The following is a 72089-nucleotide window of genomic DNA, read 5'->3' as shown; positions in this document are numbered from 1 at the left end:
TCATTTCCTACACCACAGCCATATTCCAACCTTATACTGTCTAGTTATTTTAAATAGTCTACAACATTGATTAATGTGGCTGACATATAGTATAGTTTCCCTATTTTTCTCTTTTGATTAAATTTGTTTTAGCTTTAACTTTGTCTGAGATCCTGACTACTACCCCTGCTTTTTTCTCTGTAATAAATTCTACTCCTGATCTTTATTTTATGTTTGTATGTATCTCTCATTTCCTATCCCTTCTGACTCCTCTACTTTACTTCTACCTACCTTGCCCTCCTATCACTTAAACTACATCCTCTCCAATGACCCTTCCCTCATCCTCTTCCCTCCCAACCCTTTCCCCTTACCCTCTTGTTTCTATCTGAATTTAGAAGAGTTTTACAGTCTTCTAAATATATGCACATATATATATTATTCTCTCTTTATCCCATTCCCAATAATCTAGCCATCCTTCTATACCCCTACCTTGTCCTATTCCCCTACCCTCTTTTTTTAATAAATTTAGAAGACTTTTATACCCTTCTAGATATGTATGTATTTTTCCCTCTTTAACTCATTCCCAATGAGAGTAGGGTTCCAGCCCTCCTCCTCCATCTAACTCCTCCATTGCCAGTTCTTCCTCTTGTACCTCATTTGTATAATTACTCTTTTTTACCTTTTCCTAAACAGTTTTACTATCTAAGATCACATCATACTCAGGTCTACTGCAATCTTTCTTTTGAACTACCCAATTATTAATAACAGTCTTAAACATACTTCTTACATATTCTGATATAAAAAGTAAACAGTCTGTCCTTATTGAGTCCCTTGTAACTAGTCTTTGATGTATACTTTATATTTCTCTTGGCTCTTGTATGTCAAATGGTCTATTAAGTTCAGGGTTTTTTTTGTGACAAAATACCAAAAGTCTGGCAATTCATTGAATATCCTTTTTTTCTCATTGAGGATTATGCTCAACTTTGCTGGGTATGATATTTTCAGCCTCAACCCCTATTCTTTTGCTCTTCAATATACAGTGTTCCAAGACCCATAGTTTTTTAGTGTCACTGCTACTAAGTCTTATGTGATTCTAATTGTGGCTCCGTCATATTTGAATTGCTTTTTTCTTGTTGCTCGTAATATTTTCTCCTTGAGCTGGGGGTTTCAGAATTTGACTAGGACATTCCTATAGGTTTTCCTCACAGAATCTCTTTCAGGTGGTAATTGGTAGACTTTTTTTCTATTTCTGATTTCCCCTCTTGTTTCAACACTTCAGGACAATTTTCTTTATTTCTTGTATTATTGTATCAAGATCCTGTTTTTGATTGTAGCTTTCAGGAACTCTGATTATTCTTATGTTTTCTCTTTTTGATCAAGATAAGTTGTTTTTCTTATGAGATGTTTCACATTCTCTTCCATTTTTTCATTTTTTTATTTTGTTTTATTATTTTCTCATCTCTTATAATTTTGCTGGCTTCCTTTTGCCCAATTTTAATTTTCAAGGAGCCATTTTTTCTTGAAGATTATGGACCTCCTTTTCCAATTGGTTGACTTTCTTTTCATAATCTTGTTTTTCTTGGATTATTCTTATTTTTTTTTTAAATTTTTTCCTCAATCTCTCTTATTTGATTTTTAAAGTTTTTTTTAAAGTTCTTCTATGAATTCTTTTTGGGCAGGTTTGGGGTAGGAGAGGCTTTTTTTTACTTCAGTATCTTCTGAAGATGAATCCCAGTCTTCCCTATTCCCAAAGTAACTTTCTCTAGGTAGGTTCTTTCTTTTTTTTGCCTGCTCATTTTTTTTTAATTTATAGCAGCTTATTATTGTAATCACCTCTAGTCTTAGGGCATGGGGGAATGATGCCTCTGGCCTCAAATTCTCCTTCAGTTCTCCCCTCTGGCCTTGAACCAAAACCAAGAACTCTGCCGTCCTATAAATGACCACAGCCAGTGGTGTTCCTGCCCCACTGCTTTTGCACTAAGGGGCTATGCTGGTTCTTTCTCACCCAGGGCCGCATCTTGGCAGCACAGGCATCCCTTATCAGCAGAGGTTACTGCAATCTTCCCCTCTCCCCCACCCCCCCATTCCCAGCTGCCTCAGACACCAGACTCCCCACACTTTCCTGGAAGTGAAAATTCCTATGGCTGGGGCCCAAAGCTACCTCCCAACCCAGCTAGCCCCAGGGCTCACCCCTTGTTGTTTCAGTGGAACTAGCCTGGGGGTGTTTACACTTCATAGGGACCAAACCTCAGTCCTGGAATTTTTCTTCAGATCTTTTCCAGTTGTCGCAGGAGGACCACTGTTCTGCCCCAACTCTTGTTTATTTTTTACCACTCTATGTTTGCCCTGAGGTGCTATTTTGCCTTGTTTATGGGGGAAATCTGAAGAGCTTGGAATTTTCTGACCTACTCTGCCATCTTCCCTCTTGAATTTAATTGATTCTTGAGACAAGAGGGAGTTATAAAAGTGCCTTGACCAGGGGAGTGACATGATCAGACCTATGCTTTAGGAAGATCACTTTGGCAACTGTGAAGAGGACTAATAGGAGGTGAGAGATTAAAAGCATGGTCTCTCGACCATTAAGCCAACTATTGCATTAATCTAGGCAAGGGGTTAGAAGGGAATGGATGTTTCAGATACTGTAGCAGTGGAACAAACCTAAGACAATAACCTTGTGCAGCTTCCATAGATATGAATGGCTAATGACTTCATAACTTCTCCCTAAATTTCTGACTAGGATGAAATAAATTTACCATTTTCATCATAACATAATATTGGTATAATTGTTGGTATTATTATTGTACCTCCAACAGAGGTAGTACAGATGGTAGTGGTGGGTATCCTGAGCCTGGTGGGAACCAGGCAATAGGAACATGAAGGCAGCTTGAGAAAGGGAAAAGTTCATGGCTCCCTTCAGTGTCAACAGGTCATGCTAAATCATCTTCTGGTTAACCCACTGGTGGACTGGGCTAGGTAAGGGAGAAGACTCTAGCTTCTTGCCATGGCAGCCAGTGGAGGGGGATGATGCCAGCAGCAAAAGATAATCAACAAATAAGCACAGTGGGATTTTATATTCTCTATCATTCAGTTCATAATCATAATCATAGCTAACATTTATATAGAATATACTATGTGCCAGGCACTATGCTAAGCCCTTTTTACAAACATTACCTTCATCTTCACAGCAAACAGGAGGTAGGTACCATTCCTATCCCTGTGCAAATGAGGAAACTGAGGCAAATAGATGTTGAGTGACTTACCCAGGGTCACACAGCTAGTAAGTGTCTGGGTCCAGATTTAAACTCAAGTCTTCCTGACTCCAGGCCAAACACTCTATCCCCTGAGACACCTAGCTGCACCACCCCCCTCCCATTAACTGTGAAATGATAAAGAGCTGGTCAACTGTTGAATACCACTTATGAAAGCATACTTTTTCCCTAATGATACTTTCGTCAAGCATGTCTTGATGATCCATACATAAATGGGTTTCATAAAATTTACCTATAGATATACATATATCTTTGAGAATGGGCATATATTTTGATAGTTATTGATGTTCTTTCAGTCACTTTGTTTTAGCATAACAAATTATTTAATGATTTTAACAAATCTTTTCCAAATTTGTGTTTGTGTTCCTCCACTTTCGCATTTAAATGCTCTTGGGACAACTTTGCTTGGTTAGCTATCTCATCAACTTCTATTTAAATGGATTTTATCTTCCACTGCTTTTTTTTTCTTTCTAACACAATACTGTTCATATAGAAAACACATTTATATAGTGCCTACCACGTGCCAGGCACCATGCTAAGCCCTTTTTACAAATATTATCTAATTGGATCCTCACAATAACCCTAGGAGGTAAATAACATTATCACCCCCCATTTTAGAGTTAAGGAAATTAAGGCAAAGAGGGTAAGCAACTAGACCAGGGTCACATAGCTAAGTAAGGCTGAATTTGAATTCTTTACTCTGCCACTTTGCTGTTGTTCACTGTTCAGTTGTGTCTGACTTTTCATGACCCCACTTGGGGTTATCTTGGCAAAGATACTGAAGTGGTTTGCCATTTGCTTCTCCAGTTCATTTTACAGATGAGCAAACTGAGGCAAATGGGGTTCAATGACTTTCCCAGGGTCACACACCTACTAGGTGTCTAAAGCTGGATTTGAACTCATGAACATGAATCTTCCTTATTCCAAGCCCAGTGCTGTATCCACTGTGCCACCTAGCTTCTTACTCTGCCACCAGTTGCCTCTTAATTCTTAAGGTTTTACAAAAAAGTTTATATTCTAACTCAGCCATCCCTCTCCATTTGAGAAAAGCATTTTGTCCTTTTTCTTTGTCTACCTGTGGCAATTTATATTTGCTAAGCTTCTGGATAAGATTATTATAGTCAGTATTGATACCATTTCTGTTGTCCATTTCCTATTTTTGACTGTGGATTATTTTTTAAACAGTTTAAGGTGAGGTTGTTTTAATTGCACCCCATATCATCTTCTAATTTTCATTCACTCTTCTTATTATTATTTTTACTAATTCTGGTCTTAACCATGAGAAGCTAATGGCCTGACTGCACATAGGTAGTTGTTTCAGGGATAACAACACCAAAAATAAATCTTTTCCTAGTTGTTAAAACAGAATCAATTTCAATATTTATGATATTCCTATTTATGATGTATGGATCCTTACAATTTGTTTCTCAAAGAAAGTGTTCATAAGCTGCAAGTTTTTGGCTCCTTTTATTCCTTCTTCTTGAAATAAGCTTATATGTATATATACATATACACATATATGTATATATACACACATACATACATGCACACATACGTGCATGCATACAGACCCACACATATATATGTGTATGTGTGTTTATATATATATATATATATATATAACACACATACACATATATCTCATCTTCATTTTTCCCACCCCTGCATTGAAGTCAGCAAATATCAAAGTATATTTGGAGAGTTTCATCAAGTTTCTCATAGAATTTCTCTATCTCTTCATCCCAACAACCAATGGTAATACAGAGGTATGCTTCTTTTCATGGTGGTCTTTTTGCAAATACTTATCATGAATCCTGCAACATGTGGTGACCAAATATCCCATGAAACAATGTTTCTTTTTGCCTTTGGTTATATGATAAAATTCACACCGCCAACTCACTTCTTTGCCTCTCCCAGTAAGCTATCATCCCTTTTAGATACAGTTTCCTTCTTTCTTCTGGTTTTGTTTATAGCAAAAATTTCACAATTTATATGATTCTTATGGGATAAGAATCTTGCACTTAGAGCATCAAGAGTCAAATTAAAGTTTATTAATGACCTGAAAACAATGTAAGTTATATTACCTTTGGCACCTTTTTGCACCACTGTGCCACTATTATTACAAGAAGGATTAGGGGCCGTTTGTTTTTTTTAATTTTGCAATGGAATATTTTTGCACTATATAAGAAGTAATGAATATGAGGCATACAGAGAAAAATGAGAGACTTTGCACAATCCAGTGCAGAAGAAATCCAGAACCAGAAGACTAATATAAGTAATAATATTGATAATGTGAATAAAAAGGATGCTTTAGTGAAAATTAACCTGTATGATTATAATGTCCAATCTTGACCTCAGAGAAGAAATGAGAAAATCTACCCCCCTCCTCTCCTTGGAGTGGGGGCCTCTGGGTACAGAATGTTTCATATACCTTCAGATGTCATCACCATAGCCTTTGGTTTTATTTAAATGGTTTTATTTATTACAAGGGAACACTTGGGTGGTATACTGAGAAAGGGCTATGATATAAAGACAAAAGTCATCAATAAAACTTTTTTTAAAGGAAATATGATTTATTGTGATTAATTCCCTCCCTTAGCAAATGAAAGTGGCTTACTAAGAAAAGAATGAACTTGTGAAATTCCAAGCTAAGTACAATGTGCAAACAAATGTGAATTTATTAAAGGCAGTCACAGAGGTAAAAGACAATAAGGGAGAAAAGGAATAAAAATTTAAACACTCACAGTTGTCATGTTTTCTCCCATTCCTTCTATAAAAGAACATTGACTGGGGGGAGGACAAACCACCTGAACTGTAACCCTTGCCTCTCACCCCCAAACTGGTATCAGTGACCAAGCAGTGCAGAAACACTGGGGAGAGGGTCAGGTCAGGGAGCAGCATATGTGTCAATATGAATGCACTGACTGGGATGTGTGCCTTGCATGTGTAGATCTGGGCATGGGCCTCAAGCTGTGTGTGGTGCTAGGGTTTATATAAAGACTATGTGTGGTTTTTAGATGGGTTTTGTGGTATGGTGTCCCATGTGGTGTCTGTCTATAGTTTGTAGGGGGTCTGGGCAATGTGAAGTATGGGAGGTGAATAAATGGGCAGGAGCTGTAAAATTTGGCATGCTGGATGACTCTACCACTACTGCAAAGATGATATATAGGATTCCCCTCCCACATTCTATAGCACTTGTAATCTCATTATTCTTGACCTGGCTTGCTGACAATTTCATCTCACTGAGGATGCAATGAGCAAGAATGTTGGGCTGGGATTCTAGTCATAAGGCCCTTAGCTATCCTGGTCACCCTCCTAAAATGTGGTATCCAAAACTGGACACAATACTCCAAACATGGACTAACCAGGGCAGAGGATAGTGGGACTATCCACATAGCCAGTCCTGAACCCTATGCCTCTCTCACTGTAGCCTCAGGCTGAATGAGTTGGAGGATTTCTCTGGCTGTATCACAATTGTCTCATATTAAGCTTGTATATTGGCCAATAAAAAAGAATTGGTTGGTGAATTGGGAGTGACGGAAACTTTGGGATAAAATGGCTATTGTGCTCTTGAGTTCCTAAAATCCAATCAGAGGAATTCTGCTTACTATTCTTAAATATGTCAATACTACATAACCTCAATATATTCTAGCTCTTAGAGTCATAGAACTTCAGAGCTTCATGGAACCATGAAGGTCAGCTAATGCAGAATTCTTAAAGTGTGGTCCTCAGACCCTTGAGAATCTCTGAGATCCTTTCAGAAAGTCTGTGAGGTCAAAACTATTTCCATAATAATACTAAGACATGATTGCCTATAAAATAATCTCCTCCTTTTCCAACTACAAATCTATATAAGGCCATATTTTCTTCATATAACTCAACCAAAGTAATATATCACAACAGATTGAATGCAGAAGCAGATATGAAAATCTAGCTGTCTTCTATGAAGCCAGACACCAAAGAGATTTGCAAAAATATGTAAAACAACACTACTCTTCCCACCAATTTTTTTTGTTTTGGAAAACGTTATTTTTCATAAAACTTTATTTATGTTAACATGTTTAATATTGTTAATATGTTTGACATTGTTTTAAAATTCATATTGTTAAAATTTATCAGTTTTAATTTCAAAAATACCAAACCCTGAGCTATAGCCCACAAACAAAAGCTCTTTGCCTCCTTTTACAGATGAGGAATCTGAGGCTCCAGCAAGGTGATGTCATAAAGGTAATACAATGCCCCTTCCCCCTCAGCTTCTACAGCAATAAAAATCCTGAATGTTCATAGGCAAAGTAATTAGATGGGGAAAACAACTTTCTGTTCAACATAGGGCAGAACAAGATGTACCCAGGACTTTTTTTCTGAATCCTTTCGCCAGTACTCAAAATGGGAATGGTGAGAGGAGATAATTCAGCAGATAATTTCATAAATTTTGAAATAAATTTATTTTTAAATTACCTTAGTTGTTAAAAAAAAAAAAGGCAAGAAAGATGTTTTGAGAGAAATCTGGATCATTGATTTTTTTTTTATCATGGACGACTTATAGTATAAAAATTCCCTCAACTAATTTAGATCAGCAGCTCATTTGTAACTTTGAGCAGTGTGGTATGAAGATCCCTTGGGGTCTGAAAGGGCAAGACTATTTCCATAATAATACTAAGGCATTTTCATTTATAATACATAAAATATTAATAAATATTCTAACATAAACAAATTTGGGGGCTCCCCCATAATTTTTAAGAGTGTAAAAGCATTTTATCCCACATCTTCCTAATATTCATTCCACTACCATCTCTTCATGGCTCTGAATGGCTGTAATGTGGTGTTCAGTAAACCAAAAAATCAACCTAAACTTCAAACATCCACTGCATCATCTGACTTCATCACTGAAAGAAATGAGTGTTGGGTGGTGATGGGTGAGAAGAGGGAGAAGGGAGATATTTTGTAATGAGGTCAAGGGAACAAAAAAGTATATCTGAACATAACCAGAGAGGTACTCAAGAATTCCTGAGACCATTTACAACTCAGAAATGGGTAATTGCTCTAAAATCAGGGCTGGGTTAATTGTTTGTTGACTATCTAGGCTTAAGAAAGTGATGGAGATCATGTTGACAATGCAAATTAAACTTAAAAGTGCGTCCTATACTTTTTTTTTTTTGGATAGTTGGTTGTTAAACTTAACCAGCCCATTCCTGCATTTTATTCCTTATTTTACATTTGCTTTAGCCAAGGTCAACACATACAATGCACAGGCAGATAACAAGTTTTGATAGGTATAATGGTATGCATCAATTGCTTTTCCCAGTGTGTATATGGAAGCAGATCAGGTTTGTTTGTTTTCGTTAAGGGTGCTGCCTGGACCAAGCCTGACTGAATGCCGTCAGTCCATTTTCACCTTCTAGCTTTAAATGAGTTAGATAGCCGTGGTAAACTACCAAGGCCATGGGACAAAGAGAGAGCTTCTAAGACAAGGAACAGAACCCCATATAAATGTGTGGAATGTTTAAGGAGTGTGATTTGGGGTGTTAGCAGGAGCACAGAAACTAAGGTACACGCAGAAGGCTCTTCTCTTCTTTGGATAGTGGAGGGAGGAGTGTGAGCACAGAGAGGTGCCTTCAGGCTCCAGGAAACTCTGGGTCAGCCTCTCTCTCCCCACAAATTCCCCTTCCTAGGTAGCAGCCTGGCCTTGGACATAGGTATTGTCTCTTTGCCGTCTCTACGGCATCCTGTTTCTGAATCTGGCAACCAACGTCAAGTGTCATTAAGTTTATTCCAACTCCATACTTCCTGTGTACTTGTTCACATCTGAATGTGTGTGGTGGGATGGAGGTGGAAAATAGAGGAGGGGTATAGTTTAGAAAAGTAAATTCTCCAATTAGAGAACCTATTCTTTTATATTTGTATGTGCAACAAATGTTGGAGGGGATATGGAAAAACTGGGACACTAATTCACTATCGGTGGAACTGTGAACTGATCCAACCATTTTGGAGAGCAATCTGGAATTATGCCCAAAGAGTTATCAAACTGCCTATACCCTTTGACCCAGCAATACCACTATTAGGTCTGTTTCCTGAGATGATTGGGAAAAAAGGAAAAGAACCCATATATTCTAAAATATTTATAGCAGCTTTCTTTGTGGTGACAAAGAACTGGAAATTGCAGGCATGTCCATCAATTGGGGAATGGCAGAATAAGTTGTGGTATATGATTGTAATGGAATACTACTGTGCTGTAAGAAATGATGAGTTCAAAGATCTTAGAAAAACATGGATAGACTTGCATGAAATAATGAAGAGCGAAATGAGCAGAACCAAGAGAATGTTGTATACAGTAACAGCAATATTGTTTTAAAAACAACTTTGAGTGACTAAGTCATTTTGACTGTTATAAATACCCAAATTAATTGCAAAGGACATATGAAGGAAGATGCTATCTGCATCCAGAGAAAGAATGGGTAAATAGAAGTATGTATAGAATGATTTTACTTACATGTACTTATTTGTGTCTAATGGTAGCCAACTCTAGGGCAGAGCAGGGGGGGGATGGAAGAAAAAAAGGGAAAAAAGTAAATTACATGATGACTTTATCATATGTTTAAAAGAAATAGCAAGTTGTATGTAATAGATTTGCCGTTTCATGTACAATCATCTTTTTTTCTGTTCTACCATGTTATAGAACTGAGTTTTTATTAAGTTTAGAGTAAAATAAATAATTTCTTAGAAGAATAGGTTCTCTAATTGTAAAATTATTCCTTTAATAATTGGAGAAGTATATTTAAGGAATCCATAGATGAGAGTTCAATTATACAGGCACACACACACACACACACGCACACACATACACACACTTCTTAACATTCTCCCATTTAACTAATGCAACTTCAAGTATTTGCATGATTTTATTAGTAATCTCTTTTTCATTTTCCAGTTGGCAACTACACACATTGTCAGCTATGTGCAATGGAGAAAAAAATGAGAGGTGCAATCATAGTGCAGCGGGCATCTCATCCTCTTCACTGGTCACATTCACCCTACCATTGTAGAGTAAAGAGCTCCCCATGCATTCATTGCATATTTCAATGAGCTTGGGATAAGTGGTACAAAATGCTTTCTATCTTTAAATTCAATTGGGAGGAGAGGAGCACAGGGATCCCAGTTCATCCACAAGGCCATTGATGAAATATAGGGAAAGGTGTGGCCTGGAAAGGAGAGGGGAAAAAACAGAATGGAGCTAAGCCAAGGAGGGACTTAACTGGGACGTAGCCACTAGAAGGAGGTTTTAAGCAATTCTTTCTAACTAGGTACTAAGTGCAGTTGTTTCTGTGTTGCTAAAGGACCGAAAAGGCCATCAAATTTCAGCACTCTGGTGAAAGGTTCTGATTGCTCTACCCTAATTAACTGGAATTCTTCTTTAGTCAAGTGCTTGGTCTTGTGCCACCCTGCCAATCAGGAGTAAAAAAGGATAATAGTTTACCAATATTTATATAGCACTTTACAGTTTACCTTCACTAAAGTCTTCATCTCCTTGGTTCCTGAAGGCAATGCCGATGGGACACAAGAGCTAGTAAGTCCCATCTAACCAGATGGCTTCAAGCGTGGGCCTGACAAAGGGCTAGCTGTCCATTGTCTGATGACCAGCCTAAGTAAGTTTGGAAAGACTCATCAGCTGTGATCACCAGGTGATATGATAGAACTGTAGGAGTCATCAACTGTAGACCATCCACCAAGGCAGAAAAGGGATGTGATCAGGATGAGGACAGTAAGGAAATCAGATCCTTATAGGATTGGGGTTTGTATTTTACAAAGGGATTATTTTCTCATGACCACCCATGAGGCTAGGTGTGGAGATGAAGTCACTTGCCCAAGGGATCAGAGTGAGTGTAACAGTTTAATGGGACTCTGCTTGTTACTTTCTTTTGTCATGTGCTTCATAGGATTATAGGATTCACAACTGTAAGCCTCCTTGTTCAGTAGTATTCAGTCATGACCAATTCTTCATGACCCCATTTGGAGTTTTCTTGGCAGATATAGTAGAGTGGTTTGCATTTCCTTCACTGACTCATTTTACAGATGAGGAAACTGAGGTAAGCAGGATTAAGTGTCTTACCCAGGGTCACACAACTAGTAAGTGTCTGAGGCTAGATTTGAACTTAGGAAAATGAGTCTTCCTCACTCCAGGCTCAGTACTCTATCCACTGCACCACCTAGCTATTGTAGGGGTCCTTAGGGATAAGCCAATTCATTTTACAGATGAGGTATAAAAGAAAAAGTATTGGTTTTAGAGTCAAATGACCTGGGTTCAAATCCTGATTCTGCTACTTACTAATAAAGTGGCCTTGGGAAAAATCACATCCTGTCTCTGGCCTCATCTGGCCCATAAGATGATAGGACTAGATTACCTCAAAATCTTATCCAGCTTTAAATCCTGTATTCTTAAACTGAGTCCCAGAGAGGTGAAATAACTTATCTAAGGTCACATGAGAAGTAAGTAATGGTTCAAATCCAGGTCCTCTGACTCCATATCCAATGCTCCCATGCTGCCGTGATCCTCTGGAAAACACATCACTCAGTGCCCTGTAGCATGAGTGGACTAAAATCAACAACACCTTGGTAAACCTGAGTGCTGGACTTGGAACCAAGAAAATTTGGTTCATATCTCACCTCTGATACTTGCTAGTTGTGTGACCATGGGCAAGTGACTTCACCACTCTGTGCCTCAGTTTCTTCATCTGTAAAATGGAGGCATTCATCTCTGTTATACCTATCTTATAAGGTTGTTGTAAGACTTCGATAAGATAATCATATGAAAATGCCTTTGCAGACTTTGAAATGCAACCTAAATGTAAGTTTTTTTATTAGACAAAACCTGTGATTTCATTAGTGTGGGAAATTAATGGTGTGGAAACTCCCTCCACCAAGGTAGATTTGCCCCTGCTGTGTAACTTTGCAGAGTGGCCTGGTACCCTGAGGGCCAGTGATCTTCACAGGGGATGCTAACAATGTACTTAGCCCCTAGACTATGGTGTCCAATGGGGTTTGTAACCTTATACTGACTCGAATAGGCTCATATGGCCAATACCTGTCAGAGATAGAACTTTAAACCAGACTCTCCTAACTACAAAGCAGACCTTCTGCTATGCTGTGTTTCCTCTCTATCACCATAACCGTTATCATGATTATTATCGTATCAGAAAAATAACATAAATCCCTGCTCCTGTTTTGTTTTGGATCATCAGCAAATTGTATCACATACTGGTTTTCAGAAAAAAAGTTATAGAATGGGGACCTGATGACATGGGAAGCTGGCACTAAAGTTCTGTTTGGGTATATTTGCTCATTCCTTATTCAAATTCTGCCCAAAATCTCCAGAAGAGATTGTAACCTTTTTTTCCCTATTGTGTACTCCATATATCAGGATTCACTGGCTTTTACTTGACATCTCCCCCGCTTTTCCACCCAAAGCAGCTGCTTTGGAGACGCTTTCAGTTTTGTCTGATCGACTTAAAAACAAGCTAAGAAACTGTCCGAATGAGAAGAGCTCCCTATAAATGCCAGGATCTATGACCATCAAGCCAAAAACAGCACATATGTCATTAGTCTAAATAGAAGCTTCTTTTTTTCCCAAAGGAACCTCAGGCTTTATTGGAATGGTTAAAAAAAGAGCAAGTATTGAAACAAACTTTGATTCTACATATCGAACTGAATTTCACTGTGGACAGAAACCTTAAGCATTTGGGACTAAGTTGTTAGCCAAGAGTCTGTCAATGCTGAGAGGCAGTCCAGTGGTGGAGATAGTGCCAGGAATAGAAAAAGTTAGGCCCAAGGAAGTGACTTGTCACATGGACAGTAAGCATCAAAGGTGGGATTTGAATCAAGGTCCTCTGATTCCAGTGCCAACACTCTTTTGCCTTTGCCCCCCACATTTGTGGTTGTTATTCAGTCATTTTCAGTCATGTCTGATTCTTTGTGACCCCATTTAGGGTTTTCTTGGCTGAGATACTGGAGTGGTTTTTCCATTTCCTTCTCCAGCTCATTTTATAGATGAGGAAACTGAAGCAAACGGGCTAAGTGATTTGCCCAGAGTCACACCATGTCTAAGACTAAGATCTGAACTCAGGAAGATGAATTTTCCTGACTCCAGGCCTGGAGCTCCATCTATAAGACTGTTTCATTCTTTGAATCTCCAGTACCTAAGATAGTGCCTATGACATAGTATATGCTTAATAAATGTTTTGTGAATGAATGGATGAAGAAAGGAGGGTTTTCATTCAAACATATGTTCTCTGTCTCTAAATTTAGTAGTTTTCATTGTAATCATGTTACCTCTTGCTCTTGTTGGGCTGAGATTCTATGAGCATGGCCAACACATCTCAATTTCCACAATTATATAATGAAGGGATTGAGCTAGATAACCCCTCACATTCATTCCAGGTCCAACATTCTGTGACCTATGTTTCTCAAGAATGATGCACTTTTAGAAAGCCAAGGGATGATAACCATCTACTTAGCCCCAAGACTGTGGTATAGAAATAGGTTTTACAACTCTTAACTGAATTGTTTCCAGTGTGAATCATTTTACATACTGACTGATCTGCACCCTGCCCTTTGTCTGATGTTTAAAATATTCAAAAACTGTCCTTGGCTTACATTCAAATGGCCCTAATACATTCCATATCATTGGAGTGTGGTGGTTACCTACTTCCTAATTTATGTGACACATAGACTCCACTCTGTGGCATTTGTCGTTAACTTGCCTTGTGCTATCATGTGGGAATCTAAGTCAGAATGATAATAGTTCACATTTATATAGGATCCTAAGGTCACAGATTTAGAGCTGAATGGAACCTTAAAGGTCATTAAGTGCTAGATTTGGAATCAAATGACCTGGGTTCTAGTCCTACCTCAGATGCTTACAGCACAACAAGTTACTTTAACCTCCCTGGGCCTCAGCTTTCTCACTTGTAAAACGAGGGCTTTAGATTAAATGACCTCAAAGGTTCCTTCTAATTCCATATCCTATGGTCCCTGACAACCTTAGCCACTGACTAAAGACATTCTTCCATGGTGACATTGAACCTTAATGACTACTCTTCACTTCTATCCATTCAACCACTTCTGAATCTCTGTCATAGTACTTTTAGATAGTCAACATCTCTCTTTCTTTTCCGTAAAATAAAATGAGAGACTTTATCTAATGCTTTGCTAAAAATTGAGGCAAAATAAGTTCAGTATATTTCCCTAATGTGCTAGTCTAGTAACACTTTTAAACAGGAAATGGCACAATCCATTTGTGAAAAATCCATCTGTAATCACTGTTTCTTTTTCTAGATGTTCCCTTGACATCCTCTTAATTACTTTCTAGAGTTTTTCCAAGAATTAAAGTCAAGCTTGCTGTCATATAACTTGAAGACTCTATTTTCTTCCATTTGAAAAAAAAAATTGGGACATCATTTGTTCTTCTCCAGTCCTGTGGCACTTGCCTTTTGAAGAGCTCTCCAAGATCTTTCAAAAGTCAATGACAATGGCTTAATAATCACATCCATGAGTCATTTCAATATATATATAATATATATTGAGTAGCTTTACCTCCTCTCCATCATCTAAGATAATTGTTTCATACAGCTTGAGATAACCATCACCTTTTTGATCCTTTTTCTCGTGAATATAACTGTTTCTAAAAATTGTTTCTATTACTTTGAGCTTTCTTGGCCAGCCTTATTTCATTCTAAGCTTTAGTATTCCTGATACTATTTTTATGGGACTCTGCCATGGCTTTGTATTCATTCTCCATCACAGTAATATTTAGTCACAGAGCTAAGATTAGGACCAGTTTCCAATCATTCAGTACTTTCCACCACACCAGGAAGCCCTCTATTACGGTAATGCCATCTTACAAAATGTTTTCTTTTTCACAATACGGGGAATACAGCGCCTTTCATTACTGGGAAATTTTAGTCAGTGGGGGGAGATCCAAAGGTGGTCAAATTCACCAGATCAAAATGTTCCTTTTCAATCTGACTCCTCAAATTTGCATGGAAACTGGAGTGATTGTGGCAGCTAAAAAAGTGATGGGTATGATCAAATTGGCAAAGAAGATAAAGGAGGAAAAAGACAAATGTTGATGTGACTGTGAAAACTGGCCCAACTACATTGTTGGTGGAGCTGAGAATTGGTATAGCCATTCTGGAAACGATTTAGAACTATATTCAGAAAGTTACTAAACTCAGCAATACTACTACTAGGTCTATATCCCAAAGAGATAAAGGAAAGAGAAAAAGGACCAATATATGTACACATATTTACAGCAGCTCTTTTCATAGTCACCAAAAACTGGAAACCAAGGGGGTGCCTTTATTTAGCCATTCTCAAAATGATTAAACAAAGTATAATATGTGAATGCAATGGAATATTATTATAACATCAGAAATGACTAAATGGAAAGATTTAGAAGGAACTGGGAAGAGCTCCATGGACTGAAGTAGAGTGAAGTGAACAGACCTAGGAGAATTTATACAGTGATAATAACATTATGGAGAAAAGAAACGTTGAAAGACCTTAGAACTCTGATCAATGCAAGTCCACAAATCCAAAGGAATCAAGATGAAATGTGCTATCAGCTTTCTGCTAGAAAGGCAAAAGACAAAATACAGAATAAGATACATTTGGACATAGTCAATATAAAAATTTGTTTTGCTGAACTATGAATATTTGTTATAAAGGTGGTTTTTTATTGTGCAATGGGGAGGGGGAGCAATGGAAGAGAGAGATCATAGATATTTGCACAAATACATATGCATGTGTACATGTATATTTAAAGAAAAGTGGTGGATGCCCCCCAAATTCCTTTCAACACCTATCACATCTCAAGTTCCTAGCATAGGTATCCTTCAAATCGTTCTTGAGTCTCTACTTGGCAAATCTACAAAGATGGCAGAGTGAGAATATTCTTTTTAATCCCAATAATGCCTCTTGCTGGCCTGCAGATCAACTTAGGAACCACACTGAAAATGGTGGTGAAAATGGTAACTTTTGCCCCTGTTCCCCCCAAGAGACCAATCTGAAAACTTCTGCAACAAGAATAAATGGGTGATTTGGGCTGAGAAGGGAAGTGTTAGAGTGAGGGAGCCCTCAAACATCTCAGGATGACATGTGAAGATTTTTGGTCTTCCCACTTTCCCATATTTTCCATTTTCTCTATTCTTCCTTCTCTTTCCTTAATGAGGAATAGGGAAAGAGTAAAGAATGCTTATGATACTGATTTTGATAATGACAACTTTAAGAAGGATTACATTTATAGCATCTGACGGGGAAGAAATGGGGTAGAAAAAGTTCTTACTTCTAAAATCAGGTAACCTTCCACTAGAAGTCTTTCTTCGTCCACCACCATCACTGCTGGTGCCTTCTCTCTAAAATAATATTTCTCTTTTGCACTGTATACAGCTAGCATGTACAATTTTTTCATGTTATCTCTCCCATTAGGAAATGAGCTCTTTGAGGGTAGAAAAGACATTTTTATCTTTCTTTGTATCCCCTGTGCTTAGCACAATGCCTGGCACACAGCAGACATTTAATAAATGCTCGTTTGTTGACTGACTGAGTTCTTTTCTCCCTCCCTGTTCCCTACTCATACCACAACTAGAGAGGGTAAATACTCTTTTCAATTTCTTTGTTATATATGATTATTGCGATTCATACCCCTGAGATCTGAAAAAAGAGAAACTGTGCTCCATTTCTAAGATACCAAAAGCATGTTTTGCTTAAAAGACATGTGATGAGGCCAAGGCTGAACTCTCCAAAGGGATTCAGGCTCCATGAACCCTGTTCATAAATGTTTAAAGGGAGCTTTGCCTTGGATTTTCCCATAGGGCCAGTAGGGGCAACAAATAAACTTCAGTTATGATAAGCAGACAAACAATCCTCCAAGCTTCAATGCCAGGGAGAGAGATGGGTGGGGAATGGGAATGTGCTTGATGAAGGATGGGGGAAGGGGAAAGGAAGGGAAAGAGGGAGATCAGCCAGCCAGTCAGGCTCACAAGAGCCACATGAAACTCAAGTTCGAAAGGAAATGGTCTAAACAGCTAATGTAGAGAGATCAAAATGAGGGTGGTATGTTCCCAGGACCCAGGGTGAGGCAGCAGTCTGGCAGCTGACTTTTATGCATATGGTAATTTGAACAGAGCAGATATAGAAAACACAGCTGATGGAGAGAATTCAGTACTTATGATGGGGGGAGGGGGAAGCAAGAAGAGGTGGAAATAAAATACTGATGTTTCAGCCTCATTGAAAGTTTGAGATAAGCTAGATAGCCAAATGAAAAATGAGAGATTACTCAACAACAGTCAGATCGTGAATATCATTCATTTATCATATAAGAACAATGAATGTCTCAAACGTTATTTTTTAAGATTTGGCTAATGGACTTAACGGAAATGAATCCAGGTCATCCGTGGTCCCAGGTTTGGCTCACTCTGAACTTGTCGTTACTTCTCCTCTCTGCCCCAAATAGCCCACAAGTATGCTACCCTGGGCATTTCAGCAGCAACACACACATGCATGGACAGAGTCCTAGAACCCACAGAATGGTCCACAACCCCCCATATCCTTGTTTCTATTGTGAATTTCTTGCCTGAAACAGTAACACACTTCATTTTGATCAAATGTCTGTTGGAAAGAATGAAGATTCATTATATGGCCCCCTCCTGTCCCTGCAGGAGTCTACAGCTGGGCTCAAGATCCAACATCAACAATGTTTCCTGAATGCTTATTCCTTAGACTCCAACTGGGATTCTCAACAACCAAAGGCAAAGTTTAGTGATAGTAAAGATGTAAAGGAATGAAAGGCATAATCTGAAAAGTCCGCTTGGACAGAAAGTGTTTGTCTCCCAGGACAAAAAAAAAAGTTTCTCACCATTTACATCTACAATCAATTGGTACTTGGCCATTTTCCAGGAAAATTCTGAGACCAAATGTCCTATCACTCTATTATATTTCACTTATTCACACTGGCACTGCTCTCTTCTGAAAGCAAATCATGAAGGCAAGGCATTGAATTTATGACAGTGTATATCCCTTCCCAAAGCATAACTCCTTTTTCTTTTTTTCTTTTTTCTTTTGGCAGGCAGATGGACAACAGAAGAGAAGTAGCAGTTCCATTTCTTATGAGTAAATTTCTCAGTTACGGACGTGCTAATTTGCATGAGGAAAGTCATAGGTCTAAACTCTATAAATAATTCTTCTAAAGAATAATCCCTAGTCTGGACTTCCTATATCCTGTCCATTTCAAGGGGAAAAAAGGGGAATTTCAACTGTTCTCTTTCTTCTCTAGAAAGATATGGATGGCTGACAGGAAGTGAGACCCATCCAGTTCTAACTACTCTCCAAAAATTCCATGGTTGCAAGGGTTATCGTCATTATCATGTCTTTTGCAAACCACTGTTGGGATTCTTTCCCTCTCCATGATGGTATGAACATAACTCCCCTTTCTCCAAAATCAAAGCAACCAAAAAATCCAAATAACTGGAATTTTTTCCACACTCTACTTTTCAGATAAGGACATCAAAAACATGCAAAGAAGCTAAAATCACAGGGTCTGGAGCTTCATTTTTTAAAAAAGAATGGCCACGGTACAGAATGGTTTTTATATAGTTCAGCCCAATCTTCTGCATATCTTATATGTTTATGACACAGTACAATGACTGATTTCCATAAGAACAATCCTAGGATACCAAAAGATCCTGTGGTACCTTCTGAATCATCAAAGAAATATAAAATTATGTTCAGTGTGGCTTTCCTGGCATGCATATTCTATGGTATCCTAAACCTTTAAAAATTTATCATATCTCCATATGATATATCTGTTCTCTCTTAGTTAGCCTGAATACTTCATTCTCCAAACATTCCAGGATCAAATGATTATTGGCTTAAACAGGAAGTTAACTTAGATGCCATCTCAGCCAACCTCATTTGGATGAAGCTTCTTCTTGCCTACTTGCCCACTCCATTGAGCAATGAGGATAATGATATTTTTTTCAATCGACTAAGGATAGAGCTTTTAAGTGAAGGATAGAAAACATAATTTGCCAAGTCTTCCATTTCCTTGCTCATCCATGCCTTCAGCCATTACAAAACAAGTCAGAGTGTGAAAGATAAATCCCACAAGGACTGAAGGAGATGTATTATAAAGCCTCATGTAACATTAGAAGGCCTGGAAACTTCCTTAAAGCAGTCCTAACCGAAGAATCCACAGATCAAAGAGATAACGTGATCAGAATAGGACTTAACACTCAGAACAATCTCAGAGTCAAAGACAGAGAAGGACTAAGCTAGAAAAGGCCTTAGGAAAGGTCTAGCCCAAACTACTCGTTGTCCAGCAGAGAATACTGTGGGGCCTAGCAACAGTCAGCCCCAAAGCAAAGACTAGAACCTAGGTTTCCCAACTCTTAGCCTTGCATTCTTTCCATCTCAACATGCAACTATCATTTATAGCAGTTGCTAGCTCCATGACACTTCTCTGGCTCAAACAATAGGTCTTGACCTTGTCCTGGCCACCTCTACCCTCTTTCTACTCTTGCCCATACCACCAGATGTTTCAAAATATGAGCATCTGCTTACAGAATACAAATTTACAACTCCATGTTAATGAGAAAGAGAGCTGAAAAAAAGAACAGGGTCCTTGCTGTTTCTTTTGGCCTGTCTCCTGATTTTTCTTTAGGCCCGTTGCCTGATTTCCATTAAATTGACACTAATGTCTTCTAGGCCATAAGCCTCTGTTTATTTCCATGTCAGTTGGAAAGGACAAAAAGTTCCAAACTATCTGACAGCAAAAATGTTCAGTATCTTTGAAGGTCTTGGGACACAGAGATGTTCTAAAACTTGGCTGTGCACATCAATGTTTACCAGTCTACATCTTTGGTCTCAGCATATTACCCTGTGGGCAGCAATCAAACCTAGATCTGTACAGCCCATTTTTATGTGCTTCCATGTGTTATTATATATAGGTGTATATAATAAAGTCCTACTCTGACGCCTCAATTTGGTGTGGAGATCACCACGGCTCTCAAAGGCTATGCTATTGGAGCTCATGCTTGGGAAGTTCATAAAAAGCTAGAAAGGATCAGCCAGACTGTGTCTATCATCTAAGGACAACTCTACCTAAGTTCTAAGAGGTTCACCGCTGAGTTGTTAGCAGACTGATGAATTTGGGACTTATAATAACTCCTAATATGGTATTTCTTACTTTCTCAATAGGTAGAAGAGAAGGTGGAGGGAGAGAATTTGAAACTTAAATTTTTCTAATTAAAAAATTTATTTTGACAAATTTTTTAAAAAGACCATCTACCCAAGTCATGGAAGAGTTACAATCTGTATTGGTGAAGAATGTACCCATCACAGATCCTTGAAAAATTAAAACATAAAGTCTTGAGTAAATAACTGGGATTTTGCCCTATGGCACTGAGATGTAAAGAACACTAAAAAGAAAATACTTTAAGTCTCTCTTTGTATAGAAGTTGAGTCAAGTAGGCAGTGTTTATTATGCTAAGGAAGTTCCTGTGCTTACACTCCAACTGTGAGAAGACAACACCAAAAATGAAGCTGAAAAGCAGGAGAGATGAGGAATGATGGAGAAAGAAGTCCAGAGTTTCAGGAGTGTAGCTCAGAAAAGAATGGAGAAATGAATGAGTCTGGCCTAAGTAACTCCTTAAAATGGAAGTTCCTGGAAGTACTGACTAATCAGGGAAGGGGCTTCGAGGTGGCAGGACCTTCTAGGGTAAGAAAGTCAAATAAGAAGCAATGAGACCGTGTGCTTCCTCTCTATCTATCTATGTGTTTTGTGTTGTCCATATGTTCTCTTCTCTTAAAATAAAAACTCCTTGAGGGAAGCTTTTTCAAGGACATGGTATAGCCAGCTCAAACCATCTATGTGTACATGGTTTTGGGGAGAGTCTATTGTTAAACATTTACCAACACGTCCCTGCTTTTATTCATCCCTGGGTTGGCCCTGATATTCTTTGTCCCTCAATAGTGATAGCCTTCAAATAAACACCTCACAGCTTTCCAGGATCTCTTTCTTCTCCTCCTCCATTCCCCAGATGGTGTCCCAGGGTTTCTCTCCAAATGAATTTGTCTTAAAATTTGATTTGAGGTTGTGTTTGGTGCCATCTGGCCCAAGAATAAACAGTTGTAAAGTTGATTTGGGGTCACCTAAAAAATGCTCCACAACCATGCAAGCAATTTGAATGCATCTATGTTTACTCCCTAAACAGGAATCAGTTGTCCGACCTCTAATTAATCTAATTCCCAAAATGGCATAATGAAAATATATATATAACTGATCCCTGAACAATTATTATGGCCAATCCTGGCCCTGGGAAAGAATTGAAAAATGTACTTCTCTTCCTTCATTGCAGAGATGGGAGAATATGGATATGGAATATCGCATGTACTCCATTGGTCAGTTTTGCAAAACTGCTTTTTCATTCCCTTTTTTTCATCCCCTTTTTTTAAGCTTTGTTATAAAAGATAGTTCACTGGGATAAGGGGGATGGGATACATTTGGAGAGGAATGTGATATGAAAAAAAACAGCATCAAAAATAAAATGAAATTTAAGTAGAAAGATAAAAAACACAGAGAACAAAATATTTTTTCAAAGTTAACATCCAAATGATGAGGTCAGGGAACCATATGTTTTATGGGGTGCTCAAGACCCCAGAATACCAACACACTGGGTCCTGCTCAAATGAATTTAACTCAAGCCTTCTTTCAGCCAAAGAGAAACAAAGTTTATTACAGATTTACCATGTTGGGTTGTCTTAAGAAATCTCACCCTTTGTGACCCTTGTTTTCACAGGTGGGCCATGTGAGGTAGATGGAATGTAAGCACCTTCATGAAGGCAAGATGAAACTTATATACAGGAAGATTGTGGGAGGGAACTAGGGTGGTCCTCGGGTGATGGGAGGAGGGGTTTAGGAAGGGTCTTGAGGAGGAGTCTAAAGAGGTGCTTGATTGGACTGGGATGAGGTCAGACTCCAGGAACCAAGAGAATGGGATTAAGGGTGGGAAGTAGTTGAAGACTACTTGGAGACAACAGACAATGTAGGGCTAGGCTAGTTTAAGGGTAACAGATTTAGGAATAGATACTTTGACAAAATAAAGGGTGGAAACTAGCCAGACAATGGAGGACTGGGCTAGGTGAAGAGTAATCTAGCCTAGAGATTTGGGCCTAGCAATAAGGAAAGACTTGTGGCCTCAGGCATAGTGGGAAGATTAAAGGGGAGTTGAAGGGGGCTCCCACAATCTAAACCCCATCACATAGAAATACTTTTAAAACTCAGACCAAAAAAAAATCTCTGGACTTTTGAGGAAACCATAGAAAGATGACCGAAATTACATGCTGCTCATATTTCTGCATAGATTCTTGGAAGACTGGACATCATCATTATCTTCATCTTTATTCTCTTTATCATCATTACTAATTACACATCACTTTTTGTGATTTCATCTGTGCAGCTACACTCTCAGTTAACACTGATCACAATGTGCCTTTAGATATCATTGGCCAAAGTTCCCATTATAACATTGTCTGCACTTATAAGGACAGACTGGTCCTTGTACAATAGATGATATTAGTGGCTGGGCTTATACTAAAAGCCTTGACAACTCGATAGGACACATTACAGCTTTCATTCTCTTGGCAAAACCTTTGGGAACCCAAGGACATGTGCAGACCACATCGATAAATTTTAAAATGAGTTTAATGGAGTTACCAATAGCATTTACTAAAGGCATACATGCAAATGATGCACTGGTAACAGTTACATGATGTTACCATGTCCTTGAAAAGGACCAGTGACCTTACCAGTGACATCATCAATGTCAAGCAAGCAAGCATTAATTAAACACTTGCTATGTTCCAGGCATTGCGCTAGATGCGGCGGATAGGAATAGCGATTACATGTGATTTCATTGGCATAGAGAACTACCAAGTGTTGGGGATAAAATTAAAGGTGTTTCTTCCTTTAGGAAGCTTCTATTCTAACAGAAAAAAAAAATGTATACATATGTACAGCCGAAAACACATAGATTATATATATATATATATATATATATATATATATCAAACATATAACAAATTACATTTATGAGGGTGGGAGGGCAAGGAAGAACATCTGTAACAATAACGCTGCTTGTGACTACTGTGGCTGTGTAAGGCCAATAACACCAGCACACAGGAAGGCTGCTAGCACAGGTCCTTTGATATACTTTTCTAAGGAAAGAACTTTAAGAGGTTGACAATCTTACTTTAATTAAACGTACATATGTCATTCACTTAGTTCAGGGGGAAAAGCCAGCACCCTGAACTCCAGAGAGAATACAAACCAAAATTACAAGCAGAAAATACAAACAGAGCAAAATAACACAAATCCGCAGACAGAGCTTCTAGCTGTCTGTCCAAGCAATACACAAAGAGTTACCAGAGAGAAGCACCAACATCTGGGTTTTTCAAGGCTGCGGGCGGGGGGGGGGAGGGGGGGGGTGGCATGAATCAAGCGGCTACCCAGAGTCTCATCACCAACACTCTTTCAATGAGTATTCCCCCAAAGGCAAAAACACTACCCTCTGAATTTATATATACTTCTTCAGGGTCTAAGGGCATCAGTCCCGACCATGTGACTCAAACCCATGTGACTTAGGCCTTCCCTTGACATAAGCAGGTCATCAAAGATTCTCAATTCAATCAAAGAAACAAAAGACAACAAAAAGTCCACTTTGCTTGCCATTACATTTGAAAGGTAAGACTCATCAAAGGCACTTGATTACCTTGGCATTCTAAAAGAGAAAACAGTTAAAAAGTCTTACCCTCCTTAGGATTACAGCATCATAAGATCTTTGATCTAGAAGGCACCTCAAAGGACTTCTAGTCCAACCCCTTCATTTTACACATGGGGAAACTAAGGTGCTGAGATGGTACATGTCTTGGTCACACTAATAGTACCAAAGGTGGGATTTGAATTCAAGTCCTCTGACCCAAGAACCAGTACTCTTTCTACTATATTATACTGTCTCCTTATTGGAAGGTAATCTCTTGAGGGACCAGGAAAAGTGTCATATCCAGCTTCTGGTTTCAAGGAACAGTTTTTGTCACTGAAAATTAGCCTCTAACTTATCTACGGAAAAATACTAATATAGATGATCTTTATAACCAATTCAACCAAAAGTCAAATATCTAGTTTGACTGGTACCCAATGGAGGGTAGCCAGTTATCCCAAAACAGTAGGTGATCTAAAAAGGCAGCAATATTATCTTCAGAATTCATATTTTGGGCAACAGATTTTCTTTCTGGGGTCCCTGCTCTGTTCTTTCCCCACCTTGGAATTGTGTTAAATTTATTTGCATGCCCTCCCTGAGCACATATAAATGCATGAGATGTAAGGTACCAGTTGAAATAGGCTAAAATTCTAATTGGATTGTGAGGAATTTGAAATGGATAATTTGGAATTAATTGTGTATATCTTGAAATTTAGACAGCCATGATCTCATTACTGTGGATACTTTACCCATCAGTGCAAATTGCAAGCTGTCCAGTTTTTTCATTGCGTAATTATTGTCTATTTCTTTCTATAAGCCCTCTATAGAATAACCACACAATGCACTGGAGGACTTTTGGTTTTTTCAATTTTTCATACCTGTTTAGTTCTTTTTCTTCATATCCCCTGTACTTGGTATATACTAGGTGCATAATAAATGCTTGTTGATTGATTACTATGTCCACCTCATTTACTTAGTCATAAATGTTATGTATGATGTCTTTTATACCACTTCTAGCACTCACACAAACATATCCCTGGCAATATGCCTCAATCTACTTAAAACCATGCAATACTTTTCCACAGCCTTTTGCAATACCTGGGATTTTGCTTCTTCTGAGGTAATGATGTTCCAAGAGTCATTAACATCTGATACCATAGAAAGAGATTAGAGGTTTGTTTTTTTTTTTAAAGAGCTTTTTGTAGTAACAAGAAACCTAATTAAGGTCACTCAAAGCATAGCACAATTTCCCAAATCTGATCCAGACCAATCTTCTCCTAATGAATTCTGGGATCAACTTAATCTCCATGTATATCAATCTCCATCTATTCAAAAGATATAAAAACTGATAAACTACTATAACTCCAACTGCATGTTGTAGATTGGTTAACAAGTTCTTTTCATCCACTTTGTTTTCAAGTAGTTATGTTTAAGCCAAATGCTTTCAATATACTATTTTTAAGGAGTTTTGTAGTATCTCATGGCTTAATGCAGTTAACATAGTATAATTAGCAAATAGGAGCATTTGGAGAATTTTTGTATCAATAGAAAATCCTTCTTCCGTGTGTACAGCACTGGCCTTCACTGAGCATGTTTTATGCTTTTTCAATTGATGTGGATAACAAAAGATCATTAAAAAGAAAATAAACACCTTTATGTTAACATTGATCATGGGCAATTGTACAACTTTAACACGACCATAAAATATCATTTTTGAGGAAACACAATAAGGAGACACTTATTCCTAGTGAATCTATTTTTTTTTAATCAATGAATGACAGACACAAAGGAATTTTATATTCTCTGTATCTCTCAGCATATGAATGAAGATACGGTCCATTGTAAGAGCTAATGGGGAAATTCATTTTGCATAAATATATACATTTGTAACTGAGTTTTGTTTTTTTTTTTCTTGACTTCTCAGTAGAGGAGGAGTAAGAAGGGGTGGAGAGAGGGAAAAATTTTGAATTGAACAGAAATTATGGTCCATTGTAGAAAATCATCTACATCAATTCCTTGCTCATGTTTTTAAAGTGTTTTTATAAACCATTCTTTAAAAAGATTTTACAGAGAGGGGAAAACAGATATATGAGTCAGTAATCAAAGATATCTTTCCACTCTTCTTTGGTAAAAGTATCATCTGTGATCTTTTGACATAACAAATATTTTCAACAAATAACTAAACAACACTCCCACCAAAAATACATTTTCTAAAAAGTTGAATGTATCACTAAACGAAAGAAGAGTTTTAACTTTAAGTTTAAGAGCTTGGTACTTTGGTACTGGCCTTGCTGTTTGACCAGTTTTACTGCTTGGCCATGTTGACTATTTACATAGTTGTAGTAATTGTGGTTATTATTTCTTTTGGCTCTTCTTTTTCTTCATTCCGCATCACTTATTTCATAAAAGTTTTCTCATGTTTCTACAATTCTTCATACTTGCTATTCCTTAAAGCAAGGTAATATCCTAGTACAGGGCTGTCCAACATGCGGCCCGCTGGCCACATGCAGTCTGATTTATGCAGCCCGCCTACAAGCATAGAAATTTACACAAATGCTTTCGTAAATGAAGCTGAGCTACCACAGAGCTCTCGCTAAAATGGCAAATCAAAATATATTGTCTATTGTTTCAATAAAAACCTAAGGTTGGATAGCCCTCAACTTGGGGCTGATTTGTACCATGATTTGTTTAGCCATTCTCCATTCAGTGGACATGTGTCTTGTTTCCAATTTTTTGCTATCACAAATAATTACTGTGATATGACTTTTTACATTTTAATTTTTCAATTGCTACCTTGGGATACACTCTATTCCCAGGATATAACATGGGGCAAAGGGACTTGAATAGAAGAAAGAGAAATTTGAGCCAGATCTCATATCAGTAACTAGACCATGCTTTCGACGATGCAAAATTTCTCCTTGTCACCAAAGCCCATCTTTTCAAACCCTTTCTTCCTCAAGTTATGATCTATGGTAGTGATGGGGTACAAGCCCCAAACAGAGACCTCTTTCCCTTACCCAAAAAGGATCTTGAGTCCCATTTGTCTATAGGCCCTGGAAGAACCCCCTACCTTGAAATCTCCTTGAATCTTCCCACTTGATCCCGCCTTGGCCTGAGGCTATAACCTTACATCATCCTTAGGCCCAAATCTCTACCTAGCCTTGCCCTTTATTGTCCAGCTACTTCCCACCCTTAATCCCATTCTGTTGGTTCCTGGAGTCTGAGTTCATCCCAGTCCCACCAAGCTCCTCCTTAGACTCTTCCTCAAGACCCTCCCTAAACCCCTCCTCCCATCACCCCAGGACCACCCTAGATCTCTCCCACAGTCTTCCTGTATAAAAGTTTCATCTTGCCTCCACAAGGGCCCTCAGATTCAATCTAGCTCAGCTCAGATTGATCTGGCCCACTAGCATAAACGTCACAAATGCTTAGGCTCCCTAAGAGTCTGCCCAATATGGCAAACCTTTAATAAACTTTGTCTTTTTCCTTGGCTGAGAAGGCTTGAGTTGAATTCATTCAGCAGGACCCGGTGTGTTGGTATTTTGGGGTCTCAAGCACCCCTCAACCTCGAACCCCATCAATAGCACACCATAGAAAAAACACCATGATCTCAGAAGAATTATACTTTAAGTATTAGCTTTGCATTTCACATAGTAGACAATTAATACAAGTGCATCTTACTTTCATGCAACCAATTTACTCTTGAAAATCTGAGCATTAAGTTAAATGTTTATAAAAAGCAAATGTGAAAAAAAATTTTTTTAGTGCTCAAGGTAAGGTGGGCTTTCTATTTAGAGGAACCCTGCAGAGAATGTTTTTGAAAAGTAAAGTAAGCCTTTGTAATATAAATAAACATCCTAAATTCATCCACCTTTCTCAAAGTTGAGTATACCTACAACATTCTCTCAGCTGGTGTACTACTGCCTCTGAGACATATTCCAAAGTTATTTGTGTTTCTTTTAATTGCTGCCAAATCTAAAAGCCCTGCTTGCTGTAAACTGCAACTCAAGAAAGGGCTGGATTAAACAGCCATGCTGATCAAGATAAGGTGGAATGCATCCCCCCAGCCATCACAGAAACATATCAACTAATCAAGGGTGGAAAAAAGTCATACATGAAGAAGATTGGGTATTTAGTGATCCCAAAAGTAAAATTTCTACAACTCTACTTGATGCAGTGACCCAATATTGTTCAGGTAAAAGTTTCCTGGCACAAGGTAGAATTTTAAATGTCATTATTTTAGTGAGCATTCTCAGAATTACATGAGAATAGGAATAGGACAGAGAGCCACAGGGAACCAAGAAAAATCCAGTTCGCAAAATGGTAACCAAAATGCCCTCCCCAAGAAGACAATGAAAATTACATAATGATTATCAGTGGAAAATTCTAGATATTATACTTACCCAGTTTCAAATTATTTTCACTTCTAGATGCTCTTCTCCATTCACATATAAAATTTTAGTTTTTCTATTTAACGAGGTTACTTAAAATCAGACAGTGGCTAGATTAACAGAAAAGGAAATAGGATATCTAAATAAACCTATTTTTAAAAAAGAAATTGAACAGGCTGTAAATAAGCTTCCAAAGCAAAAGGTATCATGACCAGATGGATTTACAAGTGAATTCTACCAAACATTTAAAGATTAACTAATTCTAATATTAAATGAATTATTTGAAATAAAAGGCAAAGAAGTCCTACCAAACTCCTTTTATGAAACAAGTATGGTGCTGATACCAAAACAGGAAAAGCAAAAACAGAAAAAGAAAATTATAGACCAATTTCATTAATGAATATGGATGCTAGGTGACTACAAAAATATATCACAAAGATGGCGACCAAATGGGATTTATACCAGAAATGCAGGAATAGCTTAACATAAGCAAAACTATTAACATAATTGATTATATCAGTAACAAAAGTAACAAAAACATGATTATATTAGTAGATGCTGAAAAAGCTTTTGACAAAATGTAGACTGATTTTCATTAAAAACTTTAAAACTTGAAACATTAAACACTTGAAAACATAGATACAAATGGATTTTTCCTTAAAATGATAAGAAGCATCTTTCTAAAATTATCAGCAAGAATTATTTGTAATGAAGACAAGCTAGAAGCCTGTAATGATAATCAGGGAAGGATTTTTTGCTGTTCTTCTCTTTTGGGATGCTAAGGCTATCAAGTGCCTTTGATGAGTCTGGCCTTTGTTTGAATGGGGCAGGTAAAGTGGGATCTTTTTGTTTTGGAGTGTTTCTCAGCACTAAGACAATCAGGAGTCATTGATTTGTATATGATGTGGTGCTAGAGATTGAGGAACTTTCCCACACCCTAAATGCTAAATTGGCCCCAGCCCTCAGGGTTCTGAACAGTGTATAAGAGTCTAATCTATGAGCTCCATATGAGTGAGTTGGGTTTAAGGCTTGGTTTTTGAGAAAGAAATCTAGCCAGTAAACCTGAAGTTAAGGAGGCAGGCTTCAGCCACTGAAATGGAACACAGAGAGAAGGGAGGAAAAGGAGAGGGGGAGGGGGAGAGGGAGGCTACTCACAGGTTGTGTTAGTCCTTTGTTCTGGAAGAGGATTATGACATCAGGGAAATGATGACATGATTGCAGTTGACTTTGATTTGAGTGAGGGAGGGCTGTGCAAGGTGGCCAGCCTCACTTTCTCTTCCTACCTGGGAGTATACCTGCCAAAACAAACCCAGGAACTATATCAACATAATTATAATACACTATTTATATTAAAAAGTCACATTTATAAACTGGAGAAATATTCATTGTTCATGGGTGGGCAGAGCCAATGTAATAAAAATAACAATTTTACCAAAACTAATCTACTTATTTAATGCCATTGCAATTACATTACCAAAATAAAAGTATTTTATTGAGCTAGAAAAAAATAACAACAAAATTGATTTGGAAGAACAAAAGGTCAAGAATATCAAAAGAATTAATTTTAAAAATGTAAAGGAAGGAGGCTTGGCAATAATAGATCTTAAACTATATTATAAGAGATTATCAAAACTATATGGTATTAGCTAAGAAATAGATGGATCAGTGGAACAGAGTAGACATACAATACACAGTAGTACATGATTATAATAACTTTGTGTTGACAAATGTAACAAGTAAAGCTTTGGGATAAGAACTTACTATCTGGTAAAAAAAAATTGTTGGGAAAACTGAAAACAGTCTGGCAGAAATTGGCAGTAGACCAATATCTTATACCATTTACCAAGATAAGGTCAAAATAGATTCATGACCTAGATATAAAGGGAGATATCAAAAGTAAATTCAAAGAACATGGAACATATTACCTATCAGACTTATGGATAGAAGAATTTATGAGTAAGCAAGAGATAGAGACTACTGTGAAATGTAAAATGGATAATTTTGATTAAATTAAATTTAAAAAGGGGTTGTACAAATAAAACCAATGTAGCCAAGATTAAAAGAAAAGCAGAAAACTGAGGGGCAGGGTGGGGGGGTAATAGACAGTTTCTCAGATATATCTCAATCATATAGAGAACTTTGCCAAATTTGTAAAACTATGAATCATTCACCAACTGATAAATGGTCAAAGGATATGAACAGGCAGTTTTTCAAAGAGGAAATCAAAGCTATATGTAGTGATGTGAAAAAAAGACTCTAAATCATTATTGATTAGAGAAATAAAAATTAAAACAACTTTGAGATATCATCTTATACCTATTAAATTGGCTAAAATGATAGGAAAAAATAAAAATGTTGGAGGGAATGTGGAAAAAATGGGATGCTAATACATTGTTGGTGGAACTGTGAACTGATCCAATCATTTTGCAGAGCAGTCTGGAATTATGCCAAAAAGTTATAAAACTGTGTATACCCAGTAATACCACTGTTAGGTCTGTTTCTTGAGGTGGTCAGGGAAAAAGGAAAAGAACCTATGCCTTCTAAAATGTTTATAGCGGTTCTCTTTGTGGTGGTGAAGAACTAGAAAATGAGGAGATGCCCATCAGTTGAGGAATGGCTAAATGTATTAGAATACTACTATGCTATAAGAAATGATGAATCGGCTGCTTTTAGAAAAACATGGAAATATTTGCATGAAATAATGAAGAGTGAAATGAGCAGAACCAAGAGAACATTGTATGCAGGAACAGCAATGTTGTTCAAAGTATAACTGTGAATGACTAAGTTATTCTGAATATTGTAAATACTCAAATCAACTACACAAGACCTATGAAGGAAGATGGTATGCACCTCCAGAGAAAGAATTGACAAAATTGAAGTATGTATAGAATGGTTTTGTTTGTTTGTGTGTGTGTGTGTGTGTGTGTGTGTGTGTGAGAGAGAGAGAGAGAGAGAGAGAGAGAGAGAGAGAGAGAGAGAGAGAGAGAGCATCTGGTCCTAACGCTTTTATTCTTTTTTTAAAAAAAAGGTTTATTTAGATTTATTTATTGTGTGTGTCTGTGTGTGTCTGTGTGTGTGTATTAAATGGTGTCCTTCCTTAGTGTGGGGTGGGGAGGAAAGGAAGGAGATAGTTAAAAACTTGAAATGAAACAAAAAAAGTTAAATATTTTTTAAAAATCAGACAATGGAATGTAGCTACTTCAAGATTTCTTCCTGCTCCAGAAAATGAATCCACTTTGCAAATTTTTCCATAAATGATTCATGGCAGAGCTGAGATTAAAACCCAGTCTTTAAAAAGTACAATGGCCCTGCTTTAATGCATTTAGTTGACTCTATCACTAATTGAACTGTTAACAAATTACTTATCAAATTCTATAGTTGAATCATCCCGTCCTACATTCAGCTTGGGGGTCACAAATCTGGGGTGTAAAACAATCATCATCACTTTAAATTTTGTTTCTTAAACTCTACCCTTTCTGCATTTGGAAAGCTAAAATTGCCTTTTTGTCTCTATTCTTTTCCTTTGTTTTGCTTTCCTCCAGGAGTCCATCCCCAAGAAGCCTGAGAAGCAAAATATCTCTTCTTCCCTTGGTCACTTGTTCTCTTTCTCTGGAAAGCCATACAGCTAACTAATCTGAAAAAATATCCCATCCTTTACTTCTGTTTTGATATGTCACAAAGACTACTATTACTGAGATTAAAACTATGACCAGATAAATCCTCATCAGCTATAAGAAAGGTGATGGCTATTTTTAATCAGATAAGCAGTGAAATGAAGCTCCCATTAATTTCTGAACTTCAATGAATTTACCTACTTCTGTCTTACAAAGCATAATATACTTATATACAAAGCATAAAAGAAATGAGTGATGCAAGAAAATCATGAAAAAAGAGTCAACAGCAGAGTAAAGGAGGCACAAAAAACACTGAAGAAAATAACACCTTGAAAAAATTTCTGGCCAAATGTAAAAAGAGGCACAAAAATCCACTGAAGAGAAGAACTCTTTAAAAAACAGAATTGGTCAAATGGGAGAGGAAATATAAAAGCTCACTGAAGCAAATAATTTCTTAAAATTGGAATTGGGCAAGTGGAAGCTATTGACTCAATGAGGCATCAAAAAACAATAAAATAAAATCAAAAGAATGAAAAAATAGGAGAAAATGTGAAATAGCTCATTGGAAAAACAACTGATTTAGAAGATACATTGAGGAAAGATAATTTAAGAATTACTGGACTACCTGAAAGGTGTGATTAAAAAAAGAGCCTAGCCATCATCTTTCAAGAAATTATCAAGGAAAGCTACCCTAATATCCAGAGGGTAAAATAGAAATTAAAAAAATCCACTGATGACCACCTGAAATAGATTCCAATATTAAAACTGAGGAATGTTATAGATAAATTCCAGACCTCCAAAATCAAGGAGAAAGTATTGCAAGCAGCCAGAAAGAAACAATTCAAATATCATGGAGCCACAGTCAGGATAACACAAGTTTTAGCAGCTTCTATGCTAAAGGATTGGAGGGCTTGGCATATGATATTCTGGAAGGCAAAGGAGATAGGATCACAACCAAGAATCACCCACCCAGCAAAACTGAATAGAATCCTTCAAGAGGGAAGATGAATATCTAACTAAATAGAGCACTTCTGATCATTCTTGACAAAAAGACCAGAGCTGAAATAGAAAATTTGACTTTGAAATACAATACTCAAGAGAAGCACAAAATGGTAAACAGGAAATGGAAATCATAAGGGAATCAAGAAGGCTAAACTGTTTACAATCCTACATGGTAAGATGATGCTTGTGACTCCTAAGAACTTTATCATGTTTAGGACAGTTAAAAGGAGTGCACATACAGAGGAAAGTGGTGAGAATTGACTATGATGGAATGATTTCTAAAAAATAATATTAAAGGGTGAAAAAGAGGAATGCACTGGGAGAAGGAGAATGGAATAAATTATCTTACATAAAAGAGGCATCAAAGAGCTTTTACAGTAGAGGGGGAAATGGGGAAGTACTCAACAGCACTTGAACCTTATTCTCATCAGAATTGGCTAAAAGAGGGAGTGACATACACATTCCATTGGGTATAGTAAGCTATCTTACCCTACAGGGAAGTAGGAGGGGAAGGGGATAAAGAAGGAAGGGGAACTGAGAGAAGGCAAAATGGATTGGGGGAGACAAGAGTCAGAAGAAAAAATACTTTTGAGGAAGGACAGGGTGAAAAGAGAAAGAAGGATAAATGGGGGGGGATAGGATGGAGAAAAATACACAATAATCATAACTGTGAAAAAAAAAACTTACAGCCAACTTTCCCTAAAAAAGACCTTATTTCTCAAATATACAGGGAACTGAGTCAAATTCATAAGACTACAAGCCATTCCGCAACTGATAAATGCTCAAATGAAGAAATGATGAAGACATCAAAGTCTCTATAGTCACATAAAAAAAATACTCTAAATCACTAAATTAGAGAAATGTACATTAAAACAATCCTGAGGCACCACCTCACAGCCATCAGATTGGCTAATATGACTGAAAAGGAAAATGACAAATATTGAAGGGGATGTGGGAAAGTTGGGACACTAAAGCCCTATAGGTGGAGTTGTGAACTGACCAACCATTCTGGAGAGTAATTTGGAACTACACCAAAAGGGCTATAAAAACCCTTTGACCCAGCAATACCACTACTAGGTCTGTATCCCACAAAGATTTTTTTTTAAAAAGGAAAAGGATCTATATGTACACAAATATTTATAGCAGCTCTCTCCTGGGTGGCCAAAAATTAGAAATTGAGGGGATGCTCATCAATTGGGGAATGGCTGAACAAGTTGTAGTATATGATTGTGATGAAATACCTTTGTGCTATAAGAAATAACTAGCAGGATGCATTGAGAAAAACCTGGAAAGACTTAAGTGAAATGAACCAGGAGAACATTTTACACAAGAACAATTTTGTACAACGACCAACTGTGAATGACTTAGCTATCCTTAGCACTACAATGAACCAAGACAGTTGTGAAGTCCTTATGATGAAAAATGCTATACCTCCAGAGAAAGAACTGATAAAGTCTGAATGCAGATCAAAGCAACTTTTTTTTAACTTTCTTCATTTTTCTTGTTTTTTTTTCTCTTTTTGGTTTATGTTTTCTTTCACAACATGACTAATATGGAAATATTTTTGCGTGGCTGCACATGTATAATCCATATCAAACTGTTTGCCTTCTCAAGGAGGGGAGAGGGAAGGAAAGGAGTAAGAGAATTTGGGACTCAAAATTTTTTAAATGAATATTTAAAATTGGTTTTCCACATAATTGGAAAAAAATTTTTAAACAGTGGTTCCACATAGTTGATGTTGGAATGCTGCTCCTTCTTGATAGGTAGTAGACCGTTGGGTGAAAAATGTTTTATTTTCTGTTAATGGTGGCTGTCACTATAAATGATGTTGCTTAACTGTTGGAGATTTTTTGTTCTTATAAAGGAGAACACTATGAGGAAAGTATTATTACAAAATAATCACGCATTATTTGCAGGGCTTGCTTTTAAGATGGAACTTATAGATTTTTATGTCAATTGAAAGGACAGTTTAACCTTTACATTTCTACCAAAATATCTCACTATTACAAAAGTACCAAATTAATCTGTCACTCACTACATATATTCTTCTGTAGACATCAAGAGTTTACTGGAATTCAGTAACAAACCCAGAAAAATAAATGAGAATCTATATACCATTACTGGAATAAGGAAGAAGAATGAGACTGCTCCCCAGCTGTACATACTTCTGTATGTTTCTTTCTTGGTTGACTTTGAAATGTTAAAATACTCCCACATGGGGGAAAAGATCTGTCCCTTGTTGTTTATGCATCTGTGTACACAAGCATATGTTTATGAATGTCTTTAAACTTGAGTCCAGAATGCTTGGCTAATTCAGCCAGCATGCACAGATGAGTTTTATTAATTTGCTGTAAACATCAAGAAACAGGTACATAATTTTGCATAATGTGCATTGGACAGATGGTTTCCCATTATACATATGGAGAACTGCAAGGATTTTTAACGGCTCACTCATTTAAAAGAGGCTATGGTCTCTCTCAGACGATCCATTGGATGTGATGTTCTTTTCAAACTAGTTCAGAAAGACGAAGGTAATGTTTTAAGAGTACCTCCTGTCATTTTTATGGAAAGGAACCACAACAGTTTATACAATGCTTTGTACTTGGCTGGCCTTTGTTCTAGAGGGGGAGTGGGGAAGAGTCCGGGGACTATAAAAATATAATTTTAATTTGAAAATCAATGGGAAGATCTAAAATGGGATGATAAAATCTGAAAATCAGAAAAGCATTGGTCAGGCTAGATCTGTACCATTTATTTATTTATCACTCTGATGTTTGAACCATAAGAGACCTTTGAAAAGAACTTGTTAGGAATAAGTATGAAATGGAAAATGGACAAAAATAAACATGTTGATACTATAATTATTTCTTAGAGAACCGTCACCACAATGAGAAAAGCAAAAGAGCCTTGAATCTACCTCGGTCAGCAAACATTTGATCTCCTTATCAATCATAGAGATATGATATCCAATGGCAAGAGCATTTTAAGAGTACAAGCTCATTTACAAAGGAAGGTAGTGGAAGAAAAATCACCTTATCCTTTGCTTTTTTTTTGATATATCACAGGAGCTTCTGTCACAGTGATCAGAACCAGGACCGGCTTCAGCAACTATAAGGAAGTTGATGGCCAATTTGAATGAAACAGTAAATCATTTGAAGAGAGATAACCTGGTCCAAACTTCTCATTTTACAGATTAGAAAACTGAGACCCAGAGGGGAAATAAAAGGATTAGGCATGCTGATAGTCATTAGTAAAGACTCAGAGACTTAAACTCCTTGGGGCAGACAAACTCCTCTGAATCCTTCTGGTTTTAGCTCCAGCTCATCTGTATTAGGAAACCAAAGAACTATTTAGAGAAGAAAGAAGCTTCCACCTAAGGATTTATCAACATTTCTGACCATAATTTCATGCTTAAATACGTCCCAGGTATGAAGAGTCACCATTTCTCTAACTTTGTCTTTCAAAGACACTCACTTCATCTAGCATTTCTTTTTCCTATTTTTATAATCTACTATCAGTTCTTCAGGATATAATTATGGTTTTTGGATGGATAAGGAGCTCTTCTTACTATCCTTCTGCATTCTCTTCATTGCTTCAGAATTTCTAGTAGATTAGACATCTGTTCTCAAAAATTTCTGGGAGATCAGCGAGGACATCATGACCTTCCTAAGGCTAGCCTTTTTGGGTCTGACCACCTTTGATCTTCCTTTTCTTTATTATCTCTTTTATCCTCAATCTTGTTCATCTGAGCATTTAAATCTGCATTCCTGTCTTTCAATCCATTCTGATGTGTCACTGTCACTCCTCACTCAGCCCTTTTTTTTCCATTGCATCTTCATTCACATTCTTCAATCAGATTATGATCCTATATTTCACTCCACAATTATAAACTCATTCATTCTTACTAAAGGATGAAAGATGCCAGCTCCCTCTAGACTTAACACACAAGTCATTGTTTGGTTTGCTCAGGTGAATGATTGCTTTGTCAGGTAGATGGCAAAATATTTAGTTCTGTAATGCTTGTATGTGATCCTTCACACTTTATGGCCAAATGGGTGTAAGGCTTCTTTTCCCCTGTGTAAATCACAGTTTGAGCTGGTTCCTCATCAGCTGAGTTTAACATTTGTCATCTCTGCTGATGTCTGAGGGAGGACCTTCAGTCATCTGATTAAGAAAATTAAACACAGCCTAATAGCTGGAGAGAACAATGTGGTCAAATTTTTCAGCATCCCTCCTAATTATGGAGATAGGGCATTTTTTTCCATGAGGAATTTCTGTTTCTTTTGGAAATATTTGTGTCACTAGTTGCAACTTCTGCCTTCAGGACATGAATTCAAGAATTTCCTAAACAATAAGAAATATTAGGTCACATGGTAATGTTTTAGGAGAAACACTGACTCACTTACATTGTTCTGGAGAGAGCATCTATTTGATTGAAAAGGAAGTTAGGTGCCCCATAGTTGGGAGGTTCAAATGCTGGATTTTTAAGAGACACAGTGAAAAGAACATGGAACTTGAAGTCAGGAGACGTAGATTCAAGTTCCAGCACTGACTCTTACTAGTAATGTAATTATGAATAAGTCGCTTAATCCAGTTGAATTTAACTCAAGAATTTATTAACTTGAAGCTCATTTTCCTCAATTTGAAAATTAGGGTCCTAAGCTTATTCCTAAAGCAGAGATTTTAAAATGCACCTCCCTTCATTGGAGAGATAGACTATGGGTGTGGAACATAACAAGTACCGTCAAACTCAAATGATGTGTTGCTTACCTTTGCTGAATTGCATTTTCCTCTTCTCTTTATTTTTTTGTTATAAAAGATCGCTTTCTAGGGAGGGGAGAGAAGAGGGGAAAGATATATTTAGAAATAAAGGTGATATGAAAATCAGTTTTCAGTTAAAAATTTTGATCCACTCAAAATGAAAACAAATTAAGTAAAATTAATTAGTTGAGGATCTTATTACTCACAGTGTTGAGAAGAATACCTGGGAAGCTGTAGAGTATGATATAAAAATATATATCAAAAAAGAAAGAAAGAAAAAAAGGAGGAGGAGGAAGAAGAAAGTAAAAGACAGACACAGAAAAAGGTTCTCTACTGAAGGAGAAATAGACCAAACACAAGAGATCTCTCCCAAACAGGATATCAGAATATCGCAATGTTGATTAACGAGAATGAATTAAATCCTGCTCTACCTAGGTCATTCCAGATTTCAAAGAAAATAGAATGCATGGAAGAGGTAACTTCCATCTACAATTTTAAAAATATGAGCCAACTCTTCAAAAAAAAGTATGTAGACTTCTCGGGACAAATTATGAAATGTAAGTAAACCAAATTTACAAACCTGGGACATTTTGCATGCTGCTAAGTATGCAGAAGGAAACTTTTAATTAGCAGAGAGAATAGTGAGCATAAGTGAAACCGTACCATACCTGCATGAGAACTAAAGTTGGGGCTAAAGGTTCAGGGAGAGATAGTAAACCTTCCTTGGGACCAACCCTAGAGTGCAGAAACAAACAAAAAGACTGACATCCAGGCAGACAGGGAGAGAGGCATGGAATGTTGCTAGCAGCTACTGTGGCTGGATAAGACCAATAACACCAGCACACAGAAGGGCTGCTAACAAAGGTTTTTTGATCTGCTTTTCTAAGGAAAGCAACTTTACGGGGTTAACAATCTCATTTTAATTAAACACACATCTATCATGCACTTTGTTCACAGGGAAAAGCCAGCAGCCTGAACTTCAGAGCAAATACAAACAGAAATTACAAACAGATCATATAAACAGATAGGCTTTTGTCTGATCAAGACATCACATAGTTATCAAAAACAGAAGCATCAACATCTGGGTTTTCAAAGCAGGGTGTAGGTCTGCTTCAACGGCTTGCCCAGTGTTGTCACCAATACTCTTTCAATGAGTGCACCCCCAAAAGACAAACACTAACTTTCCAGTACATATACGCTTTCAGGGCCCTGGGGGCTTGGGGCCTACTACCATTTAGGGTATGGGAAATCACTAACATCAGGGTGTACGAAAGGTCTTCAATCACTAGCACCACACCATGTGAGCTATTTCCAATCAATGACAATCAAAGACCTTGAGAAGGGGACAAGCCAACTGTTGTAAGCATAAATAATCCTGCCATTCCTCCTTTAGGAGTGACTAGGGAAATGGCTTTTGTTTGGAATCTATGTGTTCTTAGACCAGCGATATTTCAGGGTGGGGAGAGCAGATAGATGTAATTCTAGAAATAACTTTATTAGAAACTGAAGAAAAGATGTCCCAGCATGGTAGTGCTCCTAGAGCCTGCCTGTTCTTCTCCTCCTCAGCCAGCATGCTGGTGGCAGCACTGCCCTAGGCTCTCAACAGAGGTGGTCTAGACTTCAGATCATATCTATCTGTACCTCTTGTGAGCTGCATGTCTATATGTTCAGACACCCATATGTACAAACATAGCTTACATGGGTACACACACAAATATCTTATATCTAAATTAAAAATATTTTAACAAAGATACAAAGAAATGTATAAAAATAAGAGGAGAAAGATTCAAAATGACAGTTGACCCAAAAAAACACAGATCTTTGGAGTTTTCTGTATAGACAGAATGGCCAAAGAATAACTACTGGACACACAGTAAGCACTCAAAATCAATTTTTTTGATCGATTGAGTATAAGATTAAGAATTAAATGGCACTCAGAATGATTGCATACCCTGGGGAAAGAGACTACTAATTTTGAGTGTTCCAGAGAAAGCTAATGCAATCTTAAAGTACATTAATAGGAACTTAGAGTCCAGAGGTAATTTTCTCAGTACACTTTTGCCTGGCCTGATCCAGACACTTAGCTGGAGTATTGTGTTCAGCTATAGATGCTATTTTTTTTTAGAAAAAATAAACTAGAGAATAAGCAGAGGACAATCAGAATGATGAAGGATATCAAGTTCATCAATGCATAAAAAAGCATTTATTAATCATCTCCTGCATGCTAAGCCCTACATTATGTGATGGGGATAAAAAGACAAAAAATGAAACTGCTCCTTGCCCTCAAGGAGTTTACATTGAATTCTTACCATATGAGGATCATTTGAAAGAAGTGGGGGCTTTTCAGACTAGAAAAGAGAAAATTAAGAGGGAGTTGTTCTGCTGGAAGAAGACTAAATGTTTTCTGTTTGTCCCCAGAAGGCAAAATTGGAACAATGGGTGGAAGATACCAAAAAACAAATTTAAGCTTGTTGTAAGAAAAAAAAATCCCTAACTCTTAGAGATACCCAAAGGGAGAATGGATTGCTTTGCAAAGCAGTGAGCTCCCCCTCAATGATGCTCTTGGACCAAAGGCTAAGTGACCACTTGCTAGGTGTGACATGGATGAGATTTCTTTTCAGGTACCAGATAACCTCTTCTAAATCTGAGACGCCGATTCTCTCTGCCTGTCAAATCTAATCTTTTCCTAGACACCACATGTTTTCCCCATGTTTTCTATCAGTACTCTACTGATGAAATCATGTGTGATTCACGAATGGATACTTTGAGAAAAATTTAAAACAAAGCTTCACACCACCCATAAATAGATTACAGGCATGGAAGAGGCTTTGAGCTCTATGACAGGAAAGGTCCTACATAAATCCAAGCTATTATTAATCTCCAAGATCATCCTCAGATCCACCAAAGACTTAACATTTTAATGGGACATACTTAATTGCTTACCATAGGATGCCTACATGTCTTCCTCTGAACCTTCCCCTTGCTAATCTGAGGAGGGACACCTTGTATATTTCAGGGCATGCCTACACTGGAACAGACATGGCCTGCTGTAATTGGTTCAGCCACCTCCAGTGTTTTCTAGGGTGATTATCATAAGATTATGAATCACGCACAATGGAGTGGTAGATGCGCCAACAGTCTTGTGCAAGATATGGTAAGTCTTAAATTATACTTGGCCTATGTAGACTGTGCCCAAGGGGACGTCAAGAGTTACAGGGGAAAGTTACAAAGTTACAGGGGAAGATGTAAATTTCAGCTATAGCTTCCTTCTGGTTTCATATTACCATATTGTTCTGAACATAATCTAATGGGACATGCCACTAAAATTAGCACCCATTGAAAGGAAAACAATATATGGTTACATTGTTTATAACTGTTTAGTTTATAAATTGTTATAAATATTGTTTATAAATGTTTAGTCTCCATCACTCCCTCACTCGAAAGACAGTAACTACTTGAACCCTAAAACTTCAACAGACTTTTCTGAGGGCAGACAACACTCTCAAATGGATCACTCTCACGTGCCTTTCCCTTCCCCCAAAATTCACTCATTCTACTCCTTGGGCTGTTGTCTCTTTAATGCCTTGAGAATAAAACACAAATTGGGTAGCCATGCTCCAGAGCCAGACAGAGTCAGAGGGAAGGGAGGGGAAAGATATAGATCAAGTGAGGCAGAGAGACAGAGAGTATTCTGTCATGGCCACATCCTCCACCTCTACCCCAGTTTGGCATTTAAAGCCCTACATGAACTGCTCCAGGCTACCATTCCAGATTTATTACACATTGTTCCCCTTCACACACTCTTCCTTCTATCCAAACTGGCTCACTTGCTGTTTCCCCCTTACACAACATCCTATATCTCGCTTCTTTGCCATTGTATAGGTTGTCTCCCATGTCAGGAATACTCTCCCTCCTCACCTGTATCTCTTGGAACCTCTAGGTTCCCCAATTCTCCTAGTTGCTAATGCCTCAGCTCCCATGAAATTACCCTGTATTTATTTGTATCTCTGTAATTTCTTCCCAGTAGGATGTGAGGTCCTTGACAGCAAGGGCTATTGTGGAGTTTTTTAATATTTCTATCCATAGCACCTGGCACAGTGACTAGCACAGAGTCCTCAAAAGCTTGTTGAATTGAATTAAATTGCAAAGCTAAGAAACCTCAGTATTCTGTAGAATTTCCTATCCCTACCTACTTTTGACAATGGACTCCTGGGACACTTTGTTTAGGATCATCTACCCATAAATGGCAAATGGACCTAGGCCCTAGGCCTAACATGTCAGGGCCTACAGCCAAGTATTCCTCTCCACACCTAGGAAACAGGAGAACGAGCTCCTGAGAATTTTAGGAAGAGCTCTATAAGGGACCGGCGACAGAGATGTAGGCAATCACGTAAGCCAAAGGGATCTGCCTTTTTTACCATGTGGTACCAGCAGCTACAGCTTCTAACACAGCCTCTACCCAGATGTGTGGATGGATAGAAAAGTTGTTGGTACTGTTCCTGTTGAAGCTAGTGAGACAGTGAAGTTTATGCTGCATCTGAGGTAGGAAAAAATGTGGTTACAGGCTTCGCCCATGTGCTATACAAGACAAATTGGAAAAAGAAAGAAAAGTGTGGAAAGCATGGCCTATAATTGGAACATTAAGGGAAAGGCACTGTGGCATGTTGAATAGAGGCAGGAAAAACTGGGTTCCAATCCTACCTATGACATGTACTGGCTGTGTAACCCTGGACAAACCACCTAACCTCTCACTGTCCCCAGACAATTTGCTAAAACTATAAGCTGCTTGCAGAGCAGGTACTGACCTGTATTGGTAGAGGGATTTTCCTCATTGGGAGTTCCCTATTCCAGTGTAACTACAGATCCAACATACTTAGGAAAAGAATGATAAGTGTAAAAATACTTGCATTCATTTACAGGATTTCAGAATCGGAAAAGAACTCAGATACCATCTGTTACAGTCTAGACAAAGTCTAACCAACAAGTGGTCATACAGATTTTGCTTGAAGACCTTGAGGGAGAAACAATCCATTTTACTTTGGGATAGCTCTGATTGTCAGGAAGCATCGCCTTACATCAAGCCATAACTCATTCCTTTGCAGCTTCCACACTGTTTCTACTTCTACCCTCTGGGGTCAAGCAGCCAAATCTAATCCCCCTTTCACATGACAGTCTTTAAGATGCCCAAAGACAGTTTTCATGCTCGCCCCACCATATTCTCCAGGCTAAATATCTCCAATTCCATTTTGTAAAATAAACAATTTGGAATTAGGCAACAACAATAAAAATTACTAAATGTTTCATTTCCTTTGACCCAGATTCCACTGCTAGGACAATATCCTAAGGAGGTTATTGATGGCAAGAAGAGAAGCATGTTTATGATGGCATTACATGTGATTACAAAAAGTTGGAAACAATGTGCCCCACGATTGGTATATGGTGGAATAAATGATTGCATATGTACATAATAAAATATGCACTCAGAAATGAAAAATATGAAAAATTCAGGGAAACATTGAAAGTACTTTGCACAGTGCCTAGCACATAGTTCTTAATAAATGTTATTGAATGAATGAAAGAAAGAAAGAAAAGAAGGAAGGAAGGAAGAAAGGAAGGAAGGAAGGAAGGCTGTATGAAGTGATAGAGGGTGAAGAAAACAGACGCAAAGAAGCAGTATACACGGCAGGAACAAAATGTAAATGAAGTTAACATGGAGTAACAGCAGAAATCATACTGATTATAATGCCAGTGCCTACAACGTAGAGTCAAAGTAGGACAAAAGAGATATGCTTTCTCCTCTGTTAAGCTGATTCACTAATATTTGGGAGAGGGAAGTATGTGGCAAATGAGTTTGTTGGGGTATTTATTGTGTCAAAGAAAAATGTATCAAAAATTTTTAAGAAAAAATAACAGAAATAAATAAATATTCTCATTCCTTAATAGGGTATGAACTCAAAGCCATGCACCATTCTGGTTGGTTGCCATTCCTTAGACACTCACCAGCTTCTCAATGTCCTTCTTAAAATGTGGCATACAGAACTGAACATAATATAAGAGGTGGGGTTCAATGAAGATCAAATATAGTGGGACTATCACCTCCTCATCCTAGACCCCATAACTCTCTTCATCCTAAGATAGCGCTTGGTTGTCTTCCATACTACACTGCTGATTTGTATTGAACTCGCAATCCACTAAAACTTGGATATGTAAAGATCAATGATTTCTTGCATGTGAAGTCAGCTCAAAAATTCTATATAAAAGAAAGCGCAGCTAAAAAATTCAGTTTGTTTATTTGTTTTTAAACCAGCAAATTCAGTGAAATAAGCCAATCAGACTAATTGCAATGGTATAGAGAAAACCACCAAGCAATTTACTGAGTTTGGTTAGTTTTGGTTTGGGTTTTTGTTTTTTTTACTTTTCAGCTGGTCATATTGATGCTATTAGAGACAAAAGCATACTTTCTACATTCAGCAATCCTAACTACAGAGCAAGACTCTCAAGTTGGGGATTCTAAACATTTTTGGCATCATGGGCCCCCTTTGGCAGTTTGGTGAAGCCTATGGACCCCTTCTCAAAATAATATTTCTAAATGCATAATAAAATTAAAATAGATTAAAAAGGAAACTAATTATAATGAAACACAGTAATCAAAATGTTTTAAATAAGTTCATGGACCCCAGATTAAGAGCCCCTGCTCAATGGTACCAAGACACCAGAGTCATAGATTTAGAAAGGAAAAAAGACTTAGAACTCATTTAATCAAACTCCCTGCAACATGGTATAGTTGGGAAGGCCCTGGATTTTGAGTCAGGAGAGACCTGGCTATAAATACTGCTTTCAATACACCAATTCTATGAGCAGAGAAAGTCTCTTAGCCTGAGCTTCACTTTCGTCATCTGTAAAATGAGAATTGTTATAACACCTGCAGTATCTGCTCCAATGATATTATGTTTCATGTGTATATGCAGGTCAGGGAGATGACCTTGAAGGTCTCTTCCACCTCTAAATCTATCATCCCAGGCAATTATATTATTATTTCTCTTGTTGCCACCAAGGCAAGCAAGTGGCAGAATTGGGACTGGAGCCACAGGTTCTCTGAGTCTCAATTCAGGGTCACTTCCAGTGCAGCACGTTGCCTATACAGCACAGTAGCATTTCCCCCAACAGAAGGCAGAAGTCTCCCACAGACACTAGGAGGTAAAGGCCTCTGGGAATAACATATCATCTTTCAAAACATAGAGATACCTTTCATCATTAACTTCTCTCACCTACACCAATTACAAGGGAAAGAAAAATTCTTCCCTACTATTCCTGATGGTCCTTCTTCTATTGCCAGATTTAACTTTGTCCTTGGCTAATTTAAGATGATGGCATTCCTGAAACAAATAGAAACTTGTTACATATAGAATTGTAACTTCGTTATGTGAGTAATTTTTTACCGCCCCACCCCCCCCCAAAAGCAGTTCTTAGAACTATTTCTCAGTTTAACACACTAAAACTTCCATAAAGTCAACCTCTGATAGCTCATTATGATATGAAGAATACTCTGAGTTCTGGAACACTGTGCCAGCAGAAAATGAGCTCTGGAGAGTCCTTCCAAGTTGTAAAGGTCCATAAATAGTAGGTGACAGATTGCGTCTGCTGTCTGGAGGCCAGCCTGGCCAGGGCCTGAAGGGCTCCTGGCCAGAGAGTTGGTGCATTCTTTGGCCATGTAAATCCGGGAAACAAAGAACACGTCACATATTAAAAGAATCTATTACAAAGTCTATTTCCTACCAGAGAAAGTACTTAGAAGTTTTATACTTTTTTTCCTATTTTACTTTATCTCCTTTCTTGACTAGACTCCTTGTTTATTTTCAATTGTTTCTAGAGAGACATACCACAATAGATGCCTGAGGCTAAGGAAAGAAGAAAAATAAGGCTCTGGGCACCACAGCACAAACATGTCCTGAACCACTCACTTTGTCAGAATGATAGAGCAGCTGAGTAGGAGCTAATAGAGGTGCTGGAAAACAGACTTAGACAGAAGTTTCTTTGGCCCAACCAATAAGTGCTCGCACTGGAAGACTGAGATAGATAATAAGGAATGTGTTTAGACAAAAATAATTTCTGTCAAGTTGAATGCTGGGTATAGAAGCTACAAACTCAGCTACACGTGTTGTCACATTAACAGTAAGATATCTTCTTTGCAAAAGTCAGCACCACTCAAAACCTTTTCTTCTTCTACATAATACATAACAATACAATGTCTCTTCTGGGGAAGATTTAATCATTGAGATCCAACATATAGTAGCACTGCCTTTATTATTCAATCGTTTTACTGTTACTCTATTTTTACGATAGGATATAAGCTTCTTGATGGCAGGAATTATTTAATTCCTGGGGAATCCACTTTGCAGGGGCTACAAAGACAAAAGTCATTTCCCTCTACATTGTCCTTGCCTTCCCTTTCAGCCCACCAATCTCATTCACAGACTGAGATTCTGGTCAGCTTCTGTGGCAATATTCAGATTGGGGAAGACATTGGTGTCTCAGGTTGTTCTCTGTGCCACTTCCATTGGGCAGGCCTAAGCCTACCTCCTGTGAGTGGTCCAGTGTCATCCTGGATACCTAAGTGCCATTTCGACTGTCATGTTGCCACCATACTGACATGGTGAACTCTCTCCTTCCCAAATGCCATCTTAGGGTCTTGTTTTCCCCCAGCAATTCAGTATAATACAGACTTTTTGACTACTGTTGTCAATAGATTACCATACCTAGCCAGCTGCCTGTTAACATGAGGGAGCGACTGAGGCAATAATAAAATTTCCATACAAAATTGAAAGGTTGCCCACATAGATCACAGACATGTCCACCTTACTAATTCATCCCATTCAGTTATGCATCCTTTTTTTCTGGGAATGGCCAAATTAAAGGAAGATTTGGCTGATAAATGCTTGGTTAAGAAGAAGGCAAACCCGAGAAAGATGTGATGTTGATGGTCCACCAGCTTCTATTGTTGACCTTCCTCAGAGAATGAGGATACTGGCTTCTATTGATCTTCTTCCAGAAAAGAGAAAAAAATATGCTTTGTATCCAGAATCAAATTTCACTGATGGTTCCAATTTCATCAGGGTTAGTACCACCCTTGAAATCTGGCTATTAACTTACACAGAAGTGTATTAACAAAACATCTGAAGCAAGTGACTGGTTTTTTCAATACAATTAATCTTTCCTATTTTTTCAGCCTTTTTGAAGATTAGAGAACATGTGGCCAAAAATGCACTTGCAAACCCTGTGGAATAAATGTTTGAATAAAAAGCTTTTAAAAAAAAGAGCACAGACCAAATAAACAAAAACTTATATAACTCTCAGAGCTGAAATATGAAAAGGTTCTTTTTTCAACATAGAAAGAAAGCAGGCTCAACAGAATTTCACCCAAGTTCATTTGATTTAATGTTAAGAAACGGGAAAACACAGGTTGCATTGGCTCACTCAGGAACAGTCCTAACAATCTCCTTAGAAGTCTCTTTACTTACAAGGCCCTTCACTGACTCTGTAGCTTTAAAAGATGTTATTAATTGTGTGTGTGTGTGTGTGTGTGTGTGTGTGTGTGTGTGCGCGTGTGTGTGCATGTGTGTGTGCGTGCGTGTGTGTGCGAGCACGTGTGTGTCTGCGCACGCGCGCGCGTGTGTGTGTGTGTGTGTGTGTGTGTGTGTGTGTGTGTGTTTTCAGATTCAACATGGTGTAATGGCTAGGGTGTAGGAAATAAGAGAAAGAAAGATTTGGACTTCAGGGCTGCCTCTGAAACTTATTACTGTTGCCCTGGGCAATATACATTAGTCAGTCAACAAGCATACAATTAGGGCATAACATGGACCAGGTATTATGATAAATGCTGAGGCTACAAAGAAAGACAAAATAATAATAATAATCCCCACCCTCAAGAAGCTCTCATTCTTGTGAGGGAGATAACATGTAAATACCTAAGTACATACAAGATATGCATGGAGTAGAGAGAAGGTGATCTGAAAGGGGATGTCACTGGCAGCTGGGTGGCAAGAAAGACCTTCTGAAAAAGGTGGGCTTTGATCTGTCTTGAAGGAAACCAGAGAAGCTAAGAGATAGATGTGATGGGGCAGAGTATCGCCTCATACACTTCACTTTTCAGAGTCTCAGTGAGTATCACATTTACATTCAATATTTGAAAGTCCACCAAGTTCCCCTGTAAGAACTGGGTCTATTGATCTGTCCCTGGTGCTCACTAAGCCACTCCCACGAGAAAAAAAGAATATGTATTTTTAAAGACAGCTCTGCACTGACTCCATTGGCATGTATAGGACTGTAATGGAGGAGTGTAATGGGGAACTGGCACATTTACAGACCCCAAAAGTTTATTAAGATGGCATCATCTACATAGAAGTAACTAGGGAGCCACTTCCAGAAGAAGCCTAAGGACTAGAGCAGAGTATTGCTGGAGCGAATTCAGCTAGGAGCTGATTGTTAAATTTTCAGTGTGAGCATTTACCCCTTGGAAATCAGCAAATACTACAAATCAGGGCTATAATTGGGGATGGCTGAGCAAGCAAGCTATGGTATAGATAGGATTGCGATGGAATACTGCTATGCTATAAGACACGATGAGCTCAGTGATCTCAGAAAGGCATGGGAAGACTTGCACAAAATAAAATGAGCAGAACCAAGAGAACGTTGCGTATAGGAATAGCAATATTGTTTTAAGAACAACTTAGAATAAGTCATTTTGACTACTAGAAATACCCAAATTAACTACAAAGGACATATGAAAGAAGATGCTCTCTGCGTCCAGAAAGAGAACTGATAAATAGAAGTATGTATAGAATGATTTTAAATATATGTACATATTTGTGTCTAATGGTAGCCATCGCTAGGGTGGAGGAGGGGAAGAAAGGAAAAAAAAGAAATTTATGTGTTAACTGTATTCTATATTTAAAAAGACTAGCAAGTTGTACATGGCAGATTTGCAGTTTCATGTGCAATCAACTTTTTTATTATACTATGTTATGGAAATGCTTATTTTATTTCATAAATAATTTTTAAAATTTTTTTTAAAAAGATGGCATCATCCAAATTGAGTCACTATGGAGCCACTTCTGTAAGAATCCTAGCAGAGGTGTACTAGAGCCAGCTTGGCTGGGAGCTGAAACCAGCAAATACAACAACTGAGGGCTTGGTTTATTGTTCTGTTGATTGTCTAGATTTAAGAAAGTGATGGAGAAAATGTTAATGATACTAAAAGTTCTGTCCTCCATACATGTTTTTAGAGAGCCAATTGTTAAATATTTATGAGTGTACTCCCACCCTGGAACACGTGGAGACATTCTGTACTAGTTCCTGTTGGTCTACCACATCTTTTGGAGGAGGCTTTTTTAAGTGTCTATGTAGTCAGAACCTGAGTCAGCACTACCCATGACTTTTTTGCGTTTGCCTCTAAGGAAGTGAGTTGACTCCTCATGAATGGCTTTTGGTGAGAGAACCATGCTGTAAGGGAAAGGGCCATGGGGCACTCCCTCCTGAGGCGGTATGACCCAGGTACAGAGAGGAAAATCTTCAGTCTACACTGGTGAGTTCAAGCCATAAGGAGATGAGTCCAGGGGTGCAGCTGGCCCCCCATTTATAGCCTGTTATAGGCAGTTCCACCGGATGAAATAATGAGAAGCTGGTGTCTAAACAAAATCTCAGGGATGAGTGAGTAGGTCTCTTCTTTTTTTCTTTCCAACCAGGAGACATAACACAGAGGAATGTAAGTGCTCTGTGTTTGCATTCTTTATCTTACCAGGCATACTGTAAGCAAAGTGAAGTGTGAATAAGGCCTGTGGAGCGCTGGGATACTTACCCCTTCCCCCTTCATTTCCTGTTTGAGTGACTGAAGAAAATTAAGTGATTCTGCTCCTAGGAGAAGGAAGTCCATGGTGATGAGTAGGTCCAGCAACTGATAGAGAGCAAAGAAGGCACAAAGCAGGAAGACACTAAGGGGAGAGAACAATGGCCACCAAGGGAGAAGAGAAGGACCCTGAATGTTTTTGCCCCTATCCTATACCAGAAAGATGGCTTCAAAAGATGAGGGGGTCAGGGGAGGTTGCAGAGATTTGCCCTGGCCTGACTGAAAACCTTGTAAACACAGCTGGGTAGATAGAAAGATAGAGCGTTTATTAAGTTGTTATTCTGTGGCAGGCACTGTGCTAATAATCATTGTGGGGAACAAATACAAGCAAACAAGAGGGTTCCTAGTTTGTAGACAATGTAATTAAATCAAGTGTATTTTCATTTATATTTTATTCTTTTTAAGTCAGCAAAAATCTGTCTTCTCTTCATCCTCCCCAAACTCCCCCCACCCCAATTAGGATTGAAAGAAAAACAAAATTTCCTGTTACAAACATGTATAACCAAGCAAAACAAATTTCTGCATTGGCCATGTCCAGATATTTCTATCTCTATCTTTGTCTCTATCTCTATTTATAGCTATATCTATCTATATTTGGTCCATGTATTTATAGATCTGGCCTACTCTCTCCAGGCTAGGTATATAATGTCTCCTCCTCAGGATTATCAAGTACCTAGAGGAGTTTAGGGTGTGCCTATGCTATTGGATTGAGCCCCCACAAACATATACACATATATACATATATACATGCATGGATACAAATATATGTGAATATATACATATATTAAACTCAGTAGAGAATGAATTATATAATATGTAAATAATTTACAGATAAATTATATTTATGTAGTAGTATATTTAATACATTATATATATAAAATATATATATTTAAATCTATTTCTATATATATAAACCCAAATGATGATAAAGTTCAAAGGAGAAATATGCATCATCTCTCCATATTAGGACATAGCAGTTTATCCTTCTTTAGTTTTTTATCATTGTTCATTTATGTTTGCTTCTTTCTTGTGTTTGAACTTCAGAGTTTCTGCATAGCTCTGGTCTTTTCATCCAGAATGTTTGGAAGGCCTCCATTTCATTGATGGTCTATTTTTCCCTTTGGACTATATTTAGCTTTTCTGGGTAAGTTATTCTTCACTGAAAACCTATGTCTTTTGCCTTCTGGAATATCACATTCCAAGCTCTCTGTTCCTATATAGTGGCGGCCCCTAAATCACGTATGCTATTGACTGTGGCTTCTTAGGTTTTGAATTCTCTGGCTACTTGCAGTATTTTTTCTTTGGCCTGGAAGCTCTGTTTTTTGGCTATAATTTTCATGGGCGTTTTCACTGGGGACTTCTTTAGGAAGATAGGAGATAAGCAATAGATTCTTTCTAGTTTCATTTTATTATACCTTGCAGATAATGTGTTTTTTTTTTAAATTGAAGGTTTGTGGTAACCCTGCATTGAGGAATTTTTTCAACAGCACGCGCTCACATTCTACCGCTGTATCACATTTGGTAATTCTTACAATATTTCAAATATTTTCATTGTTATTGTATCTGTCATGGTGATCTGTGATCAGTGATCTTTGAGGTAACTATTTTGGGGTACCCACACCCATGTAAGATAAAACTCAATTGATAAATGGTGTGTGTGTTCTGACTGTTCTGCCTACAGGCTATCCCCATCTCTCTCCCTCTCCTAGGGCTTCCCTATTCCCTGAGAAGCAATATTGAAATTAGACCAATTAATAACCCTATAATTGCCTCTAAATGTTTAAGTGAAAGGAAGAGTCAAACAATGCAACAGACTTCATTGCTGTCTTTTTTTAAGAAATTGCCACAGCCACCCCAACCTTCAGCAACCACACCCTGATCAGTCAGCCATCAATATCAAGTCAAAACCCTCTGCCTGCAAAAAGATTAGGACTTGCTGAAGGCTCGGATGATGGTTAGCACTTTTTAGCAATACAGGATTTTTAAATTAAGATATGTGCACTGTTTTTTAGACATAATACTCTTGTACACTTAATAGACTATAGTATAGTGTAAACATAACTTTCATATGCACCGGGAAAACAAAAACTGTGTGTGACTCACTTTGCTGCAATATTCACTTTATTGCAGTGGTTTGGAACCAAACCCACAACATCTCTGAGGTATGCTGAGTATAGGAAATGGGAATGGGTTCACTTGAGCTGAATCAGAGATGGATGGATGAGCACCATCTTGGAGGGAACTACTAAGAGATTTCAAAGATCTAGCCATTCTTAACTCCCACCTACATTCAAACTACTTCCACCTCCAAGAACAGCATGGTTGGGGAAGAGATTCCTAAACATTTTTTTATGTTAATGCACTTCTTTTGCAGTCTGAACAAACCTATACATGCCTTCTCAGAATAATGTCTTTAAATGCACAAAATAAAATATATGAGATTACTGAGGAAGCTAATTATATTGAAATATAATTATCAAGGGGCAGCCAGATAATACAGTGGATAGAGCACTCACACTAAAGTCAGGAGCACCTGAGTTCAAATCTCGCCTTAGACACTGACTAGCTGTTTGACCCTGGGCAAGTCACTTAACCCCAATTGCCAGAAAGAAATACAATTATCAAAATAGTTTTTAAAAAAGTCAACAGACCCCAGATTAATAACCCCTGATTTAGGAGAACATGAACTATAGTTAAGACGCCTGAGGTTGCTGCCACTCGTTAGTTTTATCACTTTGAGAAATTCACATCAACCCTTTGGGCTTACCTTGACAAATGGAAAGGTTGAACTAGATGCTCTCTAACATACAATTTGAATCATCTATGATATTTACTATGAGTTCATTTTTCCTACAACCTTAGGACATAAATTGGCATCATAAATATACACTTAACTATTGCTCTAATTTCTTCAAATATCCTTTTTAACACATTTACTTAGGGACACAGACAAGGAAGGCAATTTTTTTTACTATGACGTTAGATATGTATATTTTTTAAAGTCAATAAAAGAATTTCACAGTTTTATATGCAATCCTCTTTTCTGTTCTTTATATATTAAAACATTCGTGTTCCTTGATGTTTGCTAAGGCCATAATTTTAAATTTTTTAATTTTAAAAAATACATCACCTTCTTCAGTGTTTTATATCTTCCCTTGTTTTCCCTGGGAAATTTTACTAAATAAATGAAAATTCATATGAAAATATTTTAACACAGCTAGGTTTTACTGGATCATTTGAAAACAGTTCACTCAATTTTTTGCCCATTTTTAGTAGGAAAAAATGAGAATCAACTCCTTTCTTCAGAAGTGAGTGGATAGGATCTCTTATTATTTGCTCGTTTGCGTTTATGGAATTCTTGAAATGTTCTCTCCAGCAGCAGGTGGCCTGAAGTAAATGTTGCCAGCTGACTCTTCCAAGATGACCCACATGTGTACATCCACCTCCATAACACATGGAAGGAACAATTTAAAAGAACAGGATGCTTTTGGAATGATTACTCTAGCATCCCAAACATTCAGCATAGCCATCTCCCTTCGGAGTTCTATATAGTACTTATAACCCACTACCTAAATTCAGTGAAATAAATTTCCATATAGAGCAGAAGTTCTTAACCTGGGACTCCTAGACTCCCAGTGAGTCCATGGATAGATTTCAGAGAGTCTATGAACTAGATGAGGACAAATAATTACATCTTTATTTCAATATAATTGGTTTCATTTGTAATCTTATGTGTAATATTTTATGCATTTTAAAAATTTTTCTAATAAGGGAACCATAGGCTTCATCAGGCTACCAAAAGGGTCCATGGAACACATACACACACACACACACACACACACACACACACACACACACACACACACACAAACAGATTAAGAACTCTTGATACAGTGTTCTAAACTTGAGATGAAGTTTTATGTATGTATGATTATGTGTATGTATATATTCAGAGTTACAAAAGCAACTGTATCCCCAAAATGAAGTAATTTAAAAGACAACCTTTTGGGAAATAGATGTTAGTTAAAAGATCATAGATTTAAAATTTAAAGATAGCATAGAGCTCATCAGTCCAAATCTCTCATTTTACAGGTGAGGAAATCTATTTGTAATGCAAAGATATTTGTTGTCATTTTCTCCTTATATAACTTAAAACTCAGAGAAATTAAATGATGTATCCAAGGTCACACAAGTAGAAAGGGTCAGAGACAGGATCTGAACCGGATTTCTATAGCAATTCTCCTAATGTTCTAACCTGAAAACTCTTTTTAAAGAAAGCCAACCAGAAGAACTTAACATTGATAATAATAACAACAATCCATTAAAGTCCATCCTAATGTCAATGTCTTGAGGGTGGGAGGGAGCAAAAGAACAAAGCAAGGAAATGCCATCAAGGGTGATAAAGAGGGGAGACTTCGTGTGCCCTAAGATTACTAGAGTAGCTTTGAAATCTTGCCAGGAACCCTGAAGCACTGGCCAATTGGACTCTGGCAATACCATTGATTTGGTTAGCATCCCAGACAGTATTATTGAACTGTACCTGATTCTAGCAATCTTTTCATTGTGTGCCAATACTATATCATAATAAAATTGGAAACAGATACCACTAGTTATAAACAAGTGTTTCATACTCCCTTTTTTCAATGGTAGTCCAAGTTCCAAATCACCAACAGTGTATTGCTAACTAATGCAAAGTGATCCCCCAAAATAACTTCATCCCGAAACACAAATTACACATAAGAGATGAAACTGAGGATCTACTAATGTCTGAAAAGAGAAGAACGGAAGACCCTGAGGTCATTGAAAATCTTCACTTAATGCAAACTTCACCTAATAGCAATTAAACCTACAAATAAAAGAGATGACAAAAATAGCACTGAAGTCTCAAATGACCTTGAAAAGGAGATAGGCATACTTAGACTGGAATAGCAAAAATCCCTTTTTGAGTTTGGAGGCATGAATCTTACTAGTAGACCAAGTATCCAAATACAAAATCATTCAATGAGACGGGCATCTTCTATAGATGCCAAGAATGAATGCATTCTCGAAGAGCATTTGACAGAAAAGTATACAAACATTTTGGGATCTGAACATAAAAATATATGTGATATCCATTGCCATGATAAGATCCATAGAAGGATAAGTTTCAAGGAATACTTTTCAAAGGAAATTTCAAGAAACACTCCAAAGGACCTGCATCAAATACCACTATAACAGCAGTGATTTGTGAGATCTACTGAAGATCTGATGAAAGGCATTGGAAGATTACATCAATACCTAACTGATACACACAATACAAAACTTGAATGTCATATCGCCCAATTTAAGGTGACAAAAAAGAATTATGCAAAATGGAATTTAGAAAACAAAAACATTTAAAATTCTAAGTTCCAAAGGAAAGGAAAGGAAAGGAAAGGAAAGGAAAGGAAAGGAAAGGAAAGGAAAGGAAAGGAAAGGAAAGGAAAGGAAATTAAGATTATGGTAATACAAGAAGTCAGCATAGCGCAACAACAAAATAAGGCATGTGTTGTTGCTCAGTTCAGTCATGTCTGAATTTTCATAACCCCATTTGAGGTTTTCTTGGCAAAGACACTGGAGTGGCTTGCCATTTCCTTCTCCAGCTCATTTTTATAGAAGAGGAAACTGAGGCAAACAGAGTTAAGTGACTTGCCCAGGGTTATGCATCTAGTAAGTGTCTGAGGCCAGATTTGAACTCAGGTCTTCCTGACTCCAGGCCCAGTTCTCCATCCACTGCACCACCTAGCTGCCCAAAATAAGCAATTTGACATCAATCAAAAACTTTACTGCAGACACTAGAGAAGTGAGCAATCAAGAGCAAGAGGGAATTCCCCAAAAGAAGAGGCTGTGCAAAATTTGTGATTGTCAATGTGGGTGCCAGAAGTCTGACACAATGAAAATGCAAGTTTGATCAAGCAAGACATAAAACCCTTGCACACCACTAATACAGTAAAAGTAGAACAGTTACATCAAGGAAAATAACTTGGATTTTAGCCTATCCGTGAAAGAGGAAAGTGGTGGAAAGGAAGGGAGGCAAATAAACATTTATGCAGCACCTACTGTGTACCAAGCACTATATTAAGTGCTTTTACAAATATTATCTCATTTGATCCTTTTTATAAAAGGATCCCTGAGAAGTAGACACTATTATTATCCCCATTTTACAGTGGAGGAAACTGAGGCAGAGGTTAAGCTCGAAAGTATCTCAAGCAGGATTTGAACTAAGGACTTTCTGACTTCAAGACGAACGCTATATCCACAGCACCATCAGTTGTCCTTGAAACTTAGAGAAGATTCATAATATTGGCTCAAATGTGGGGCAGCTAGGTGACACAGCAAGTAGAGCACCGGCCCTGGAGTCAGGAGGACCTGAGTTCAAATTTGGCCTCAGACACTCAACACACTTACTAGCTGTGTGAGCTTGGGCAAGTCACTTAACCCCAATTGCCCTGCCTTCCCCCCTCCAAAAAATAAATAAATAATAAAAATTTAAAATGTTAAAAAATGTTTAAAAATTAAAAAATATATTGGCTCAAATACTTCATGGTAGTACAAGAATTAGCAAAGCAAATTCACCAGTTTCTCAAATATTAGCCTAATCCAACCTTTCTTAATAGAAGACATCACTTATCTATTACCTAAGAATAAGAGGACCAATGATTCCTCCAAATATAGTAAAATTATAGGCTAATTAGGTATTTATGTATTTTATAAGACCATTCACAGCTTGTATGAGGAAACAAAAATCTATAAACACTTCCAAGAAAATAATGTTGACTGAGGAACAAACAGCTTGTGCTAAAAAAGACCCAGGGCTTAGAACAACTTACCATCAATGTGGTAATTACTGAACAAGCTGCCCCAAAGTACAATAATGTTTAGACTGCCTTGGCTGATTATCACAAAACCTTTGACTCAGTTCTACACTCATGTCTTATTCACATACTATAAATATATGAAATAGATCCAAGTATGTATAGTATATAGAGCACCAGGAAGATCTGAGTTCAAATGTGGCCTTACACATTTACTAGCTTTGTGATCTCAGGCAATTCACTTAACCCTGTTTGGCTCAGTTTCCCCATCTGTAAAATGAGCTGGAGAAGGCAATGGCAAAGCACTCCAGTATCTTTGCCAAGAAAACCTCAAATAGGTCATAAAAAGTCTGACATGACTGAAATAACTGAACATGTATGGTAAAAATTCTAAATATTTGATGTCCCCATAAAATGTTTTCCTATTTAAAATATATCTCTCACATAATAACATTGAGAACAGTTCACATAAAAATGTAGCATTTTTAAGGGAGATAAATTAAGTCCATTATGGATCTACCTAGCCTTAAATCCATTATCATCTCTCCTAAAAAGAACTAAGCATGGCTTCTAAATGATGAAAAGAGTAGAACCAAAGCATCTTATTAACCACTTTGTACATATGAATGACCTCAAACTATAGGGTGGCACAGAAACACAAATTAATCATCTTCTTCATCTTATGGAATCTTTATCCAATGATATTAAAATGTCATTTGGTCTTTAGATAAGCATAAAATTCCTAATTTAGACCAAGGAAAGATAGAGATTGGTAGCTTCAAGCTTGAATCCAGAAGTCATGCTAAACTAATAGACAAAGGCAACACATGCGCACGCACGCACACCCTTAGTGTCATCCAGGTGAGATACATTGAGCATATAACTGTCAAGGAGAAAACTGGCCAAATACCCCAAAAGACCTCTTGGTGTTCTAAAATCAAAGATGAATGGGAAAACACATTTGGAACCATTAACACCTCCGGAATGCCAGTGTAAGTTTACATTTTCAGAATTATAAAATGAAAGCATCCTAAACAACAGCCTAAACCATATTTATAAAATATAGATCCAATCACCTTAAGGCAGCTATACAAATAAAATGACAATACTAGAGAAGATGACACAAAGATCAAAAAACCTACAGAAATACTTTTGGAACAAAGCAGACATCACCACTTCAGAGAGCAATAATAAAAGCTGATAGCAGGTAAACACCATTGGATTTGTCAAATGTAACCAAAATCTCCAGACGAAGACAATGGAATGACTAAGATATGAGCAGAGTTAAAAGGAACTTGAACTCAGCCAACACTATGTTGTCAAAAACAAATGGCTATGTGAGGAGGAAACAGGGTTTATGATGGCAGTTTAGGGCCAGGTCATTGTCACCACAAACTTTGGAAGGCAGGCTTTAAGGAGCCTGGACTTAACGATCAATGTAAGCAAACAGTGAAGAAAGAGCAATACATCACCACAAGTTGTAAAACTTTAGCATCTTCCAAACACTCTAAGGTATGTCCTGGTGGCTGGAGCTGAACATCAGAAGCTCGCTATCTTTCACATCCTGACAGACCACAAATTCCCATACTACAAAAACCTATCTCAGAATACTCTAGGGAGCTCAACCAATAAACTCTATTGGAACCAGATGATTATCACAGACTAAACTATTGTCCACAATTGCCCAGGCCTAACATTAATTCTTAAAAACAGTGTTTTTATGAATATTTATAATCTCCAAAATATTTATAATCTCCAAGCTACATGGAACAAAAGACTTTCAAAGTGTAGATACCTGACTGAGATGAAAATAATGTGGAAACAGGATGAGGTGCCTGTTACCCCAACTGACACTGTCTGCTACTGGAGTTTTCTACTAGGGATGTTTTCAGTGATCTGGTAAAACATAAACTGACATCCTAAAACATTTATTCAGCTACAAAAATTAGTTCCTTTATATACCTGTACAATAGCTGCAGAACAGTGAATATAAAGAGGTTAAAAATAGCAAGACAGCAACTTCAAAGACTGCTAATGAGGCTGGTAAACCACACCCTGACAGCTTCCAAGCATACAGTTGTCCTTGGCGCAGTGGATAGAGTGTCAGCCCTGGAGTCAGGAAGACTCACCTTCCTGAGTTCAAATCTGGCTTCAGACACTTACTAGCTGTGTAACCCTGGGCAAGTCACTTGATCCTATTTGCCTCAGTTTCCTAATCTATAAAATGAACTAGAGAAGAAAGAGGAAAATCAATCCAGTATCTTTGCCAAGAAAACTCAAAATAGGGCCACAAAGAGTCAAACACAACTGTACAACAAGAAAAACTAAAATCAGAAGATTTTGAGCTAGAAGGAACCTTAGAGATCATTTAGTCAATGCATTTATTTTATAAATAAGGAAACTGAGTCCTAGAAAGGGAAAGTGATGTGCCAAAACTACTCAATTAAATAGGACTAGAAGATCGTTCATAGAGAGCTGGGAGGGACCTCAGATACCACCTAGTCTAATCCCCTCATTTTATTTTTATTTTTTTGTTGGTGGAGACAATAGGGTTAAGTGACTTGTCCAGGGTCACACAGCTAATACGTGTCTGAAGCTGAATTTGAACTCGGATCCTCCTGACTCCAGAGCCCATGCTCTAATCACTGTGCCATTCGGCTGCCCCAAACCCCCTCATTTTAAAGGATGGAAAAATGGGACCAGGAAGTTTCAATGACTTGCCCAAGGGCACACTGGTGATAACTGAGTCCAGAGACAGTGATTTTTTTTTCTACAGAAGAGCAAGGTCCTCTACTGGTTTCCAACCCAGTCCTTTCTTCCCTGGTGACACATGGCTTTTCTAGACCCTTCTAGTTTTCTAGTTGTTAGTTTCATCTAGTCCAAGTGATAAAACTGGGTTTTACCATATGTTTCTGCAATTTATCCAGGACAATGGCCATTCCTCATCCATTGGATTTTTTTTCCGTTTTATAATTAATCCAGTTTTCTTTTCCTTGATCATGGTTCCTTTGAGGAGTTCCTGGAATATTCCAGGGTTTGAAACAATCAGTAATATAATGTTGTCTACAAACACAAACAAGAGGACAATCTCCCTATCTCTAGGAAATCCCTCTTCCATTTGGAGTCTGGGTAGGACATCCTCCATGATGATGAAAAGCAACTTTAGTTTTGTGATTTGCTATTCAGTGAAAATTAGAAAGTCATGTAATTCAATTCAACAAACATTTTTAAATGCATTTTTATGTACCAGTCACTGGAGTAGGACCTAGAGATTCAAAAACAAAGTTCATAAAACAGACGTTGTCCTCACAGTGTTTACATTTTACTAGGGCATAGATTCAATTTATAGACAGATGGGGGGGACACAATTTAAGGAGAGAAAACAGTAATGACTAGGATATTCAGGAAAATCCTCCTGAAGGGGTTAATAATCTGAGCTGAACTTTGAAGGAAGCTAAGGAGTCTAAGAGATAGGAGGGAGGAGACAATGCATCCTAGGAATGGAGAACAGCCTGTGTTTCTCATTCTTAGAATAGGAAACAGACTGTGTTCCTAAAATGGGGAAGAGAGACAAGACATGCAATCCCAAGTTTGGGAAACGATAAAGAGATGAGTTTGGTTAGAACACAGAGTGTTAGAAGGATAATCATATGAGATATGTCTGATACAAATTGTGAAGAGCTTTAAATGCCAAGCTGAAGAATTTAGATTTTACCTCAGAAGTAATAGAAAGCCAGTGAAGGAGTTTGGGGTTTTTGTTTGTTTGTTTGTTTTAAACAAGGGATGTGACTCATTCACTGCTGTATATTAACAAGATTATTTTGGCAGTTGAGTTGAGGATGGATTGAAGAAGCAAGAGACCAGAAGCAGGAAAACTAATGCAGAGGTTACTACATGGCACCCAAGAGAGCAGATTCAGGTGAGAGGTGGATTCCACTGTTTTCTCTGCAGGTTGCCTCTGACAGGGAGATATATATATATATAATATATCTGTGATCTTAACATATAGACTGGAAACACTTTGTTGAAAGAAAGCCTTAAAGGTTGTTTTGTCCTACCTAAGTCAAATGATTTTTGAATAAATAAAGAATAAACGCAGCAGTATCTTGTGAGCTCTACATCTGGACTTTGTCCTCTTTCCAAACTTGGTCATTCTCCACAGAGGGCCTTGAACATAGAGAAAAAAACTGGGTCAAGAATTGAATTGGATGGAGAAAGTGGGCTGGATTGCCTAGGAGAAACTGCTAGGTACTTTCGACAAGTCCCAAGCTGATCTCTGATGCAAAATCCTTTTTTATTGGCATTCATCCATAAAGAATATGCCTACAAATTGCAGAACAATACAAGCTCAGAAGAATCAAGATTTCAAGATAACCCAAAAAGCGATGGAAAATGCACGGTGTTTGTGACAAGTGACCAGAGATGAGTTACACATGAAGTAGAATAAGAAATGTCATCAGAGAAATAGATGATCAGAAAAAAAAGCCTGGTCATGAAGTGAAAGCAGAAAATACTAGATGGGCAGCAGGAGCTCTGCATTGGCACTCACCAAAGATTTAAGACTGAGACTAAGGTCTCAATCATGACAGGTGGTTCTACTATGGGGAATTTAGGAAAGACTGATATTGGATGAGAAGGCACAAATACACTGTCTTCTGTACCCATGCTTATGGTCTATGAGATCACAAATCCAATGAAATGTTATATCCACATTTGATTTAAATACCTAGGATTTAGGAACTGGAAAGGATCTTTGAGGCCATCCCTCGATTTTAAAACTGAGAATCTGAGGGCAAGAAAGCCTATGACTTGCCCAAGTTCACAAGTGAGTGGGGGAGGTAGAATTGAAACCCAGGCAGTCTGTCTCCAAATCCTTTGTTCTTCCTACTACGTGAATAAGTTCTTTCTGGAACACTTTCTGAAATATTGTGAATATTATAGGTTTAACTGCTAACTCCTGACGAAGATCTTTGGTATAGTTTTAGACCTAATGGCAGGCAGAGCCTCCTCTTTATCCCTTGAATCTCCCTTCAATGAAATAAATGTTTTACTCTTTCATGAGTAAAGGTAACTTCTGCACCAACTCTTCAATCACCTCGGGTGATCAGGAAAGGTTTTGTGAAGAAGGTGGCACAGGAACTGAGTTTTGAGGGAAACAGTCAGAGGTAAAAATCCAATATATCCTACAGTGGTGGATAGCCAGAGCAAAGGAAGAGAGATGGGAGAAGAATGGGCCCTTAAATTATGTTTTTGGTTAGGGCTGATTTTACTCCAAGCAGTTTGCACATCTCTTTTGAGAGAACGGCTTGCTTGTCCTCCACATGAGAAAGAACAGTTTTTAACTTTCCTCTCTCACCCATGACGCTGCCAGATGCTGCCATCGTCCACTTGTCTTTTGCAGTTCCGTAGTTATGCTGGCTTGTGTTATACTACTTTACTAATAACACCAAGGAAATATTTGTGCAAAAAGAAAATAAAGCTGTCTTTCATAATTCTCTCCTGCTACTCCTTCCATTGGCAAGAAAAAAAGACTGTAAACCCTGCCATCTGGGGCAAAAGCAGCAAATATGAAACACTGGAAGCCTACCCAGGTCCCCTTCCCCTGCAGTATCATTTAGGCCCATTCCTGGTGTCCTCCAGCTAGGTTCATACTTTTCTGGAAGGGGTAACAGGAAGTAGTAGCGTTTGGCTGCAGAACTCCCTAACTTGGGCCCTCAGCGAAATTATGTGGGATGTCAGCAGGCTCCATGCAGTCCTGAGCTGCAGAATTCCTGCTTCCTGGAAGCTCTGCGCAATGGCCTGGAATCCTGGGAATACTGCCTAACCTGTGAGGCACAGGTGATTTGATCTAGCAGGGAGCTGATTTCAGTGGTCCTTGAGCTATTTGTCCATTCTACAACCTGGGGCCATTTGGAAAATTGAATTTTCTTGAAAAACTTTTCATCGGGCCTGAGGGAGCCAAGAAAAAGCCTATGACTTGCTGTCAGGGTTTCCCCAAGAGACCAAAATCTATACATCTCAGGGGACTTTCCAAAAGGCCTTTTTAAGAATGCACTGACCCTCAAGTAAAGTAACATGTCACAGCTCATGCTAAGAGACTAAGTTTTCCTGGGAGGTGGAGGGGGGAGAGAGATAATGTTTATAAAAGAAAGCTCCCTAAAAGTCCCTTTTGCTATATCCTGTTGGAAGTCAAGCCTCTGTGTTTTTTACCAAAGGCACAATGGATCTGATCCAACTGAAGAGCAGGGAGCTCATTGTTTGCTCCTTGAAGGGGTGGCTAGACCATTAACTGTTTCCAGCCTCAGTTCATAAGTATACTTTCTTTTTTTAAAAGATCATTTTTATTTTATTTTTCTCACTTACATGTAAAAATAATTTCTAATGTTCATTTTTTATAATTTTTGAGCTCCAAGTTTCCTCCTTCTCTCCTTTCTCTCCCCTCTCCTTGAGAAGTCTAGCAATTTAATATAAATTATACATGTGCAGTCATGTAAAACATACTTCCATATTAGCCATGTTGCAAAAGAGAACACACCAAAAACAAGAAAAAGAAAATAAAAAGAAAGTTCCAAAAATAAGTTTCAATCTGCATTCAGACACCATCAGTTCTTTCTCTGCAAGTGGATAGCATTACTTATCATAAGTCCTCTAGAATTGTCTTGGATCACGTATTGCCAAAAATAGCTGTGTTATTCTGAGCTGACCACTGTACAATATTGCTGTTACTGTGTACAGTGTTCTGGTTCTGCTTACTTCACTTTGCATTTGTTCATGAGTCCATAAGTATACTTTCTAGTGTTCTCACACCCCACCAGCCTAAAGCACTAGGTTATCTTTTCCCTTCCTATCAAGTTCCATGAGATGTCTGTTGAATAAAGCAAAGGTTTTGAAAGGATTTTATGGGAGCTGGAAGGCCTGGTGTCTAAATCCCTACCATATCCTTAAGCCCATGCCCATCTATACCTTATAGTCTTAAGAAACAGATGCCTGAAACTCGAAAAGTTAAATGATTTCCTATCGTCCTACAGCTAGTATCAGAGAAGTGATTTGGACGTAGGCGTTCCCATAAACAGGGCAGTTTAGGCCTGATATTAGCTCTGATAATTAGAGAGATCCACAAGTGCTATGATCCACAAGTGATCTACAGGCTGCCTGAAGAGATCATGAGTTCCTCCTCCTTGAATATCTTCAGGAGTATGCTTGGTGACCACTTGTCAGGTATGTTAAAGTAAAGATTTCTTTCACGTATGCATTGAAGTAGCTGACTACAAAAGTTCTTTCCATTTCTCAAATTCTATGACTCTCTAGACCTCAGTTTTCTCATCTGTAAAATTAAGAGGTTAAACTAGATGATGAACTAGGGACTCCGGTCCCTATCAGTTCTGGATCTGACATGATTCCAAATACAGCATTCTACATGTGTTAAGCCATACTGACCATACATGCTTTGGACCTTAGAAAAATCAATAAGATAGCTATCCACTACGCCGTTAGAGCCCACGGCTTTCCATAAGCTTAGTTGGTGGTTCCTAGGCTTCTCATGTCCTTCCTCCCAACTGTTTAAGACAACCCAAAGACCACCGCCATGGTGGTGATGTATGAAGCTTTCCCTGATCCTCCCAGTAAGAAATTATCTTTATCATCATTAACAGAATATGCTCCTCCTTTAGGACAAGGATGCTTTTTCATTCTGTCTCTGTGTCTGTAACACTTAGCTTAGCACTTGGCATAAAGTAGGCACTTAATAAATTCTTGCTATATGGGTTTGGATTGGCTCGTTCCTTCCTTGGAGCTCCCATAGGATTTTATACCTGTCTACTGCACTTAGCATAGTTATTCATAATATATGTAATATGTAACATGATATGCATAATATATTATATATTATATACACTTTCATGATATATGTATATATAATATGTGTATATGTGTGTATACACACACACACACACATGCATACGGTTTTTTTTTTTCTCTGCCATGCCACAAAAGCTTTTTCATTCTAGAAGCTAGCTCATTCTACCCCTGAACTTCTCACATTAGAATTACTCTCTGCTTCTGTGGCCTCTCCCTCTGTTGGGTTGACTCCTACCAGAACCTCCATTTTAAGGAGGAAGCCCAAGCCAGTCATTTCTTCTTTGTTCCTCTCCAGACTGGACTCCAGTCCCTCTAGACTTTTTCTGCAATATCCCATCTCCTATTTTCCTCTCTTCCCACGGCTCCCAACCCCCAAACCCACTTTTCAACTTCTTTTTATGTGCTATCTTCCCTAGTCAAAATGCCCTCCTTGAGAGCAGGGATTGTATTTCTTTCTGTTTATATTTGGATTTTCAGTGTTTACCATAGTGCCTGGCACTTAGCAAGTGCTTAATAAATGCTTGTTGACTCGGCTTTAGCTCCTTGAGGTTAGGGACCATGTCTTATTCATTCTTGTCTTATTTAGTTTCTTAGGTCTGAGTGCCTAACACATTGTTGTACTTATGTTAGGCACTTAATAAATGTTTAATGGAGACTTTTTTCAACATTCAGAGTAACATACAAATATAGGCTAACTATAGCTGATTAAGTAATGAAGAAGTACTCTACTGGGTCACTTGGGCATAGCCAAAAGGTCACCTCTAGAAGTCTTATGATGCAGTTCTAGAAGGATGTTCTCCCCTAAAAATCATAATCATAACAACAATCCTTACTAGAGCAATCATTTTTCGTGATGCTAGACCCTCTGATAGGCCATAAAACTTGAATGAAAATTAAATAAAGTGATATGATATTCTTCATAGTAGCATTTTCTTTCTACATCTTATTGCCTATCCTTACTTATTTTAGGGCTTAGGAAATAAAAAGTTTTTTTCTTAATGTGCTGTAGCATCACTGCCCATAAATAATTTGATGGAATGTTATTTTAAGGTCATAGTTTTAAGGATGCTAGAGATTTATGTCAACAGGTTGGGGCTAATGAACAAATTGCAGGAACAAAGCCTTCACATGCTTGCTTTGTTTACATCTTATCCACTCTAATAAGAGAACCATAACCTCATTCATGGAGACACAAATCATGTCTAACCTCTATGATATGGGCTGTGAAACAAGGCTTTATTATCCTCATGCACCTTTTGAATGAAGCCAAACTTATTAAAGTGAAAGGCTAAGTTTGGAATAGTCTCTCTTTACTCCTATAGTATCCAACTATTCATTTCAGGCATGCAGAAAGTTCCTCTTCCCAAAGAATTGCAAAATAAGTACAAGCCATTTGGAAACACATGAGTGGTTCCAACTGAAGGATGTTAAACCACCTTCCCACTATTCCTCAAGATAACTGATTCATCCTAAAATTTCCCTGTAGCATGTCATGTCTATGTGCGTCACTGGTAACATTTCTGGACAGATGCTAGATTTGATTACATAATACCCAGACCAATATCATGAGGGGAAAAACACCATGAAGCCCATATCTGACTTTCCCATTTTGGAGACTCAGAATCATATGATTTGGTATCCCTCCCTCAAGCCCTCCCCACTTCAATCCATCCCCAACATAGCTGCCAAAATGATTTTTTTTTAATTGCAGATTTGACCAGGCACTTCCTTGTTCAATAAACTCCAGTTGTTCCTCATTATTTCAAAGAACAAATATAAAGTCCATTGTTTGGCATTTGAAGTTCTTCACCACCTAACCCCTTCCTACCTTTCCAGTCTTCTTAACTTTACTCTCCTCCACTTATTCTGTAATCCAACCAAACTAGCTTATTTATTCCTCTCATACCACACACCATCTCCCACCTCTCTCCAAGCCTGTACATTGGTTATCCCCCATGCCTTGAATGCTCTGTCTCCTCCCTTCCGTCTCTTATATCCCTGGCTTCCTTCAAGGCTCAAAAGCTACCATCTACATGAGGGCTTTCCCAGTCCACTCCAACTATGAGAGGCTTCCTTTCTAAAGTAACCTTTTACCATATACCAAGATAAGGTCAAAATGGGTACATGATTTAGACATAAAGGGTAATACCATTAAAAAGGTAGGAGAGCAAGGAATAGTTTACCTGTCAGATTTATGGAGAATGAAAGAATTTATGAGCACACGAGAGATAGAGAACATTATGAAATGCAAAATGGATAATTTTGATTACATTAAATTTAATAAATTGCACAAAACAAAACAAATGCAACCAAGTTTAGAAGAAAAGCAGAAAGATGGGGAAAATTTTTACAGCAAATATTTCTGATAAAGGTCTGACTTCTCAAACAGATAAAGAACTGAGTCAAATTTGTAAGAATACAAGTCATTTCCAATTGATAAATGATCAATGGATACAAACAGGCAGTTTTCAGATGAAGAAATCAAAGCTATCTATAGTCACATGAAAAAATGCTCTAAATCACTATTAATTAGAGAAATGCAAATTAAAACAACTCTGAGGTACCACATCATACCTATCAGATTGGCTAATATGACAGAAAAGGGAAATAATAAATGTTGGAGAAGATGTGGGAAAATTGGGATACTGATGCAAGTGGAGTTGTGAACATTCTGGAGAGCAATTTGGAGCTATGTACAAAGGGCACTCAAACTGTGCATACCCTTTGATCCAGCAATACCACTACTAGGTCTGTTTCCCAAAGAGATTATTAAAAAGCGGAAAGGGACCTACATGTACAAAAATATTTACAGCAGCTCTTTTTGCGGTGGCAAAGAAATGGAAATTGAGAGAATGTCCATCAGGCGGGGAATGGCTAAACAAGTCATGGCATATGAATGTAATGGAATTATATTATGCTATAAGAAATGATGAGCAGACAGCTTTCAGAAAAACCTGGAAAGACTTAAATGAACTGATTCTGGCTGAGTGAAGCGAGCCCCCCAGGAAAGCATTATACACAGTAACAACACCATTCTGCAATGATCAATTATGATAGACTTAGCTCTTCTCATCAATACAATGATCCAAGACAATTCCAAAAGATTCATGATGGAAAATGCTATATCCACATGCAGAGAAAGAACAATAGAGTCTAAATGCAGATTAAAGCATATAATTTTCAACTTTTGTGTTTTTTCCTTCTGTAGTTTTACTTTTCGTTCTGTTTCTTCTTTCACAACATGAATAATGTTGCAATATGTTTAACATGATTGCACATGTGTAACCTATATCAGATTGCTCGCCATCTTGGGGAAAGGGGAGAGGAGGGAGAGGAGAAAAATTTGGAACTGAAAATCTTATAAAAAATGAATGTTGAAAACTATCTTTACATGTAATTGGAAAAAAAATTAAAATACTATTAAAAGAAAAAATAAAGTTACTTTTCATCTATGTTATATGAATCTTGTAGGTACTTAATTATTTATTTGTTTTTTCCCCTACTAGAATGTAAGCTCTGGAAGGTTAGAGATTGTCTTGTCTTTCTTTGTATTGCCAACACTTAACATAGTGCCTGATACATAGAACATACTTACTTAATTCTTGGTGATTGATCAATTGATCATGGGGCAGTCGACTATTGCTGTAAAATACCACCTTAGAAAAAACAAAGTGCAAGTACATTATAGGTTACTAAGCAAATGACCACTGACCTTGTAGTTCTGAATAGAAAAGCTATGAGTTAGCTTGATGTGATCAGATATATAGGTCATTCATTAGTTCTAGAATCACCATCATTGGACTTGTGTTCCCCATTTTAATCCATAGGGTGTCTGTCCTCTGTAGGAGGAAGACTGCCAATTCATCTAGTTCCATGCTAAAATCAGCAATCTCTGTCTTCAATGCTTACATCCTTTACCAGTTTCCATCGTCTAGAACCTCATCCTCATGAACTCTTTCTCTTCTCAATGCTTTCAGTAGGAATATTACCTCTCAAGACAAAATCTAAGAAACATGAAGATATACACATGGAGAATCTCATGTAATTAGTTTATGTCACTGTCTATACTGTACCATGCTATACTGGAATAAGCACCAGACAGGGAGCCAAGATTGGATTGCGGATCTCATGCAATATGGCAATCCCAATCTGCCTATATTCCTATTCTGAATTAATTTCATTTAGAATTTGTATCTAAATTGTGAAATTCTTTTGTGAGCATGTGTTACATGATGATAAGAGTAGCAAATAGTTTCAAAGAGGCAAATGTAAGCTTAACATTAAGAAAAATTTTCAAAAATTTAGAACTATTCACAAGTGGAATGAAAATTTAACAATTGACTCTTACAAAGCCAGTTTGAGCTTGTTCTGGCACACTCCTACTTATCTGTAAATCCTGAAAACTTATAGATGTCTTTGGATCGTAGAATTTAGATCTAAGAGGGATTTTAGAGGCCATCTAGTCCAACCATTCCTTTTTATACATGAGAAAACTGAGACTCAAAGCAGTGATGGGTTTACACAAGGTCACACAGTTACAGACCAGTATTTGAACCCATTATCTGACTCTAAATGTAGTACCCTTTCCACTTCCCCACACCACCTGTCATGTTGAAGGTGAGTGATTATTCTTTTTGGTTGTAAAACTGTAAGGCTGGCTTTTTCCTCAGATAAAAATAAACTGAAAAATAAAGTTGGTAAATACTAATGCTTTAAGACTAAGTCGTCAATTACAAAACAAACAAAAATAGATCTTAGCTCCTACACCCATGACTCCTAAAGAAGCTACTTTGAAACAAATCAGAAAATGAATTCTTCAGCTGCTATCTGGAAAATTCCAGCCATGCCCCACATAAACACAGAAAAAGAAAATCAAGAAAAGGATCAGAACAACATGATACAAATTAATTTATAAGAAATTAAACTTACATTTCCACTCCCCAGCAAAGGGTAGCACAGGTCAACCTCTAAAGGAACATGACATTAACAGGCTAGAAGGAAAAGATCAGTAACTGACAAGAGCTGAAACTAAACAGAATGCAAAGCATCCCCTAGACATTGGACTATCCAAAATGCAGCTACAGTTGTCTGTTTTGATTGCCGTCCAGCTAATCTTTTGTGCTGATCATAAAACTAGAGCAATAAAGCAAAATGAAAAGGCAACTTGGAGGACAATGGAGATCAAAATCTAATTGAGATTTTGAACTTGGTCTCTTCTGAAAAGGTAGAGAATTAACAAAACCAAGTAAGTCTTGGTTGGTAGGAAAGGTATGGTGGAGTTGGGAGTAGAGTTACTAAAAAAAAAAAAAGGAAGAATGTTTGTTATGCAAAGTCCTGAGACTTTGGGGCAGCTAGGTGGCAGAGTACACTCATATTCATAGGTTCAAATCTGTGTGACCCTGGGCAAGTCACTTAATTCTGTCTGCCTCAGTTTCCTCATCTGTAAAATGAGCTGGAGAAAGAAATGGTAAAACATTCCAGTATCTTTGCCAAGAAAACCCCAAATGGGGTCACGAAGACTCAGACACAGCAGAAAACAACTGAACAACAAACCTGAGAGTTTTAGGCGGGTTCCCAAGCCAGCTACTTTATTGCATTCACGATTACTGAACTAATGACAATTGTGGAGGTGGTCAGATAGTAGAGGACCCGCTGACAGGTTCAGAGGATCATAGATTTAGAGCTTGAAGAGACCTTAGTGACAAACCATCTAATCCAACCCCCTCATTTTACATAGAAGGAGACTCGAGCCCAAAGCTGAGTCAGGATTTGAACCCAGGTCCTCTGACTCAAAATCCAATGTTCTTTCCACTACATTACATTGCTTTTTAAAACTTAAACCATATTCCTTCTGAACATCCACATGTAGGCAATTAGCATATGGAGACTCTTGGTACATTTTCAACTGAGGCCCCTGATAGCTACACTGAGAACTGAAGAGGCAAAAGGGATGGGAAAAGGAAGAATACGGAAGAAGATGGCCCTCTACAGAATATGGACTCCATGAGGTCATCACACAGACTGAAAATAGTGTCTGGTTTTCAGACATTAAACTCCCCTATGGGATATTAATTAGATTTATTATTTATTACTTATTAATTATATTAATGAGTTTTTTTGTTGCTTTGAGCTCTTAGGAAAAATAGGTCTTATTGAAAGAAAAAAAAATGTTTTCATTAAAAAAGACTCCCAGGTTTCTAAAATCAACTTTACTTTTGCCTGGTACTGCTGCTTCCTGATTATTTCTTTCAAATACATTTTACGCACAAGCAAAATAGCTTATGAAATGGGTCTTCCAGAACCAGATCTCAAATTATACTACAAATCCATAATCATCAAAACAATTTGAAACAGAGTAGTAAATAGACAGGTTGATCAGTGGAACAGATTAAGTATATAATATATAGAAGTAAATAAGAATGGTAGCCTCAGGTTTGATAAACCCAAAGACTCCAGTTATGGATCAATAACATAGTATTCAACAAAAACTGTTGGGAAAACTAGAAAGCAATCTGGCAGAAACTAGGTATAGACCAACATCTAACATCACATACCAAGACAAGTTTCACATGGTTACACAATTTAGATATAAAAGGTGACATCATAAATTAGAGATACATGAAAAAAATTAAGTCATATCTATGGATATTAGAGATATAGGTATTATGGATAGCAAAAGAGTTCATGACCAAACAAGAAATAGAGAGGTCCATGAGAGGCAAAATGGACAATTTTGATTACATAAAATTAAAAATTTTTTGCAGAAACAAAACAAATGCAGCTTAAGTTAAAAGAGAAGCAGGAAATTGAGAAAAAATCTTTGTAGTAAGTTGCTCTGATAAACACTTCATTTCTAAGATACATGGGGAACTGAGTCAGGTTTATAAGAATAAGAGCTATTCCTTAATTGATAAATGGTTAAAGGATATGAAAAGACAGTTTTCAGAGGAAACAATCCAAGCTATCAATAGTCATATTGATAAGAAAAAATGTCCTAAGTCTCTAATAATTAGATAAATATAAATTAAAACAACTCGGAACTACCACTTTACACCCATCAGATTGGCAAAAATCAGAAACATAAAACGACAAAGGCCAGAAGGACTGCAGGAAAATAGAAATATTAATATACTGCTAGCACGTAAACTTATTCAATTTGGGGAGGAAAATGGAACCATGCCCCAAATTCTATTAAATTGCAGACCCTTTGACCTAGCTATACAGCTATTAGTTCTATACTGCTCAAAGAGGTCAATGAAAGAGGAAAAGAACATATATGTTCAAAAATAGTTATGGTAGTTTTTCCCTGCTGGCAAGGAATTAGAAGCTAAGGGGGTGACCATCGATGGGAAATGGTTGAACAAGTTATTGTGTATGTGCTGGAATGCTAATGTGCAAAAGAAATGATGAAGGGGATGATTTTAGAGAAACCTAGGAAGACTTGTATGAACTGATGCCAAGTTAAGTAAGCAGAACCAGAAGAGCAACTCAAACAATAAGAACTATATTATAAAGACAAATAATTTTGAAAGACCCAGAAACTCTGATCAACACAATGACCAACCAGAATTCCAACAGATTCATGATGAAGCATACTATTCATTTCCAGATAGAGAGGCATATTTTTTGGACATGGCTAATATAGGAATTTATTTTGTTTGACTATGTGTATTT

The sequence above is a fragment of the Trichosurus vulpecula genome, chromosome 6 (genome assembly GCF_011100635.1).
Source record: "Trichosurus vulpecula isolate mTriVul1 chromosome 6, mTriVul1.pri, whole genome shotgun sequence".
Classification (NCBI taxonomy): Eukaryota; Metazoa; Chordata; class Mammalia; order Diprotodontia; family Phalangeridae; genus Trichosurus; species Trichosurus vulpecula.
Note: the sequence above shows the minus strand (reverse complement) of the source record.